Below are 72,089 nucleotides of genomic sequence, written 5' to 3' on the forward strand. Positions count from 1 at the left end.
GAATGGAAAACTCGAGACATCAAGCTTATTCCTTACAGGCAACACATTGAGGATATCAAAAAGAGGTTTAAGTCCGTCGAGTTCAAGTATACTACCCGATTCCAAAATGATCTAGCAGATGCACTAGCTACTTTGGCCTCATTGCTGCCGTACCTGGGTAATGTTCATATTGACCCGCTAGAGATTCAGGTTCGAGAAAGGCATGGTTATTGTAACACAATTAAAATGGATCCAGATGGTGATCCATGGTATCATGATATCAAGAGGTTTTTGAAAACAAAAGTATATCCCGAGCAGGCTAGTGGAGATCAAAAGAGAACTATCAGAAGGCTTGCAAGTAGTTTCTTTTTGAGTGGAGAGATCCTATACAAAAGAACTCCAGATTTGAGCCTCTTGAGGTGCGTAGATTCCTGAGAAGCTAAAAGAATCATGAATGAAGTGCATTGGGGAATATGTGGGCCTCATATGAACGGGTATGTCCTTGCAAAGAAAATCCTCCAGCAAGTTATTACTGATGACCATAGAAAAAGATTATTTCAGTTTCATCCGGAAATACTATCAATGCCAGATACACGGTGACCTGATTCATGCACCACCTTCAGAGCTGCATCCTATGACAATGTCTTGGCCGTTCATTGCTTGGTACATGGATGTTATTGGGCCAATCGAGCCGAAAGTTTCAAATGGGCACATATTCATTTTGGTTCCCATCGATTATTTCACAAAGTGGGTCGAAGCAGTCACTTTCAAAGCCGTCACCAAGAAAGCAGTGGTGGACTTCGTGCATTCTAACATTATTTATCATTTTGGTATTCCTAAAATTATCATTACGAACAATGCTGCAAATCTGAATAGTCACTGGATGAGGGAGGTATGCGAACAATCTAAAATTATGCATTGTAATTCTACCCCTTATCGACCCAAAGCTAATGGCATCGTTGAAGCCATAAACAAGAACATCAAGAAGATCCTCAAGAAAATGGTTTAGGGTTCTAGACAATGGCATGAAAAGTTGCCTTTTGCACTATTGGTATATCGCACAACCGTGCACACATCAGTTAGGGTAACTCCCTACTTATTGGTTTATGGCACTGAAGCCGTAATACCTGCAAAAGTTGAGATTCCCTCTCTTCAGATCATTGTTGAAGTCGAGATCGAGGATGATGAATGGGTCAAAACCCGCTTGGAACAATTAACTATGCTTAATGAAAAGTGGATGGCCGCAGTTTGCCACGGCAGTTGTACCAACAAAGAATGGCCCGTGCCTACAACAAGAAAGTGCGGGCCAGAAAATTCGATGTGGAGCAACTCGTTCTGAGACATATTCTCCCGTATCATGTAGAAGGCAAAGGAAAAGTTTCTCCAAATTGGACAGGTTTGTACATTATAAGAAGAGTGTTGCCGAAGGGAGCGCTGTATTTGGAAGACATCGAAGGAAATGTCCCCGAGACAGTTGTCAATGCAAACGCGGTCAAAAGGTATTATGTTTGACCCCTTTTTACAAGCTTTAGTATGCTCCGATTGGAATGACGAAGGTTTTCTTTTTCGCTATCCAAACACTATCAACCCTTTGAGATGGTTCCCTTTCTTTGATTACCCTCTTTGGAACCAGGAAGTTATTATTAAAAAAAAGACAAAAAAATCAAAAACAAAGTTCATTGAACTACGTTCGAATTGATACTGAAAGGATACGTAGGTATCCTCTCTCTGGGGTTTAGTCACAAAAAAATAAAAATTCACATTCCCCCAAAAGTTAAAACTGGGGCAGATGTTACAATGGTTCGGCGATGGTTTCGCCTAAAAGGTTCCAAAGTTGTAATTCAATTCAAATCCTTTTTACCCAAATCCTTTTCAAGTCCCTCCGATCAATCAACGAGAATGTTTAAGAATTGGAGGATACAGTCACTTGGATCTCATACAATCAAATGAGAAAAATAAAATGAGATAGTCTTATTGGTGAAAGCCCTCACGGGCACCGTAAGGCGATGACAAGTAGAGAAATTAAAAATGAGTTTTTTAGTGAAAACTCACAAAGATCACTATAAGGCGATAGTGAGAAGAGAAATAAGAGATGTCAACTTGTGAAAACCCGCAAAGGGCGCCACTGATCGAAAAAGAGGATCCTCACAGCCATTGGCACCGATACAGTCCTCGGCAAGGTTTTTCGATTTCGAGGCAAAAGTTGTGATAAATTTTTGAGAGCCAGATAGTTTACACAGATCAGACATCCAGTCCAAAGGGCATGTCATATTCATTGAAGTCCGCATGTACTCCAGATAAGTCCTTCTTTCCTTTTCCCGAAAGGGACACCTCTTGTTTAAACTCATTTTCCATTCCATTGTTTGTTTTTCTTTGAATCCCTTTCGGTCTAACCTTATTCCAAAAACCAAGGCAAAGAAAAGATGGCAGGGCTCTCATTTGATACAAGCTAATATGTAAAAAATGGCACCCAACCTCGGCAGAGGCATCAAGTCGACCCCGACTGGCCATGACGGCCTATGCTTCGAAATCAAAAACTCTTGTAACGAGGATATCAAATTAAAGTGCCTACAAGTGCAAAATGAAATTGAAAATGTTAAGTCCCAAGTGGCTAACCGTCTTGGCAAGGTTTGAAAAGCCCAAGATTTCCCAATGCTCTGAAATTAAAATTGGAAGAAAGAAGTTAGAAGTGAAAGGCCTACAAAGGCAAAATAAAGTCGAAAAAGGTTAAGTCCCACGCGACCAACCGTCATGGCAAAGTTTGAAAAAGCCAAAGGCTTGTTAGGGCCAGAAAGGCACTCGGTATCCAGGAAACAATCAGTTTGAATCACCGTCAAAAGAAGATTGACCGAGATCAAGTTATTGAAACACTCAAGTCCACAAAACCAACCACCATTTCAAACTGACAAATTGTTCTTTGTTTGAAAAACAAGAAACATGTGCAATCCAAAAACAACCTTACAAGAAGCAGGTGCAACAAAAAGAAACTGCGCGGAGACTAAAATGACTCTGCAACAGTGACAACTCCAAAAGGGAAGTCTTTTCCAAATTCTTCCCTGCATTTTACTCATTCTCTTAATAAAAAGAAGAAGGAAAAGAAAGAAAGTTTAAAATCATGGTAATATAGGGTACACCAATCCCTAACTGCATTTTCCAACATAGGGTCTCCACTCCCTAGTTGATGTTATTTTAGACATAGGGTCTCCAGTCCCTAGTCTTCTTTTCCAACATAGGGTCTCCACTCTCTAGTTGATGTTATTTTAGACATAGGGTTTTCACTCCCTAGTCTTCTTTTCCAACATAGGGTCTCCACTCCCTAGTTGATGTTATTTTAGACATAAGGTCTCCACTCCCTAGTCTTCTTTTCCAACATAGTGTCTCCACTCTTTAAAAGAATGATTTTCTAAAATTAAAAAAAAATCCTTCTTGGTTCGTTTTAGCATAGGGTACACAATTTTCTAGTCTCGATTTCCAACATAGGACCTCCACTCCCTAGTTGATTTTTATTTTTAGACATAGGGTCTCCACTCCCTAGTCTTATTTTCCAACATAGGGTCTTCACTCCCTAGTTGATTTTATTTTAGACATAGGGTCTCCACTCCCTAGTCTTCTTTTCCAACATAGGGTCTCCACTCCCTAGTTGATTTTATTTTAGACATAGGGTCTCCACTCCCTAGTCTCCTTTTCCAACATAGGGTCTCCACTCCCTAGTTGATGTTTATTTTAGACATAGGGTCTCTACTCCCTGGTTTCCTTTTCCAACATAGGGTCTCCACTCCCTAGTTGATATTTATTTTAGACATAGAGTCACTACTCCCTGGTCTCGTTTTCCAACATAGGATCTCTACTCCCTTGTTGATGTTATTTTTAGACATAGGGTCTCTACTCCCTAGTCTCATTTTCCAACATAGGGTCTCCATTCCCTAGTTGATGTTACTTTAGACATAGGATCACCATTCTCTAGTCTCCTTACCAGTTTAGGGTACACCAATCCCCAGGTGTGTTTTTCCAACATATGGTACACCACTCCCTAGTTGATCTGATCTTAAGTGCAGAGTACACCACTCCCTGGTATCTTTATTAATATAGGGTACCGTATTTCCCCAACATAAGGAACACCACTCCTTAGTTGAGGCATCATTTAGATAATCAGGGTACACCATTCCCAAAGAATCATGTTTTCCCAGGGTACACCAGTCTCGGCCTTTTATTGCTTTCAATACTGAAGTAGTGTAGAGTTTTGTCACAAATAACTCAGAAATTTTTCTAGTGAAAACTAGGGCAGAAAAATTTCGTTCGTTTGTTTGTTTTGGTGTCAACCCGAAAAAAAAGAAGTGAATCCAAAATGCAGAAGCGGATGAAAAGATGTGGATTGCTCAATACATGACCGAAGTCACGAGCATTGCATGTCCCATTTTAATCAGAAGAAGCCATAGAAGAATGAAGTAGCACCTGCAACTAGCAAGCATCATGATTCAGATCAGAGTCTGCATGAAGAACCAGTCAAGACTCAAGATCAGGCTTCAAAAGATTTATAGATAGGAATCTTATAATTCGTAGTTGATAGACATGTTTAGTTTCTTTTTCATTTTAATTTTGGTGTAATAAGGAGTCCAACAAGCATTAACATCAGTAACAACAGCAACAACAGTGAAATCATAGCTTTCTGGTAGTCCAAGCTACCGAAACTTTCAGAACTACACTAACCCGATTCCTTTATAGCCAAGGATATGTAGGCAACCTAGGAAGCAAGTTCGGTCAAACTTTTTAAAAATGTTTCCCATAGAGTATCAAATGGGCAAAAATCGCTCATGATTGCTCACTTTATCTTTGTCCGAAAATTCTTCATGTTTCCGAGCAAAGAGAGGCAGTTGTGAGCATGTACTTTTTGCCCAATATATATATTTACTCCTAAAAACATCAAAAATAGCTATTAATTATTTTATAGAATTCTAGGAATTTTGCTATATTTTACTTGATTTGTTTTGTGCGTATTTATGTTTGATGCATTTTTAGTAGCATTTTAAACGGATAAGGGTCTGATTTGCCCCTCTACTATAATAAATAGGGCTTATTTACCATCCGTTTAATTTTTCTATCAAAAATATCCTTACCGTTATACATTAGGTTCATATTTACCCCTTAAACGTTTAAAAGAGTTACATTTGCCATTCGTTATACTTTAGGATCATATTTACCCCTCTACTCTTCGAAAAGGGTTACATTTGCCCTTCGTTATACTTTCTTGACATATTTATCCTTACAATTATCCATGCCAGCTCGTCACCCCCCACCCCCACTCGTCCATCTCTCTTATCCGTGTCAGCTCTATATTTTTCGGAGAGCGAGAAAATTTTGGACAGTGAGTGAATAAAACTATAGTGTTATCTCTAATTGATTTATTTAATTATTTCACCTTTGTCTATGTTAATTTGTTTCCCTTTAATACTTAGGAGTTAGGAGACATGAATCACTCAATGATATTTTGACGTGTTTGTAGAGATACAACTCTGTAAAGTCTAAACTGGGTCAATTGACCATGATTGATTCACGAAAAGCAATTTACTGATACGATATTTATGAAGATTGTGCGAAATACAATAGTTATAGCAACGACAACATATTGACAAATAACTTTGAACTCAAAATCACTAATCTAATACAACTCACAATTATTGAAGTAACCAAAGTAAATTACAAAAAGTTGCACAACAATGGAGCTAATGAAGTCTTATTTAAATTGGGTGGGCGGGTTAAATTATCTTAAATAGGTGACCATATTTAAATTGAAAGAAAAAAAAATTCACATAGGCCCTATGTAGGAAAACAAAGGTAGGACATGACGATCTACCGGATAAAGGTAAATGTAGGGCATAATTGTAAGGATAAATATGTCAAGAAAGTATAACGAAGGAAAAATGTAACCCTTTTTGAAGAGTAGAGGGATAAATGTGATCTTAAAGTATAACGAAGAGCAAATGTAACCCATTTTAACGCGTAAGAGTAAATATGAACCTAATGTATAACTATAGGGATAATTTTGATAAAAAATATAAACGGAGGGTAAATAAGGCTTATTTATGATAGTAGAGGGGCAAATCAGACCCTTATCCGCATTTCAAATCCTAAGAAAAAAACAAAACTATTTTGATCTTTACATTTTTTTTAGATTTTAATTGCATAATTAATTGCATTTGTAAAGCACTAAAATACCAAAAATATATTAGTAACTTTTCATGCATTTGTTAGTTAAATAAATTAGTCAATTGTAGATTAAAATATGTAAGTAGGTTTAATTTCGCAAATTGGTTTGGATTAGGTATGTTAATTAAAAATGATTAAAGTTGAAAATTAAAAGAAAGGAAAGAATGAGGTTGTTTGGCTTGTTTTAAGCTGGCCAAAATAATTCAGATGGCCCATTTGTTTTGAAATAAGCCCCCCAAATTCGCCTAATACCCGGTCTGGCCTAGTCCTCACAAGATCCAGCTTCACTAATACCCCAAACGATGTCGTTTTGGCGCGTTCAATCTTGTCCGTTCATTTTCTATAATCCGACGGTTCGAAACTAATCCCCTTCTCCCTCGCCATCGACTACTGTCCGAACACCACCACCACCACCCCCTCCCCCCCCCCCAAACCCTAGAGAATTTCTCATTCTCACTCATCTCCTTCACCTCTCACGTTCTCTCTTAAATCCGCCGCCGGAATCGCCCTACGGCGGCGGACAATCTCCAAATAACCCCAAAAATTTCACTAGACAGTCACCGTCTTCCCCTCTCCTTAAATCCCATAACCATTTTTCTCAAATCCCCCTAGAATTTCTCGATTTTCGAATCTAAAATCCCCAGAAATCCTAGCTTTGACCTATTCTTTGTTTTCTGGCAATAATCACCCGTTTTGACCAAAAACTTACATTGGTCGATTGTTCTTAACAATAACAATTGATTGATGTTGGTTTTGGCTCATTTTGAAGACATCGGATTTAGGTCAAGTTTGACCGGTCAGAGGTCAACATTCTAGCATCTGTTTTCTACTGGGTAATTTGCCATTTCTTCTCTATTTTTCTCCATTTACTTGCGACATAGTATTCTGATTAGTCTAGGTGTTGCATGAAGTCGTTTCATTTTCTTTTACTTTTGATTGTGTTGATTATTGTTAACTTGTCATGACATATTTAGATTACTAGTTTATTGCATGATTAGTAGTTTAATTATTTAATAGTTAGTTTAATTGCATGAGTTTGTAGGTTAATTAATCTTGACTAAATTAGGTTATTTGTTAAAATTGTCTGGTTTTAAATAATGTTACTCAGTTTTTGATTTCTAATCTGGTCGAATTCCTTGTGTTAGTTGTTTATAATTAACAAAAGTCTAAGGGGGTTAAAGGAAATAAGAAAATCATGGAATCTTTCTGTTTAGCTGTTAAGAAGGTTCTAGAATAGAGTAGAAAGGACTAAAATGCAATAAGACAAGGGAATTAGGTCAAATTTGGGGTTAAAAAGGGTAAACTCAAAAGTAAAAGGGGTTGAAAAATAAGGAAAAATGTCTGAAAAGGGGACAACTGTCCAAATCTGTTAGAAAAGATGCTGAAAAATAAGAAGAATATCTGAAAAAGGGACAGTTGTCCAAATCTGTTAGAGAAAAGATGCCTTTTTTTTCCTTATTTTTAGATGATTTCTTTTTCCTTGCATATAAGGCACACATTCTCCTGGACTCACACACAATCTTTTTACTCACAGAATTCACTCACATTCATCTCTAGATTCACATACACATACACACTCATTCATAAAACTCTCACTCATACACTTACACATAACTAGAGAGCAACTGAAAAGCATTCTGAAAATTCAAAGAAAGGTATTCTGAGTTCTAAAACAAAAGTTCAAAAGCCAAAACAAGGTTACAAAAGAAAGTAAGTTGCAGGGATGATTTCTGAAAACTTTTCGAAGCTGTAATTATTTTGTTCCTCCACATTTCTGGGTGTTCTAAAGCTGTTTGGTCAAAAGAAGTTGTCGATTTCACTGTTCGTATATTGCTGAACTTCGTTTCTCTCATCTCTTACCTTTATTTGGCTTGCTTAGTATTTTTCCTCCTCAACTAGGTCAGTGCCAAGCTTTCTTTGTATTATATTTTATCAAATGACCAGAAATGCTTATATTCTTATTTGATTTCTGTGTATTTATTTGTTGCTATCCAAATGTATAGCTTAATGAGCATTTCATTTCAATATGGACGGAAACAGTGAAGTAGCTCGCAATATAATACTTATATGGATAAATTTGATATTTATGGTCAATTAAGCATATGTCATTAGTTGTTAAACCATTTGTAAGTCTTGAATAAGGTTGAAGTTTTGTTTAAATTTTGCATATTTAGCTATAATTCAAACAGAAGGTTATCATAGTATTCTATGTATGAAATAAGTAAATTGGGGATGCAAAAAGATGTCGTTACTGATTACATGGCTATAGTTTGTAGATTTGGCAACTAGTTGGTTAGATTAGTAAACTCTAAAGCTAAGGAGTGGAATTGAAGTCATTGGTGGAAAGAAGTTTAAGCTGAAGATTAATTATGTCCTATTTATGCTAGCTATTATTGATTTTCGCATATATTAGAAAGTATTTATGTCCATTATCATCTTTGAGAATTGTAATTGAGGTGACCAGAACTGTAATTTCCGTTGATATTCGTTGTATTTAACTCTTATTTTGTATAAGAGTCTGGACATGGTCTAGCGTACTGATATATTCTTAAAAGTTATTATTTTTGCAATTGTTTGTATGGCCACATATTATAATCAAGGCCATGATTTTTCCTTTGAGTTATACAAAATTGGGCTTCCAGTCCGGCCCACTTTTAATTATACACGATTTCTTAATATTTGAGTGCACACCAAGTGATAGACTCCTCTTGCTTAAATGTCACTGATTCATTATGGGATTGATTCATTATGGGATGTTAAACTTGAAACTCCAATGTTTAAGTTGATTTAGTAGTTTTTGGTGTTATAAGAATATGATTTTAGTAGTGGAACGTATGAACCAAGTGTTGATTGTGTTGAAACTAGCGTTTAGTTGAAATTATTAACTCCAAAATGCTCATGAACCAACAAGTCTATTTCGACGTTAATCATATGCTTGGATTTCAAAACACTGCTTTAGACATTATGCCCACCCTCTTCCACGATATATTCCATAATCCATGACCTTGCATATAATCCCAAATTTAGGGAGAATTAATTAATTCATAAACGTCGTAGTTTGCTTTAGGCGCGATTAATAAATCATCGTGCCCATGAGTATGGTTCCCGTGGCATGGTCACGATACGTAAATTCCAACTCAAGTGCGCGTTTCACGCGACTTGACCTAACTTCAAATAATAATAAAAATAAACATGTTGTAAATCGCGGGTACATTTCACGTGGCGCGATTTGCAATATGTACAAAAAATAACGAGTGCGCGGCATCGCGACTTGTCCGAATAAATTGCATAAATATTAAAAACGGTTAATTAAATAATTAAAAGCGGTGAAAGATAAGATACACAATATGTCTAAAACAGGTAAATAATCGGATAATTAAGCAAGGTGTAATTGTAAAGCGATCATGCTAAAATTACGAAATCCGGGGGTGCCTCACACCTTCTCCCGAGTTAACAGAATTCATTACCCGGTCTTCTGTGTTAGTGGACCATAAATAGAGTCAATTTTCCTAGATTTGAGATTTTAAAATAAACCGGTGACTTGGGACACCATAATAATTATCCCAAGTGGCGACTCTAATCAAATAAATAATCCCATTTCAAATAATGTCACTTTAATTGGAAAAACTCCCTTATCTTCGGAAAAAGGAGGTGTGGCAAATATAATACCAAAAAACACAAAAATCAACTTGTTATTGTATTCTAAAACGTTAAAAAACTTAAAAGTCAAAAGATTTTTTACTCTTCCCTAATTTTTATTTTTTTTTCTCTTCATTTTCTACCAAGTAATGGAAAAAATAATCAATTTGCAAATCACAAAGCAAAAACGCGTTATCTTTTATGATTTCCTTTGCTTCGACGCTTCTAATTGTGCGTCCCTTCTTCACTTTTCTTTCTTTTTAGGTTAGTTTATAAATTTCTAACAATTTATTTTTCAAAGTTGATTTTTTTTTTATGAAGCAGTTTTGATTAGCGTTTTAGTCAATTGTTGAAGTATTTTAGTCGATTATTGATTTTAATTAGCGTTTTAAGATGACAGTTTTGTATATATTTTCACGTATTTTCATGTTTTCTTGAAATTTTCATAATTTTTATATAATTTTACCTTATGTTAATATTTATTTTTATTATGAATCATCATGCTATACTCGCGAGGAAGGAAAAACGAGCAGTTTACCCTTTAGTAGTTGCTGTTTCACGGCTCTAGTGTTCACAGGCTTTCAAGGAATGAAATATTATCAAGCACCCTTCACTAATTCGAATAGTATTTATGGTTCTACCTATTTCTTAGCAACTGGCAGCACTAGAGTGGGATAAGTAAACCTTGCCTTGAGCCTCCTCACGTCCATGACCGGTTGATGTCACGGTAATGCCCTCTTGGTCACTTGCTTGCTAAACGAACCACTGATGACGGAGTGCCCTGTACCCACACTAAGGGGTAAGGCATGAAAGTAGTCTAATTATTTTCACTTGAGTTGACTTAAGTCTTTCTCTCCTCGTACAGTCTTGGCTCCACCTGTTATCTCCTTCTACGATATGATGCTGTCGTCACCATATTCCATATGTCACTTAGTCTTCTCTGCCTCGCTGCGAGTCAGTACCTTCGAAATGTTAATTTTAAAAAATAAAAATTAAAGATTTATGTGGGGCTTATGCCCAGCGCCTCGAGGCTTACGCCTAGCCCCATATCAGACACAAACATCTCGCTTCATGCCCCTGCTTTTAAAACACTACATATAAATAGATAATTATACGTTAAAAATTGAAATGAATATTGTATAGATTTATCTCCCGCTATTCAACCTATTGTTATAATGATGATGTGTGTTAGTCGAGATCAAATCAATATGAAAAATTTATACAGCTAAAAAGGTTAATGATATTAGAGTCTAAAAAGGTTGACGAGAGTGGGTTGCTATAGTAGTGAGCACCCTTCACTTCTAACCAAGAGGTTGTGAGTTCGAGTCACCCCAAGAACAAGGTGGGGAATTCTTGGAGGGAGGGAGCCGAGGGTCTATCGGAAACAACCTCTCTACCTTCTCTACCCAGGGTAAGGGTAAGGTTTGCGTATACACTACCCTCCCCAGACCCCACTAGCTAGTGGGATTATATTGGGTTGTTGTTGTTGATATTAGAATCTAAATTTTTCTGCTAATGTGAAGTATACATAAAGATTTTTGTACATTGTGCAACAATACCAATAATAAGTTATATTTTATTTTGACACTATCTTCATAGTTTAGTTAAAATGATCAATAACCGATTAAGACTAATAAGATTTTACAAGTTGGATGTACATAGTCTTCGTCTGATTTAATATGCCAAACATTTGCGAACTACATTTCACCACCCTTAATTCAAGTGAGTTAAATAAAATTAAAGTGTTTGTGAGATTCAATTTGATTTTGTGAACATGCGGATAAGACAAATGCCATTTGAAGAGTCAAATAAGATTTTCTTTGACAATATTTTTTGAATACTTTTTTTAAATATTTTGAATTGTTTAGCTATTGTAACTTATAGTATTTTTTATTTTGTCTTTAAAATATATATGTTAATTTAGTTTTTAAAAAGAACAAAATTTTATGTTCGAATTCACACAGAAAAATTAGTCAGTTTAACCCTCATACTTTAAACTATGTCACGTAAAGTAGAACAAAGGAGATAGTATAAAATGTGAATAGCTTTCCCTATCGAGAAAGTCTTGCCATTAAATTTCTCAATTTGGCATGTTTAGACTAGGGCGCCTCAATGATGATTTAGTCGTCATAGTTCGGAGGGAAAATCTAGTAAGAATGGGAAGGGGTCGAACAAGCAAAATCAGGCGCGACAAAGACAAGTGTTTTAGTCAATTTATCATCATTTTATATAACCTAGATTTCATCACCATTTTTATTTATTATTACAAGTTCTTCCCAATTTCATATGTTTAGGTCAGGGCGCCTTGACGATGATGTAGTCACAACATTCCTTTGATGGGGAATCTGGTAAGATCGGAAAAGGATCGAACAAGAGGTGCCAAGCACGACAAAGATAAGTATATTCGTTAATTTTACCATTTTATATAACCTAGATTTGATCGCCATCTATATTATTACTGAAAGTAAAGTTCTTCCCAATCAAGTATGTTTAGACTGAGACGCCTCAATAATGATGCAGTTGCAACAGTCTTCATATAGGATAAGTATCTACTTCAATTCCTCATAATTTCATATAACCTAGATTTGATCACCATTTATATTTATTATTGCTAGTGTAGTTCTTCCCAGTAAAAGTTATATAGACTTAGGCGCTTCGATGATATGCAGTTGCAATAGTCTTTTAATGTTAAATCTGCTAAGATTGAGAAGGGGCCACAACAAGCGATTCTAAAAATGAAAAAGAGAATTATTTTCTCCAATTCTGCACCATTCTATATAACATAGATTTGATCGTCATCTATACTCATTCCTGCAGTAAATTTTTTCCCATTTTGCTACAACCTTTCCTTTTCTTTAGTTTTACACGCGCTTCAAAAAAACGTGACTACACTTCAATATTAAATCAAAGAAATTGACCTTTTATTTAAAAAAAAAATTGTGGCTTTAGTGCAATAACTTTTTATAAATAAGGGAACAAATAAAATAAAGGTGAAGTTTTGGGTTGCTTAAGTTTCAACCTGTCTTAGAAATTGACTTCACGACTAATGAGTACATTAGGGAGGGACTATGCTTGACTATGACATGTATATTATATATGAACTTATGTTTGTAATTAAAGTTGAACATTTCTGATTCGTAACATAATTCAGGTGATCAACAACCTGAGTTGGACCATGGCAAACTCAACCAAAGTACAAGTATAAATTCCATAAAGTTACATTTCTTTAATCACTTCCTTAAACAATGCTTACACTGATGTCAATCATTAATAGCTCAATCTCAAACAAACTTAATGCTTGCAATTTGTATCCACATTCCATGTATATGTTTTACTATATGGCACCATTGATTGTTATTTCTAGTTGCTATATGTATTTTTTGATTAACGAGAGTAAGTACCAGTACTCTGATCTTATAGATATTTATATAAATACATAATAATTGGAATAATATATTTTATCAATTTATATATTTTATTAATTTATCTTTGATTTTAAACATATGCTCAAAGTAAAACTATCAATTAGTCGAGATTAGTCAATGTAAGATATTTATAGAATTGATAATATCAAAGCAGAAGTCATTGTATTATTACGAAATATGCATAAAACTATTGTAACATGTGGTACAACACCATTGACACATTATGTTTGTTTTGCCATTATCATCTTACTATATAATTAATCTAATTTGCAATATCCAAGTAAGACTAGCTAGATTCTATGAATTGGATGATGTATTATCATTCTTTGACTTACAATCCCAAATATTTAAGAATTTCACATTGCCCAAATGTATAGTTAGTGTTATTATTTCTCTTAGATGGTTAATTATTAATAATTATAATATAATATCCTTAAAAATAAAAAAGTTACTTAAATTGTACAGTTGAAAATTTAATCTTTAGATGAGTTTGAAATTAAATACTACACAATCCACAACAGAAAAATACATTATACACTGTACCAACTAACCCTGGTTATCATCAAGTAAGTGTTAGAACAAGGTTAACCCACGTTAGTCAGTGACTCCTATATAAAGAATCCAAACTTATTCAGTGTTGGCAGCAGAAGCAAAAAGAGTACTCAGAGCTCGTGCCAAATGTTGTGGCCATAGCGTGCAAAATGCAAGAAATGGAGTTCACGCCTTTGCAAATTTTGGCCTTTTATAACCTTTGGTGGGTGGCCCTTTTGATTTTGGATTGAACATTTGCTCTTTCTAGTTTCACTCTTGATATATGTATGTATCGAGAATCAATTTTTTCCTTTTTTGGTAAGACTCCTTTTCCAGGTTTATTGATTATATTTTTGCCTTAGTTTATTTGGGTTTTTGAAGATTTTTCTCGATTTTTTTTTTTATTTTTTTTTTTTGGCTAGAATTTGAGCTCGGATTTTGATTGATAAATTGTTACCTTTTTTTTTTGGGGTGCAATTCTGATGCTTGATTTTTTTCCCTTTGATTCATTTGAGTGATTTTGTTGCAGAAAATTATTTGTTTGGCAGCTCATTTACTGTGACTCAGAGGTAATCTTCTTCTTTTTTTTCATTTATTTCCATTCCCTTGATAATGTTGCTGGTTTATTATGCTTATTAGAGCTGTACCTTTTTATTGCATTTCTGTTTGGATAATTTTATGTTGATGTTATGTAGCTTATCAAGGAATGATGCATACTTGTTTTTCCCTTTGTTTTTGCAATTTCTGATTCTCTGCTGCTATGTTTTCTTTACATTTTTAATCCCCGCAAACACCACGTTACCACTGAATGGCTCAGAGATTTGAGTAATTGAATTACAGCAGAATTTGCATTCCTCATTGAATATTAGTTCTTTGGCTGCTTCACCTGAATGATAATACTGCTGCTTTTATCGTGCTCACTACACTCGTTCTTGTTGATTTTCAGCCTGTCATTTTTGTTTTTGTTATTTAGCCTATCAAAGAAACATTGATATGTGTTTTTACCTTTGTTTGACAACTCCTTTTTTCTCTGCTGCTATGTGTTATCTTAACTTTTAATCCCCACACACACCCCGACATTATTACCTAATGGCGTCTTGCTGCAGGATTGGGAACTGCAGATGGACACTTGAATGATCAAATTGCAGTAGTATTTGTAAATCTCGTAGACAACATAATCAAAATGGTTGATCATAACAGCACTGATGATGCCAATGAAAAGTCATTGGTGCTTTCGGACCAGGAAAAAGGAAGTAGGAACAAGAGGAAGTTCTTATCTGAGTTTCCTCCTAGTGATTCCCCTGTCCTGTCTCTTACTGAGTTTCCAAGATATGAATTATTAGAGAAAAAACTGCAAAGCACTCTTAATCAGCTCAAGTCATTAGATGGTGGGTGTCAACAAGGAGTGGAAAGGTCAGCAGATGCAGATTGGGAAGAACCAATAACATGTCAACTCGAGGAACTTTTATCACAAAACCTGTCTGCTACTTTCCGGAGTGCAGTCAAGAGGATTGTTGAGTGTGGATACAGTGAGGAAATTGCTGAACGGGTTATATTGAGGAGTGGCCTCTATCATGGTACCAAAGATACCGTCTCAAATATTGTTGATGGTGCTTTGGCTTTACTGAGTAGGGAAAAGGATTTTGATACCTCTAGACATCTCGCGTTTTCTGATTTACATGGGCTGGTAGAGTACACCATGCTGGAGATGATATGTGTGCTGAGGGAGGTTAAGCCAGCTTTCACAGTTGCTGAAGCAATGTGGTGCCTCTTAATATGGGACTTGAACCTGGTACATGCATGTACGGTGGAAGGTGATATTCTCGATGAGTTATGCAGTCAAGAAAGTCTAGGCGATAGCTTGAAGACTGAGGCTTCTGAGACTACTCAGTCAAACCCAGATAAACTACAGTTGTCAAAACCTTCCATCGCCATTGCTCAATCCAAAGTTGCTGTTGCTAGTGCAGCCCCTCAAGAACCGACTTCTAAAAATTCACATGTTCGTCAAGCGGCAATAGGGAAAGGAAGTTCAGTACCTCTTCCAGAAGCAGAGGCTAAATCCTTACCCACCAGCAGCAGGGGGCATAAGCAGAATCCCTCGAAAGCAGCAGTGTTAGAAGATAAGTCGGGAGCTGGTAGAAAGGGGTCATCCCTAAACTCCAAGAAGGATCTTCTTAGGCAAAAGACATTTCAGTTTGAGAAGAATTACAAAGGCCGTATGGGTAAGGGTTCCATTAAGGCAAAACTCTCTGCCTGGGGCAATATGGTTTTGGACAAGACACTCAACCCTCCGTCAGGTTCTTCTGGTGCAGCAACGAAGAGTTCTTCCTCTAAAGTAAATACTTCAGTTAAAAACAGTAGTCCTATAGCAGAAGGAAGTTCTGATAGTCTATGCCCTTGTTCATCCACTGCACCTGCAACTGACGACTCTGGCGTGCAAGATACTGTTATTACATCGCCCGCTGTAAACAAAAAGGATCCTTCATCATTAGCTTTGGATCCTAAGTCTAGTATAAAGGCCCCAGGCGGCAGCACAACTAGCTCTTCTGAGGTTCCAGATTATTATGCTGGTATCCCATATGATGAGTCTCTGGGGAAATATGTCCCTCAAAATGAGAGAGATGCTGCTATTTTGTTGCTAACTCCCCATATGAAAACACTGCAGAAAGAGCTCCAACGGTGGACTGATTGGGCAAATGAGAAGGTAATGCAGGCTGCTCGGAGGCTTGGCAAGGATCAGGCGGAGCTTAAAATGTTGAGGCAAGAGAAAGAAGATGCTGAAAGATCTCAAAAGGAAAAACAAATGCTGGAGGAAAGCACCACGAAGAGGCTTTCCGAGATGGAGCATGCATTGTCAAATGCTAGTGGCCAGATTGAGTTGGCTGGTTCTACTCTTCACAGGCTGGAGGGGGAGAATGCTGTGCTAAAGAAGGAGATGGATGCCGCAAAGCTCTTTTCCGCAGTGTCTGCTATAAACATGCATAAAGCTTTAGCAACAGAGCAGGAGACAGTGAAGAAGTATCAAGCAGGAGAGGTGGAGAAGCGCTCATTGCAGGAGGAACTCTCTATGCTCAAGCATGAAACATCTGATTTACAGCAGCGACAAGAGAAAGTCAACAAGCGCCTGGACCAGTTTGAGGTATTTCTATTCTAGGAAAGAAGTTCCTTTGCTTAGTTGATCAAAGTTTATATTTTTTACAAATATAGTTAGTGTTTTTAAGGCCTACCTGTTGTACAACCGGTGGTAGATGTTTAGGCCGTCAGTAACTTGTTGTTATAGTTCAAGTATAATGTCAGTTCTTTTTAACTTATAGCCTCCAGTAATAGTTGTTCCAGCATTCACTTATGTAGTCCTGCTGATAATTCATAGTGCTATTTGATATTCGTTCTAGTATAAATGCTAGCACATTAAAGAAACTTGTAAGATTTTATTCTGTGATTTGCTCCTGAGAAAGCAAAGAATTGCAGGTTCTATGGAAGCAGGAGGAAAGGCAGAAACAAAGGTTTGTACAGCAAGCTGATTCCTTGAAAGCTGAAAGAGAACAACTCGGTGTTCAGGGAAAAGCGGCGGAGGATAATTTGAGAGAAAAGGCAGAGAGCAGCATGCAAAAGCTTAAAGAAAATATCCAAAAGCTTGAGAGTGAAATCTCCCAGTTGAAATTGCAGTCTGAAAGTTCAAAAATAGAGGCACTTAAAAGAGGCATTAATGTGGGGCTACCTCCTAATATCAGAAAGAGTTTAGCAGGCTATGAGGATAATTTTGGCTCTACAGTAAAGATGGAGAGGGAGTGTGTTATGTGTATGACTGAGGAGATGTCGGTGGTTTTTCTCCCTTGTGCACATCAAGTCCTTTGTGCAAAATGCAACATGCTTCATGAAAAGCAAGGAATGAATGACTGCCCTTCTTGTAGGACCCCAATTAAGATGCGGATTAATGTCCGCTTTGCTCATTCTTAACAGTTAGCAACGCTAAAACAGTGACAGGAAAAAGGAGCTGGTCGTCGGAGGAATGATGTTTCAGAGCCAAGACATTTTTGTTTTTTAGTATGTCCTTTTTTGAGGCCTTTCTTTCATACCTTAACTGTAATATCGATAGGAAAATGCAAAAAAGGTATAGATATGTAGAAAGTAAAGTGAAAAAGAGTTAGAAAGAGGGACTGGTTAATGGGCCTTGTAAATGCTTACTTTGAAGGTTTAATACAAAATGTTGTTCTCTCTGTTTTCTTCCCATTATTAGGTAATATACTACTTAGCAGGAGAACTTGTTTTTTTAAGATCTTCCTCAAGCATTTTTGACAGCGGATTCCTATGTTGGTTACACCTTTTCAGTGATAAGATTTTGTTCAGCTTGGAAATCTTGATACAGATTATTGGAAACAAAATCAGACTCCCAAATTTCCTATCTGAAACACACTTGTTACGTTCGAAGTAGGTGATGGATTTCTGTAGAAATGACACCAGGTAGCCACTTTAAAGGGCTGCTATTTAAAAATTAGATAGTGCGTCCTTAATTTCAGTTTTGAATTAAAAGGGCTACATTTGCACCTGGAGTTGAATGGCCCAAGTTTATATCAATTGCACCTCAATCTCAAACTAGTTGACGTTCTCTATTATTATTATTATTATTATTATTATTATTATTATTATTGTTGTTGTTGTTGTTGTTGTTGTTGTAGATCTGAGATGCATACAACTCTCATTTGATAGCTGAAGAAAATAAATTATCCAATTCCTATTTTCCCTCGTAGCACTTGCGAATCAAAACTGTTCCTTTGCTGCATTTCTCTTAACTTAATTAACATCAGTTCCCTAACATTTTTATGAAGCAAACAATGGCAACACTAGAGCATATGGCTAGTATAATTCGATCTTAAACGGTAATTTGCGACTACTATTCTTTAACTTCAAGTTTTCCTACGAGAGCTCTTTATTGTATAAAAAATGAGATAAAAAATTTATGATTTTGATGTTGATAAATAGGGGTGAACAAAACCAAACCGCAAACCACACCAAACCGAATATGTCCGGAAAAAAAAACCCGACTAGTGGTTTGGTATTTTAAAAAAATCGAATATAAATGGTTTGGTTTGGTATTAACTAAAAAAAGTCAACCTGCGACTAAACCAACCCGATATTTTATATATCAATAAGCTACTAGCTAGTTGTATGAAGTTTTTCAATTAACCAAGACTTCTTAAGTTTACTTGAGACAGTTGTGAATTGTAATAGTCTAGATGATCTTAGAGTATTATTCCATCAACTCTAATGTAGTTTATAGTTTTTCCATATTCTGTTTTGTATCTAATGCTATTGGAAGGGGTTGGGGTAAAGTGATGAATTTCTCTAGCAAATGTTTACTTGTTGAAGTTATTTTTTAGCAATTAACCTTGGATTTAAGTGTTGAAATTGGTGGCAAGCAGAGGCATATCAACTTGATGCCATGGGTTCATTCTGTCTAGTGATATGGGTGTGCTTTTGTGTGTGTTAGCTAATTTTAACAGGGGAAAAGTACTTGTTGAATTGAGTAAATTTAAATACTTATGGGAGTTTGCTATATGTGCTAAATATGTTTAATCTCAATTATCTTTTGACTTTTCTTTTGTGCCTCTTCATTTAAGTCCTAGCGCTGCCTAGGGGTGTACATATGTCGGATTGATTCGGATTTTTCAATTACCAAATCAAACCAATGGTGTCGGGTTTTTAAATTTATAAACCAAACCAAACCAATAAAGTCAACCAATTATAGGAGTGTAACCAAACCCTATCAAAAAAAAACCTATCGGACAAGATAGAGATCATCTTATTGAGAAATATTTGTTTTGACTGGAGTGCAACCAAACCTTGGGTTCGAACTATGAGATTGAAATTCTTTAGTATTTCCTTTTAATGCCAATTTCTTTTTTTCTATGAGCGCTTTCCCCTTTAATGCGCCTTATGCCGTACAAATCCCGATTAGTTGGGTCCCAACACGGAGACTGGACATCTTATGGTTCTTCATTATCTGCATATGGCCATTTTGGCTTAGGTCATTTTGTATGGACTTTTAGTTTGCTATTTCTACTCAATGGCAAGAACCTATTGAATCCATTTAGAAACCACAAAAAAGGGTGTGCAGGAAAAACGAATTATAAGATGGTTTGTAGAATTACTTGGAGAAGCCGAAGAGAAGTCGATATGTCCGAGTGGTTAAGGAGACAGACTTGAAATCTGTTGGGCTTCGCCCGCGCAGGTTCGAACCCTGCTGTCGACGATTTTGGTTTTTACCACTTGTCGTTTTTCTGTTGGTTCAGCTCCCGTTTTTGCTATCATTAACGCATTTACGTGATAGGTCTATTTCTTCTTGCAATTGGGTTTAAACTTTTGGACCTGCCTTTTTCGTCCTTTCTTCATCTTTATTGAAGCGTTGTAATTGGTCCTCATTTGCTTCAAAGTCGTCAAAACTAAGCTGGTAAGATATTGTGCTTCTCCGTGTTGTCATAATCGCACGTTTTTTCGCTTTCCAAGTGTGAAATTATGAATATAATTTTGTCGAGAACAAAACAGAAAAATGGAAGAAGTCCACCGAAATTATTAATGATGTGTTACCAAAAGCTGGACTCTACAAGAAGAGTTATGCTGACCATCTTCTTTTGGGTACTATTGCTTATAGAATTTATATTAGAACTGACTCTACTATTGCCATTTCCTTTCACCTCTTTTACTTATAAATATCCATTGGGTCAAGTTAAAAGAATTGAAGACCATCTCTTTATGAAGTATATAATTTTCACAAAATAAATGTGTTTAATTTGCGGACGGGTATATTATTTGAATATTGAATGCAGTCCTATTTGTTAACTTTAACTCGAACTATATATAATCAAGTAATTATATGGATACGCACGTACAAAGTTCGCACTTGCTGCCACAAGGTAATAAATTGCAGTGATCGATAACCATTGACCTAAAATTCTGAATTCACGGTTTGATTGTTACGCTATATATACCACCCCAACCTAATAGAATTAGAGGGAGTATGTTTGGGATCAATGCCAGCAGAGTATCTTAACTAGCGTTTGGCCATAAATTTCCAAATTTGTTCTGAAAAATCTGATTTGGGTGAAGTTTGGTTTGAAAATGCAAATGAGTTTGGACATCAGTTTTCAAAACATATTTTCCTAATTTATTTTAGAAAAATATGAAACGTGACTTATACCCACAAATTCTAAAAACTATCACAAATACCTAACAGTACCATTATCAATAACATTCATTATATTATCGCAAACCATAGTCCTGAACATAAATAAATTTGATACAAAATTATTATTTTTATAATGAACTACATGATACACTACCAGGTGACCGAGAAAACAAAGCAATATTGTTATAAAATAATAAATGGTGGGCTCTTTTATAAAATATAAAACTTTAGGGTAATTTTTAAAAAGTATAATAATGATATTTTGGCCCAAAATCAGCTATTAAGCTAATTTTGGGATTTGAGATTTGGGATTTTGTCAAAATGTAGGTAAAATCTATGGCCAAATATGTGTTTGTCAAATAAAACCCAAATTTATTTTGACAAAAATATATGGCCAAACGGTCCTTAATCTTGCTTAGTTAACATATACTCCTCGAAAACACAAACCTTTTCTCTGGAAATCATTTATAATTGAGAGAAACAATTTAATATAATACCCTCCCGAAGAAATGGAAATTGCAGTGAGATGTTCACCAGGGTGACTATCCGCAAAATATACATATCTTTATATTAAGTTCATCCCCACAATACAAAGTGTTTCATTCCGTTTATGTTATGTGAAATTATTTAACTTAGACAGAAAAATTTAAGAAATAACAACTTTAGAATTTATGGTCTTAAATATGTTATGGTATTTCCGAAAATATAAAATCATATCATTAAAGGTAAAATGAGAAGTTTAAAATTAATTTCTTCTAAATATAGAAGAATATCATTCTTTTTTTAATAAATTAAAAATGAAAGAGTATCACGTAAAATGAAATATAAGAAAATAATAATAAATGCAATTATGATAACCACTAATTAAAATTCTAGATTCGTATTTTCTTATATTTAGGCTGTGAACCCTCTCGCTGCCACCCCCAACATGATAGAATTATAGGGTCAATACCAGCAGATATATATATTAGTGGCCGCCTCACTAATTAACAAAAAGAGAAAAACAAACCTTGTTAAGGTCATCATTTATAATTGAGATTCTCTTAAATGAAACATCCTTCAAAACATGAGCTGGAAAATCTTAGTTAGTTAGACCTTGTTTTCCTAGCTCTTTAATTTAATTTAATTACTCTTTCTCTCCTCTCTCACACACACTCTCCCTCCTTTCACTTTTACTTGTTCGGTATTCTAAAAATAGATTTTCACTTTTATTTGCCACTTTTAGCATATCAAAAGAATATAATTTCTCTTTTCCTATTATACCCATAGTATTAATTACTCATTTCAAATTATTTTCTCAAATCAATTAAAATATGCATCAATTAATATGAGTATCATGGTAAATTATACATTTCATTTATTATTTCGTAAGAAATGTGCAAAGTCTATAGTAGATAAATAAAAGTGAACAGAGGGGGTATATATTATAAACTTAAAACTAATTAACACCAGTACTGTGTCCCATGTAATTGAATGTGATACTTGTGTTATTTTAAGGGCAAACAAGAAATATTTGGCGTAGAAGATAGCTGTGATTAGGCTCTTTAAAGGGTGAAAGAGAATCTTAGCTAAATGCTAATTAAATTTAGAATAATTAAGAAGGGGATCTTGAAAAGCCACAAGCAAACAAAGGAGGCAGACGGAATAAGAGCTGTCTTCTCATTTTTTTCATAAAGTGCCTTATCTAGATGTAAATTAAATGCATATATGGCAGCTTCATTCATATAGCAAATCCAGCCCAAAATCATTTAACTATAATGGTGGCAAAAAGAATATATACCCCACCTGCCTACGTGATTTATAATATCAGCCCTTTTCTCTTTCTCAATTCTTGATTATCCTAATAGCTAGTAGATATTGTAAAAGAGGGACCAAATTATTCAATGCCTTGAAGTTTTTTTCTCCATTAATCGTTGAAGAAATAACAAAATCTCTCTTTTATTGAATTAATAGTACAAATATGAACGTTTTTGACGGTTCACTTTTGTTTGAATAGGATCTTTCAGCAGGGCATCTAGATTTCTTTTCAAACGAGCTATCAGTTCAAGTAGTAATAATACTATTATTGACACTTGAACAACAAAACATCCAATCAATACAACGACCCAATTGCTAGAGTGGGACGCTAACATACCTAGAAATGAATTCAAGATCTAAATTTTATAGATTCAAACATCTAAGATTTTTAGTATTAAATTCAGTATATTCATATTTACAATTTGCTACAATTTTGGTAGAGCTCAACACATAAATTTATGTTTCGAATGAAAAATATTTGATTCAGATGAATTCGATATCGCAAGATTCGACTCGTAACATACCTTATAAAAATTTCTTGGCCGGCATTGTTATATGTACGTTGTAGTTATTTGTGTGGTAACGACTTTACAAGGGGCACGTAGTGTTTGTTACATGACCTCCCCAGTAGTGGGCGGAAACTTAATTTGATTAAGACAATTTTTTCTCTTTGTTGCTTTCACTTTTTAATGCTGCATATTCTTGGATATTCCAATAATAGAATATGCCTGCTAATAGTACTATTTATGGTGGGATCTGCATGAGAATTGGGTCCACTCAACTCGTATTAAATTACAGGAAAAATTGATATAATAATAATTTTTGCATGAAGACGACCCATTCCCATAATTAACAATATTGAAATGAATGGAACATATAAAGATTGGGAAATGCGTATTAAATTCCTGCTTTTCTTCTACACTTTTCCGGAAGAGACTAAGCTAGCGTTTGGTCATAGATTTCCAAATTTGTTTTGAAAAAATTGATTTGGATGAAGTTTGGTTTGAAGATGAAAATATGTATGGACATAATTTTTCAAAACATATTTTACTTTTTATTTGAAAAAACATGAAACATGACTTATACCCACAAGTTCTAAAAACTATCACAAATACCAAATAGTACCATTATCACAAACCATAGCCCTGAACTTAAATAAGTTTGGTATAAAATTATCATTTTTATAATGAACTATATAAATCATTAATTACAGCGAAATCCCATTAGAAAATTACGGCTCCTAATTAAAAAGAAAAAGTTAACTGATATGAGTTCAGAAAGCCATTTAGCCTACAAATCAGAAGCAAAAGTAAGATGCACAAAGGATTGAGCTGATAAGGGAGCATATTCATCAAAAATTTAGTTGGTCGTAATAAATATGGGCTCTTTTACAAATTATAAAAGTTTGGGTAATATTTTTAAAAAATTTAAAATGTAACGGTCATGTTTTGGCCCAAAATCAGCATTTGAGGTGATTTTGGGATTTTGCCAAAATGTGAGCAAAATCTATGGCCAAACATGTGTTTGCCAAATAAATCCCAAATTTATTTTGGCAAAACTCATGGCCAAACGGGTCCTAATAGTCCCATTTCGAGGAAAAGACCAAAACAATACATCATATTTGGCTTTAGAATCAAAGTCATACATATTCTTTCACATGAAGCACTAATAGTACATTTACTTTAACAAAGTGGTGCACTTTTAGTCATAATACTGAAAAAAGCCCAAAAACATACGTTATATTTGGCTTTAGATTCAAAATCATGCATATTCTTCCACATGGAACACTAATAGTCTATTTACTTTAACAAAGTGGTGCACTTTTATTCATAACACTGAAAAAAGCCCAAAAAATACATTATCTTTGGCTTTAGATTCAAAGTCATACATATTCTTCCACATGAAGCACTAATAGTACATTTACTTTAACAAAGTGGTGCACTTTTAGTCATAACACTGAAAAAAGCCCAAAAATATACATTATCTTTGGCTTTAGATTCAAAGTCATACATATTTTTCCACATGGAGCACTAATAGTCCATTTACTTTAACAAAGTGATGCACTTTTAGTCATAACACTAAACACATTTTAATTTTTAACAGAAATCTAAGATCTGACAAAATATCTGTTGACTTTATTTTCTTGTTTACCGAAAGAAATAAAGATGACAGATTTATCTGGATAGCAAATAGTAAATATACATAGAATTTACTTACTATACGTAAAATATATATTTTACTAAGAAATATTAAACACCGTTAATTTTTATTTGCAATGATTTTTATCTAGATAATCTCAAATATTATCTAGATTTTTTATTATATACATAATATTTACTATACGTTGACATAAAATAAATATACGTAAAATCATTGCTGAGAGTAAAATAAATTTTATTACTAAAATAAATATACGTAATATATATTTATTAGATTTTTTTATTTTATGGGAGTCAGCGTATAGTAAATATAATATTTATTTTTATTTTATGTATATATAATAAAAAATCTAGATAACATTCGAGGTTATCTAGATAAAAATCATTGCAAATAAAAATTAACGGTGTTTAACATTTCTTAGTAAAATGTATATTTTGCGTATAGTAAATAGATAAATAGTAAATAAATTCTATGTATATTTACTATTTGCTATCTAGATAAATCTGTCATCTTTATTTCTTACGGTAAACAAGAAAATAAAGGGAACAAATATTTTGTCATATCTTAGATTTCTGTTAAAAAATAAAATGTGTTTAGTGTTATGACTAAAAGTGCATCACCTTGTTAAAGTAAATGGACTATTAGTACTCCATGTGGAAGAATATGTATGACTTTGAGTCTAAAGCCAAAGATAATGTATGTTTTTGGGCTTTTTTCAGTGTTTTGACTAAAAGTGCATCACTTTGTTAAAGTAAATATACTATTAGTGCTTCATGTGAAAGAATATGTATGACTTTGATTCTAAAGCCAAATATGATATATTGTTTTGGTCTTTTCCTCTCCCATTTCAATTAAAGAATGATGATTACCCATTTATTAAATTGAGATTTGATTTTATTGCTGGTCATTTAACTTTTATTTTGTTGCTTTAGAGTCATTAAGTTGTTTTTATATATTTATAACTTATTATCACTTAATTTTGTTCAAGTATCATAAATATTACCAAACTATTTTTTGTAACAAAAATCATTTAACTTTGTCCAAAAATCAAAGCAAGTCACTTTTATTACCAAAAGTTCTTTCAAATTTACCTACCTATCATATAAAGTGTCTCTTTTGTCATCCTAATAACTTTATGTGATACTTAAGCAAAATTGAATTACTTTTTAATCACTAAAAATAGTTTAATGACTTTCATGATATTTAGATAAAGTTGAGTAATTTTTTTGTTTGAATTTTAAAAAAAATATTTTAGTAGCTTTAATTGCAATATAGTGATAGTTGACATTATGAAATCAACCCTCAAATTGACAATAACTACAAACTCTACAATCTCTTTCCTTTTTTCTTATAGTAGAGATGGTCTTGATATATTTCTCTAATGCAGTGGGGAGTAGTGCCCGCCGGGTTTTGGGTGACGTGGCTTTCCCAGCAAGAAAACCATTCCTCGCTGTTGCGTTCTCATTTGCATTGACTGTCTGTCTTGACTCACTAATATAGTATTAACTGGAATTGTAAGTTAAATATATTGACCTTATTTGGATTATAAATATGTGTAAGCATTTGGTACATGTACGGTCAATTCTCTCTATAATAATATCATATTTTGAATTTTTTTTGCTGTTATAGCGAATTATTATTATAGAAAACATATATTATAACATAACATGTAAATTAGTTTCAAAAATAATTTATTTTTATAGTAAATAATTATTATATAACGATATTGTTATAAACATGTCTGACTGTATGTGTAATTCTTACGTGCTAATAATAAATGAATTTTATGTGAAGTACTTATAATATGTTAGAATTATTTTTTATGAGAATGGCGCCTGAACTAGCTTGTACACTGATTAAACTTTTCCATCAGAATTAACAATTAAATTCTGTTTTCTTATAATATTCACTCACTTTATTAATTACCAGCCCACACTCTTGAATTCTCATAAATATATAGTATATCTTATTAGCAAAAGCGGAGCTGGCCTATAAAGTGCGGATTCGGTCGAATCCAGTTGCTCTTACTTAAATACTGTATTTGCATTAGGAAATTTATTAAATATCAAGATGTGTATTGAGATCTGAATACTAAATGATTAAGATTGTTTGATTTTTTAACATCTGAATGTATAAAATTTACGTTTATTTGAAAATTAATAAACATAAAATTCAAATAAAATACTAATTAATCTAATATTCCATAACTAAAATATATAGCTTTTTAAAATACTATAGTTGCTGGCGGTGATGGCTAACGGTAGTACTTGTGAATGCCGACTAAAAGCGGTGGTTGGTGGTAGATTTAGTTGATGGTGGTAGTTTTTGGGTAGTAGCTGGTGGTGATTGGTAGTGGTAGCTATTATAATTGAGGATGGTGGTGGTGGGTGGTAATAGTTAATAATGGCGGGTGGTGGTAGTAGTTGTGATTGAGGAAGATGATGGTGGGTGGTAGTAGTTTATAATGGTGGGCAGTGCCATCTATGGTTATTGATGGTGATGGGGTGATTAGTTGTGGATGAATATTGGTTGCCGTTGAGAATGATAGTGATGGAAGTGATGGGGATGGTGGGTGGTGGTAGTCGACAATGATGACTGCTATGATTGAGGATGATGGTGGTGATGGGTGGCATGATGCTAGTTGATAATGGTAGGTGGTGACGACAATTGATAATGAATGGATGATAGCATCTTAATGAAATTAAGTATCTGTTACAGATTTTAATGATACAGACATATTCAGACCCATTAAGTGATTGTGAAGTAAAAAAAACAAACACACTTAACGATTAAGATTTGAACAATTAAGATTCAGATTTTAAAAATAAACATACTTAATATCTGAGACTCGAATGATTAAAATTCAGACCTCCATTAAGTGTAAACAAATGAGGCCTAAAACAAATTGTGAGTTTCGTGGTAAATTCAAAACTCAGAAATTTCAAATTTTATCATCTTGCTATACTCTTTTGAGAAGGATAATTACCATGAGTACATCAATAAACGAACTCAAATAACATCGACATTTGAGTACTATACACCAAATGAATTAAAAAATGAAGATATGACGACTGGATTAGGAGGGAGTAGTTGAGTTTTTCAGAACATATTCAAATAATTCTTGTTTTTATATTCCAATTGTTAATCAAAAGTCTAAAGAGACATATCTCTACTGTCCAATAAACGCCCTGTTCTCTCACCCACTATCCTCTCGGGGCAGTTACCGCCCCCACCTCACTCTCCTCTCTCGTTAAGAAATATAGCCATTTGCCTTTCAGTAGTGCTTTCTTTACAGAAAGAGAGGAAGAAAATTTTCTGTGCTAAAACAGAGAGCCCTAGAAAACCTGCCAAATGTCACCAACCCATTCACTGTAAGACTCCTTCTGATCCTCCAACTCTACTCGCAACCAAACTCCTCATAAACTATTCTCTTTTGATACTGAACATAATACCATTTCATTTTTTTGCTTAATAAATGCCCAAAATTTACTGGACTAATTCTCATTTCATAGACCCATTCTCAGAACTCGACACCTCTAATTGAAAGTTAAGGAACCCAACCATCCCGCCACACGGGACCTTTGTGGTCACAAAACTATTACTAGTCACTCATTTTTCATGCCACTATATAAACACAAAAATACACTAAGTGGGAAGGAGGGTCTCGCCAAAGCAGCTTTTGTCAACTCTCTTTGTTCATTCCCATTTCTTGGTCATGCTAAGAGTTCTCAACCAAAAGCTGAAGAAGTTTTGTTTTGGTCTAAGATGGCCTATACGCCGCCGTTCAAAGACCAAGATCAAGATTACTGTCAAACAGCTAGGAAAATCTAATTCCAAGTCTCATTCTCAGCTTGAATCAGATAAAGAACCAGCTAATGCAAATGGGTCTGCGCTGATCCATCCCAGTAATGGGCATGAATTGGGTCGTTCTAAATCTGGACGTACAATTCGTGTAGCTACATTCAATGCTGCCCTTTTCTCTATGGCACCAGCACTTCCAAAGAAGATTGACAGGTCAGCTAGTTTTGACTTTGAAAATGATGATTATTACTCCTGTAATTTAAGAGCAAAATCATCAAATGATCGTCCTAAGAGTATACTCAAACAATCTCCTCTGCATCCTAGTAAAGAAGCTGATACTCTATTAAAGAAGCAAGCTTTTGCTAAATCAAAGTTAAGGGTGTCCATAAATTTACCAGATAATGAAATATCTTTGAAGAAAAGTGGGCAATTAAGCTTTTTGGGATGTGATAGTGAGAGGTTTTTAGGAAGTGGAATATGCAGGGGAAAGGCTCCTTTAAGGTCTACAGTAAGTATGCCACGTATAGATGGTCAGAGTTATAGAAGTACAAGAACTGTTCTTGAAGTATTGAGAGAGTTGAATGCTGATATTTTAGCATTGCAAGATGTTAAAGCAGTGGAGGAGAAAGGTATGAAGCCGTTATCGGATTTGGCTGCTGCTTTGGGGATGAATTATGTATTTGCAGAGAGCTGGGCTCCTGAGTATGGCAATGCTATTATGTCAAAATGGCCTATTAAGTCTTGGAAGATACAAAAGATCTTTGACGACTCCGATTTCAGGTTCTTAACCATTTCTTAATCCTTTATGTAAAACTTTCGATAGATACTGATATGATGAAGAACTTATGTCATATACACTGATAGTATTATTTGTATAATGTAATATGCCCTGGCGGGTTAGTTATCAGTTTACCAGGTTACTAATTCTTATTTTGAGAACTGTTTTTTCTTAAAAGTGCTTTTTACAGAGAAACTATTTTTTTCTGGTTCTCCAAAATTACTTATGCTTCTACTCAAAAGCATTTTTTCCCCTCTAAAAACTTGTAAAAAAAATACTTTAAAAAAAAAGTATTTTTGGTGAGAAACTTGGCCAGATTATAACTATAAGCTTATCGATTCACATTTGATTACTTTAAAAGTAACCTGGATTGTGTAAATATCTTTATTACATTACCAAAGCATATAGGTTAAACGAATGATGCAATTCAAAAGTGCTAACACTGTTTTCCTTATTTCATAGGTTTGCACTTTTGTTTTTTCTGACTCCATGTTTGGCGAAAGCTCACAGATTTTCAGTCATACAAATACACTATATTATTATGAAACAAACAGTTATGTTTTTTCGTTTATTTTCCCTTTTCATTGAATAAATTGCTAATTCAATGCTGGAACTGCGGAAAGCACCATTGTCATTACTCATTAGGATCCCCCCTCCCCCCCAAAACAATTTTCCCAAAAGCAATAAGAAACACATGGTAGAATTTTCCAGCAACTTATGCTCCAGGAACTTTGTATGAGTTGCTACTTCATATTTAATTCCCAAAGTACTTTATGTGTGATCCATGTTTTACCTTACTGTATTTTCTATGTCACGACAAACTTATGCCAGCCTAGAGTAAAAACAAATGAAGTAATAAAATTTCAGAAAGAATTTATCATTTACTTGAAAAATTTCAGGAATTATACAAATTTAAGCCAGACTGTTGAAGCGCATCCATAGTAACGTAATACGTATGAAGTATAATCTTTATCAGAGGTGACAAAAAATTCCCAGCTTTTTATCAGTTATAACTTGCTAAGCTCAGTTATCTGGTGTTGAACCTCTGTTAAAGTCATATCCTTCTTAAGTATGCAATATTGATATCAAGTTACTAGCTCGTTTATTACAAGTGGTTGAGTTTCATGTTCCCTTTTGGTTTCCCAGAGATGGTAATATATTGTTAGGTATGGGTCGTTGGGTGAATCTAAGAATGGTATTTACACAGTAACATGTAATTATGGTAGTCCATTTATCAAAATACACTTAAGCATAAAGCACTTGATTTATTTTTACAAAGATATATGTGAATGCAGAAATGTTCTAAAGGCCACAATTGATGTTCCTCGAGTTGGAGAATTCAATTTCTACTGCACTCACCTTGATCACTTGGATGAGAATTGGCGTATGAAGCAAATTAATGCTGTAATCCAATCCTCTGATAAGCCACACATTATAGCCGGGGGATTAAATTCTCTAGACGAAACAGATTACTCTCCAGAAAGATGGACAGATATTGTAAAGGTACACTATATATAAATCAGACGTCTCAGTCGTCTCAGTCAGAAAAAAATATATCAATTCATATTGCGTCTGCTTCTTTCCTCATTCAATTTGAATCATCACTTTCCAGTATTATGAAGAAATGGGAAAGCCAACACCAAAGGTTGAGGTAATGAAGCATTTGAAGAGTAAAGAGTATACTGATGCTAAAGATTTTGCTGGGGAATGCGAGTCTGTTGTCATGATTGCCAAAGGACAGAGTAAGCAACTCTTCATTCTCTTATTAACGAAACAAAAGTAGTACTCAATTTATATGACAATCGTTTTGTACTGTTGGCTCAAATCTTGTGCAAAATGTACAGGTGTGCAGGGAACGTGCAAGTATGGAACTCGAGTGGATTACATACTCTCATCATCGGATTCACCATACAAGTTTGTTCCAGGCTCATACTCCGTTTTCTCCTCAAAAGGAACTTCTGATCATCACATAGTAAAAGTTGATATGGTAAAAGTAGATACTGGTTCTCAACAACATGTCAACAAGAAACGGCGGCAAGCAAAACATAAAGTAGTCAGGATTACTCATTCAAATCCAAACAAGGGTGTATGGAAAATAGACACATGAAACAGAAGCAGATTGTTATTTTCATTGATTTATGCTCATAGTACGCTGCTATAGAAAGGGAAGAAGAAAAAGATAATTTATATGACAGATCTTGTGATTGAACCACATATCAATAACAGTTTGAGCTTGGATTTATAATAAGAGCTAAATGTGCTGTGTCCTTGCTTCAGCTTGACAAAAAGGAGTCCCAGGATATATACTACTCCCAGTTAGCACACCTCTTCATACTTTTCTTTTTTTCTTCACCGAGTTTAACAGAATTACTCATACTTAAGTACAGTTGATTTTTATATAACTTGATTGTGATATGTTTTACCACATCAATATATCAAGCTTAAACTCTTTTGAAATGAATGTTCTGTTTTATTTTGTCAATGAGAACTAAGTTGTTTATAACAAACATCCTATCACAGGTTAAAATATATTAACTTTAATAGTTACAAATTAGGGGAAATAGCATTTTTAGTCCCTAAATTATTGCAATATTCTGGCTTTGGTCCATGTGTTATGTGACTAAGCACATTAAACCTTTAATTAATCTAACCGTGTGATTTAAGCCCTTTAAACTAACGCAAGTTAAAGACTTAACAGTAATTGTTATTTAAAAAAACAGAAAATTCAACATAAGAAAAAGAAGAGCAGATAGAGAGAGTCATTTGCCTTATAATCCATTGAAACATATTTCTGACCAGTGATGGCTTCCAAAAGAAAGGTTATTAAATTATTCCATCGATATGTATCAATTCCAATCTAATCATTAGAGGTCCGACTTGGAGACGTCAAAATCGAAAAAAAAAAAAATTGCTTCATACTATTGCAACCAGTGCTGGCTTCTTCCCCAAATCCAAATATTGCTTCAATGGTTAATTAAAAAGAGAAAAGAAATATCTGATGAAATACACTTATATTATATTCTATAACTGCCTTCTCCATTATCTCTTGCAAATTGGAGCCAGATATGGAGCAATACAAGTTTCTTTTCATTTTTCAGTTTAATCCTGAGGAATGTCCTCAAAGTTGTTTTTTCCTTACTTCAAATATTGAAAACAAGCTTCTACTTATTTGGAATTTTCAATATTGATTCGTTAGGCACAAGTGGAGGAAATTAGTCTCTTCAACTTTTCATCTTCTTATGGGGGGATTTTGAAGGAGCAATATTTAATTAGTTGGAGGAAAATACTTCTACCACTCTCTATGTGCTCTTCTTTTCTAAATTTAATTTTCTGTATTTGTAAATAAAATACTGTTAGGTTTTTAACTTTCTGTTAGTCTAAAGGACTAAAATCACATGGTTAGATTAATTAAAGATTTAATGTGCTTAGTTAAATAATACAGGGATCAATTCCCAAAAGATTGCAATAATTTAGGAACTAAATATGTCGTTTCCCCTAAAAATGATCTAATATGGGTTTTATTTGTTTTATGCAACGGAATGACTACATTCATATATATGCCAAAGAGTTTTTCCATTACTTTATTCTGTAAGCTAAGGTCCATAGGCCAGGGCACACTTGATACTGGCTCAAGTATGACTTATGGATTGCAGTTGTATGTGCAAAACACTTCACGTCCGGTATTTTTACCTGGTCAACGAATATAATGGCCTTTGAAGGCTCCTATGCATTGGCATTACATCGTATTGAGAGGTTGAGGTGGCTTGGTAGAAGACGAGGACGATGATGAGCACCGGTCCTCGGCGTGTAATAACGGATAGTTTAAAAATTTAGATTCCCTAAAGAATATTCTAGTGAATATTATACTCTTATAAATAGGAGGAGATGTAATCCTAAAAAGGGTATTGAACACTTTTGTAAAAAATATTATTGACATTCTCTGAAGATTCTCTCTTTATCGAATACATACAAAATTTGCCTTTATACCTCTTATCCATCTTTTCTCCCCCGATTCAAGAAGAATCGGATTATTCAAAGACTTATCATTATCTATCATAGTTAGAAGAATCATTGGGAAATCTCACCCTTGTAGGGTGAACCTTATTCCGTTATTTACTTGAATGCTATTTATTATTATTTATTGCTTTCTTTTACATTCTTAAAATATTTATTGCTCTATTATTACTCCAAGATATTGCTATCTAACAACACAAGCATGGTATTCTTCACAAACATACTAGATCTGTCATTTGAATATTAATATTGACTTAGATTAACCCTTTTCTCTATAAATCTAATTGTATAAAACCTAGATCAAAATTTTAGATTATACAGTTTGGCGATGTCTGTGAGAACTTTTTATTCATGTTTTGAGTTTCCGTTCAGATCTATCACTCTCGTGATTTGCTGACCTAACGTGCAGTAAAGGTATCCTTTCTCTCTATGTGTACAAAGACTCCATGGCAGGTAACGAAGGAAGCGGAACAAAAGTGACAGACAACGTCTCGCTCAACCTTATTATGAGTGCCATCGATGAAGGGTATGACACCCGGGATGAGGAGGTGACCCCCACTGCATCCCCCAGATTAGGAAAGTCGCCTACACCTTTCTGCAGCACAACCAAACCAAATGGAAAGGGGGCCTCTATTTCCATGGGAGAGGAGGCGCCACCCGCTATGAAAAGGCTCCGCGAAGCATGGTTAACAGATACTCTAGTCAGCGTGATGAGTAAATAAGTCCCATGCACGACCACATAGACCACAAGGGTCCATGCATCACATCACATGAACGAACGAGATGCCCAACCCAATCCTCCTACTTTAGGCAACACTCACACAATTGTTGACAACGCAGGTGACAACGTCCTCGCTGCCGTGTTGAAAAGAATGGAGGAAATGGAAAATGAGAACAAGGCACTCAAAAAAAAAATGAAGGAACATCAAAAATGGGTAGACAAAATACCAGGTGTCCCCAAGTTGTTACCGAAGAGACGCTGGCAGGTTCGTGGAATAGCCATACAGGGAGGAAACGACTCCTCATGCCATACCAAAATCTTTCAAGATGCCCCCATATCTCCGAATCTACGTCGGAACGACTGATCCCGAGGACAATGAGACCCACTATGTCACTGCCATAAAAGGCAACGACCTCACTAAAGAGCAGGTGTCCTCCATCTTGCTAAAATAATTTGGTGAAACCCTCACGGGAGGGGCATTGACATGGTATTCACAACTGCCAGCCTATTCCATAGAAATATTCGAGGAGAGAGCCGACAAGTTCGTAACGACGCATGTCGGGGCCAAGAAAGCTGAAACGAGGGTGAATGACATCTTCGCCATCAAGAATTCCCTAGGGGAAGGACTGAGGGATTTCCTCGCCTGATTCAACATGGTGAGGATGAATTTACCAAACGTCTTTGAAGGGATAGCCGTAGCAGCCTTTCAGAATGTGCTGAGCAGAGAAGGTTCGAGGGCGACCAGAAAGCTATTGAGTTAGTTGATGAAGTACCTACCGGTCACTTGGGATGCGATCCATACGGGCCAACCCAATGACTCATCTCGGTGCAATTCGAATCCAGAAAGGAACGCAAGGATAACGCGAGGATAGACTATCCAACACCGCGGCCAGGCAGAGAACGACATCAACCCTATGTCAGGGCACCCATCCACTCCTTCCACCATGAAGACGAGCCCTCTAGGCCTAGAGCATGCACTCAAATGAATTATCAACGTATGCCCCCTTGCTATCTGCTCATAATTTTTGTGTGTCACCTACAAAGGTGGTCTACGCACTCGAAAAGCTCGGAACGAAAGTGAATTGGCCACCAAAGATGAGGTCTGACCCAAGCACCAGGAAGTCTGATGCCTTCTGTGAGTTCCACTAAGAACGTGGACACAAAACGGAAGATTGTACCGCTCTAAGGTTAGATGTAGCGACCTTGCTGCGACAAGGAAATCTTAAGGAATTACTCAACGATAAAGGCAGGAACACATTAGCAAGAGGTCAAGAACGTCCAGGCCCACCAAAGCCACCTTTGCCTACTCGCACCATCAATATGATTATTGGCGGCAGCCACGATGCCTCCATCAATGGCATCAAATTCAGCGCCACTCATAAACTCAAGAGAACAATCACCCATGAACGGTATGACGACCTCGAAGAAAGTATCATCTTCGATGAGTCAAATAACAACGGTTTGACTTTCCCTCACAATGATGCACTTGTCATTACTTTATGAATTCTTGATACTGATATTAGAAGAATTATGGTAGACGATGGAAGCGGAGTGTGCATCATCCATCGTCGAGCCATTGTACAGATGCGACTTGAGGATAAGATAGTGTCGCATTGCATTACACTAACCGATTTTAACAATGCAGTTGAATGGACTTCGGGTGAGATCACACTCCCCGTCGTCACCACTAGAGTAACATTAGAGACCACATTCCATGTCATGGATAAGGATACCGCATACAATGCCATCGTAGGGTGATCATGGATACACCCCATGAAGGCAGTCCCCTCTGGCTTGTACCAAGTGATCAAATTCTTGACCCTTGGGAAATATTCAGCATACGAGGGGTACAACGCACATCCCGAGAATGCTTTCGGATTGCCTTGGATGGCACGACAATCCATCAAAAGAAATAAAAGGAAGAAGAGGCATAACAGTCAGTAGAGATGAGGTCCTTACCGGTCGAAACCAAAGATACCATTACGGACCATGAAGTAGTCAAAGCCGCAAGATCGACCATAGAAGACCTCGACCCTGTCCAACTAGACCACAACGACCTCATCAAAAAAGCCTACATCGGATGCAAACTCCAAGACCCAGGTAAATTCACATAATTATTTATAGCTAACGCAAATTTGTTTTCCTTTAGCCACGAAGATATGCCCGACATCTCCAAAGAGATAGCCATACACAAGCTAAACGTCGACCCTTTCTACCCCCGGTATGGAGAGTCCGACAAAAGTTCAACCGTACCATCAACGAGGCCGTCCACGAGGAGGTAGAAAAATATTTGGCCAATGGCTCCATCAGCGAGTCAAAATACCCCAATGGATCGCCAACATGGTAATGGTAAAAAAAAAAAGAATGGGAAATGGAGGATGTGTGTAAACTTCACCGACCTGAACAAAACCTGCACAAAGGATTCATTCACATTATCACACATCGACCAAATCATCGATGTGACAATGGGACATGAGTTACTAAGTTTTCTAGATGCCTACTCAGGTTACAATCAGATACTCATGGAGGAAGGTGACCAAGAGAAAACTACGTTCATCACTCACAGGGGAACGTACCGTTATAGGGTTATGCCATTTGGGTTGTAGAACGCGAGAGCTACCTATCAAAGGCTGGTCACAAAGATGTTCAAAAACCAACTCGACAAAACCATGGAGGTGTACATCAACGTCATGTTGGTCAAATCTATGAGGGTCAAGGACCACATCGATCATTTAAAAACATTCGAAATATTAAGGAAATACGGGATGAAATTGAACCCCAAAAAATGTGCGTTTGGCATAACTTCGGGAAAGTTTTTGTGTTTCCTGGTATCACAGCGAGGTATCGAGATCAACCCAAATCAGATTAAAGCCATCGACGGGATATCAGAACATCTAACCTCTAAGAAACTAGTCCAGAGACTGACGGGTCTAATTGCCGCCCTGTACAGATTCATCTCGAGGTTATCTAAAAGGTGCCACATATAGTGCCCTTGAAAAAGTTTTGAAATGTTATAAGGAAATTAAGAGGTCCCACGTGTGCTAATTATATTTATTTGTATGCAAGTGTTAGTTAATAATATGAAAGATATCCCATGAACATATACGAGGTATATTTGATGTGATATAGGGAGCCCTTGGGACAAGTCACGTTGGAAATTACATGATAGACTAAAGTTCCAAATGAGTACGCGCAAGACCTAACTTTGGACGAGCATATTGATGTGTGGCTATAATTCTATAGTTTCGTACATTATGTGCCTTGCATTTTACATGCTTTAATGATAAATTACACTTTAATTGTGCATAATGGAGTATATTTTATGTGTAGGTGAATTGGAGACGAAAGTAGAGCAAAAAGGGTACTTAAACGTTGAAAGTGTGCTCGAGAACAGTGAAAATGAGAGACCAGGCTTTAGCCTGTCTAGGGCAGCCTAAGGCCAGGCTGGACCAGGCTTTAGCCTGGCGAGGCCAGCCTAACGCCAGGTCCAATCCGAGTTTTTGAAGACTTAATTCGTTTTGGGTTTTGACTAGGACCCGGTCCACACGTTTAGGGTTTCTTCTACACATATAAATAGACATAAAATACCACTTGGAAGGGGGTGGATTCAGCAGCCAAAGGGGGGTTCTATCAGCAGCCACGTTTTTGGGAGCTAGAAGCAAGAAGAGCTGTTGGAATCACCTCTTGGGAGTTAGAATCATCTATTTCTACATCTTTTCATCTTTAATCTGTATTTTAATTATGCAAAATATTTGGGATATTGTTACTATGAATATAAGTAGCTAACTTTCTAATCTAGGGTTTTGATGGAACCTATTGAAGGATGATTTTCGTGTTACGTTAATATAGATTTGCCGTAGTATTTTTTCTATTTGTTCAACTATATTATTCTTGTGGTTGATTGAAGCGCCCTCAATTAGCTGTGCCTATTTAGTATGTATTACTCGGGAGAGAGTACATATTTAGGTAGTTGTTGAACAACATCACTCCTAAACGTATATGAGGGATCAATACGGAGGTTTAAAGGTGGGTTTAAGGATAACGAAACCTTGGTGCGATCTGAGTGAGCTGTGCTTAATGCTAGCTAGCGTAATTCGGGAGAATATGTCTAGTAAATTATGGTAATTACTCGGGAGAGAGTTACGACAATTAGAGTGCTCATGGTCGATAGAGAAGACTTAGGCAAATTTATAGGAAAAGTAGCAGAAAGGATTCCGACAATTGGGGAAATCATAACTCTAGACCTCCTTAGTCTTGTCTATAATTTCATCCATGTTAATTGATAGTTTTAGTGCTTTCTAGTATTTGTTAGTTAATTAGATAAAAATAAACATTATAATCTTTATAATTAGGAAATTACTTGAACTTGTGTTTCTTAGCGATATTAAACAACTGCAGTTAAGCCTTAGTTCTCTGTGGGATTCGACTCCGGACTTGTAAACCGGATTATATTTGCAACGACCGCTTAGTCCTTTTTATAAGGCATAGTTGGGCGTGATCAAATTTTGGTGCCGTTGCCGAGGAACTAACGGTTTAGTTGTAGGTGTTTATATTGCAATAAAATACATTGCTAGGTTGATAAAGAAACACTTATAGTTGTAGGTGTACATATTGCTAGGTTGCAAGTTTGAACTTTTATTTTGTTTTCTTGTATTTGATTTTTTTATTTTTGTTTTACTTGTTAATTTTAGAAACATGGCATCTTGGAATTATGACAGTTTTGATGTTGGTAATTCTACTTTTGATCCTCCTTATGCATATTATGGAGGAAACCACCCATGGAAAAATTATCAAAATATTCCTAAGAGCAAGTTATGTGCACCAACTCAATCTTATATGTGGAATGTGTGTGATATGTGTGGTGGTCAAGATGGTCACTTTCATGGTTGTGCTTATATGTCTTATACTCCCCCAACCCCTTACTTTAATGGTTCTACATTTTCATGTGAAGTGAATAAGAACAAAGAATCTTGGGAAACTGACCTGAAAAAGATCGAAGATATGTTAAAGGTCCTCATGGAACAATATGATGAGAAATTACTGTAGATACAAAGGCAAGAGGCAACTATTCACAATTTGGAAGCTCAACCTAATAAACTAAGTGAACCTTGTAAAGTGCAACAAGTTTACATTGTGGATAATAGCCAAGAAGAGCATGAATGGGCTGCAGAAATTGCCATTATAATGGAGGAGTTGAGAGTAGAATTTGACCAAACCAACCAACTAGAATTTGATGATACTGATGTTGTAGAAGAGATACTAGAGTCAAGAAAGGACATTGAAGATACATATTTAGTTGACTCTAGTGTCATTAATGTTTAGGATGTAGACAGTCCCAATGCTCATGTAGTAGAACGCATTGGTCCACACTCCAAGCATTTTTTCACATTGTGTTTGGATGATGATATAGAAATAGAGTCATCCGAGCCACTTGAGGAGTCAAGGAATGAGGAACAAGGCGCCTACATTCTGAAATGCTTCTTGCCAGAAAGTCGGGAATACACATCTCATCTAAAGGCCAAGAAGTGCATAATACTACATTGTTTTATTGGGCCAGTCAGATTCATTCCACCACCCTAGGAGCATGATCATAGAGCAGAATCAAAACTTGGGGTCCAATTCATATGTTCAAAGTGGAGGAAAAAAGTGATTCGTGTCGTGCCGCGACGTTAAATCAAGCGCTTGTTGGGAGGAAACCCAACTTTACTGCTTTATTTTATTTTTTATTTTTATTTATTATATAGTGTCGATTTTTGCTTTTCTAGGAGCATGGAAAGCAAAGCTATTGGAGGGATGAAACAACAAACCAGATGGTTGGAACTAAGTGTGAGGTACCCGCACGAAGGACCAAGCCTGGGAGAAGTCTGAGTACCCCATGAGTTGCTAGTGCTTCGGCCTTTGGCCTACCAGAGAGTCTCTTTTACCCTCTTATTAGTTATGTTGTGCATTGGGGACAATGCACAATTTTAAGTATGGGGTGAGAGATTGTCTAGGTGACTTTCTATGCTATTTTAATTATGTTAGTTTAATTCAATTTTTTTTAGAGAACATAAATAGAAAAGATTGGACTTTTCCTGATGATGGATCTATTAGATAATTTTCTTGAGGGATTTAAGTCAAAAGGAAAAAGACAAAAAAATTTTCTTTTGTTAGGTAGTGTAGCAATTCCCCCTTGGTTTTTCTTTGTACCGCGGTTCTTTTCCAAGGGCTTTGTTTGAACCAGGTGTAGTTAGTTTTATTTGTTTTTAGGAATAGGAACCATTGTGCCATGAATTGAATTGAAGCAATTTCTCTTAGCTTTGTTATGCCTTGAGAATAGTTAGTACTATGGTTGTGACGCTTAGGCTCGGGTTTTGACTCTCGCATACGTACCTTAAATCGTAGATTCTTAATTTTGCTTAACTGCTTTGACTGAAGCGTCGCGATGAAACCAATTCTGAGTGAGTTATGTGCCATGTCCGTGTGAGGTTTTGTATGTATTCTATGCATTGCATTTGATGTCTAGAACTTGCCCCGTGTGTTTGCAAAGTGAAATAGTAGTATTGTTCAGTCTAGGAAGTAATATAGGCGTTTCTTTGTTAAGCCAGATATATAAAGTTTACCCACCTAAATATTATGTACCGTAGTTAACCCCGTTGAGCCTATAATCTTATTTCTTTGGTAACCACATTACAAGTCGTACCCCTTTGTTTTAATCGGCCATATATTTGAATCTTTTTACCTCTCATGAGCACTTGAATTGTTATGAACTTTGTAAAAGTTAAAGTGCGGGGTGGTTGGTTCGGCTTTGGCGTGGAACTAATGAAATAAGGAGAAAGGTGCATTGTTTTGAAAAAGTAAGAGCCACTTGAATTGAAAAAAGAAAGAAAAGAAAAATTAGTTGTATTGCTGTAAAAAATATCCCTTGATAGTGGTGACTCTTGATGTAATTGTGCTTAAAGAAATATGGAGTTAATATATATTGAGGTGAAGGTGGAGTTATGGTTTGACATAAGTATGGGATGTGTGTTAAAGTATATGTATTAAAGTGCTTAAGGGAGGTGTAGTCACTCATATCCAAATGTATCCTACCCGACCCGCAGCCTACATTACAACCAATTAAAGTCCTACTTGATCTTAGACTAAATGAGCTCAATTAGTAGAGTATTACACTATGGGCAAGCCTATGGTGCATCTTTTGTAGCATATGAATGTTATTTCTGAGAGCGAGTGAATTCTTCCTATATTCAGTTCCTACGGTCTTAAAATTTATTGTGTGTGGAACTAATCTCTTAGATTGGGTGAGGGCACATGATTCATAAAGAAAAGGTAATATTGTTGACATCCATGTTAGAGTAAGTAAGTGAATTGTGAATAAGGCATGGTATTTTTGAGTCAAATCTTGAGGCGAGGATGTCACACTTGTGTGCTTAAACTATTTTAAAAATTCTTGGTGTAATGAGTTAGGAGAATTGCATAAAAAGGCCGTATCTATAAGTGTAGTTTGATTGCTCGAGGACAAGCAATGTTTAAGTGTGGGGTATTGATGTGTGGATATAATTCCATAGTTTCGTACATTATGTGCCTTGCATTTTACATGCTTTAATGATAAATTACACTTTAATTGTGCATAATGGAGTATATTTTATGTGTAGGTGAATTGGAGATGAAAGTAGAGCAAAAGGGGTACTTAAACGTTGAAAGTGTGCTCGAGAACAGTGAAAAGGCCAGGCTGGACCAGGCTTTAGCCTGGCGAGGCCAGCCTAACGCCAGGTCCAATCTGAGTTTTTGAAGACTTAATTCGTTTCGGGTTTTGACTAGGACCCGACCCATACATTTAGGGTTTCTTCTATACATATAAATAGACCTAAAACACCGCTTGGAAGGGGGTGGTTTCAGCAGCCAAAGGGGGGTTCTATCAGCAACCATGTTTTTGGGAGCTAGAGGCAAGGAGAGCTGGTGGAATCACCTCTTGGGAGTTAGAATCATCTATTTCTACATCTTTTCATCTTTAATCTGTATTTTAATTATACAAAATATTTGGGATATTGTTACTATGAGTATAAGTAGCTAAATTTCTAATCTAGGGTTTTGATGGAACCTATTGAAGGATGATTTTTGTGTTATGTTAATATAGATTTGCCGTAGTATTTTCTCTATTTGTTCAACTATATTATTCTTGTGGTTGATTGAAGGGCCCTCAATTAGCTGTGCCTATTTAGTATGTATTACTCGGGAGAGAGTACATATTTAGGTAGTTGTTGAACAACATCACTCCTAAACTTATATGAGGGATTAATACGAAGGTTTAAAGGTGGGTTTAGGGATAACGAAACCTTGGTGCGATCTGAGTGAGCTGTGCTTAATGCTAGCTAGCGTAATTCGGGAGAATATGTCTAGTAAATTGTGGTAATTACTTGGGAGAGAGTTACGATAGTTAGAGTGCTCATGGTCGATAGAGAAGACTTAGGCAAATTTGTAGAAAACGTAGCGGAAAAGATTCCGACAATAGAGGAAATCATAACTCTAGACCTCCTTAGTCTTGTCTATAATTTCATCCATGTTAATTGATAGTTTTAGTGCTTTTTAGTATTTGTTAGTTAATTAGATAAAAATAAACATTATAATCTTTATAATTAGGAAATTGTTTGGACTTGTGTTTCTTAGCGATATTAAACAACTGTAGTTAAGCCTTAGTTCTCTGTGGGATTCGACTCCGGACTTGTAAACCGGATGATATTTGCAACGACCGCTTAGTCCTTTTTATAAGGCATAGTTGGGCGTGATCATGAACTCTGACACACTAGGGCTTGGTACTTAGTCACTCCCTTAATATCAAATATATATATATATATATATATATATATACACACACACACACACACACATACATACTCCCTATAAAATAAAAGATCTTCGAGTCTAGTTTCTAACGCTTCAATTCGTCATTTGGAAATTCTTACAAGACGTTATGATCAAATTATCAAAGGCTGGCAGTGAAGTACTGCCATGGTGTTCGGGTCCGCGTCCGACTTGGAGGAGGAGTGAATTGGGGACACGAAGTGCCCGGGGCAGCGTCCGAAATCCAAAAATTTGGTCCTATAAGTACAAGGTCAAGGAGAGAGTATTTTGAGCTTTTGGGGTTAGGGTTCTTAAGGTCAAGAGGCGATTTTAAGCTCAAATCAAGTCCAACCAACTAAGGTAAGTTGTTAATGATATTTTGGGTTGATTATTACTCAATATACACGAGTTCTAATATCATTCTTATATACAAATACTAGATTTCGTCATCAAATCCTCAAGATCACAAAAATTATCAAAGTTGTGATTTTTTAAGATTGATCTACTAGAGGTAATTCTTATTATTCAAACTTATTTATTATGAGTAGTTAGAAGTATTTGTCGCATTTTTTACAAGTTTTAATGGTTGAAATATTAGATTATAAACTCTAATTCATGGCATGGATAGTAGTTTTTAAAAAAATGAGAGAGAAGATGAATAGTATTCTTGGAAATAAAATTAATGAATACAATGAACCTACAAAATTCTTTGTTAGCAAAAGTTGGAAGTAATCAACTAAGTAATCACTCGAATTTTATATTTTGAAGGCAAAATAGCCTTCCAACCACCTAAACTTACACTGAATTTTCAAGCCGGTAAATAAACTTACGAGTTTCCCATTTTGACACTTATACTGTATAGATCAATTACTAATAAGCGCCTTTGACCGTTGATTATGCCTATGTGGAGACAATGCCGCTGACATGGCCAAAGTACGTGCAACTCACACTTAAAAGGCGTGTGAATATGTTAGTTTTGATAGAAAATGTATTAAAAACTATATTAATAATAAAACGATAATAGAAGAATTAAAAAAAAATTAAACACTTCTCCAGTTCTTCCCAGCCCCTTCGCCCCCCTCTCCTCCCCATTACTCTTGGTTTCCCTGCATTTTTCACGTCCCAATCCCCTTCCCTCTCCATTTCCCCTCTTTATTTATTTTCATTATTGTTCTCTATTGGAAACAAATTTAGGGTTTTTTTTTTCTTCTATTGAGTATAAGAATTTAGAGAGGGAGGAAAAAAGATACAGAAGATAACCCACAAATTTATGTGAAGCAAATCACCGGAGAAGTTGCTGGAGAAAAAAGAATCTGGCTTTCTGAAATTGGAAATTGGGTCAAACCGGTAGTAAAGAAGTTGATTTTTCTATTTATTGTGTCTGATTCTTCGAATCGAATCAATTAGGCTCCAACTATTTGAAGTGAAAATTTTCTCTCCGCTAAAGTGATGATTTCTTTGTGAAGCTGGTGGAGATGGGAAATGGGTTTCTGTTGTTGGATGGGTTGAGTTTGATTTGATCTGAAGTTATGGATTTTGGAAATCACTTAGAAATGATTTTAATAATATAATGAAAGAAAAATAAAGTTGATATTTTGGAGAAGAAAGATGTCACCGAAGGAGCTCTTTTTGGTGCTTAGTCTAGTGGAATTGGTCTTCTTGACCTATGAAGAAGAAAGAGAAATAAAAAATAAAAAAAGAGTTTTATAAATTGAAAAAGCTGGGACCCACAAATTACATGTGTCAAATAACAACAGGTTAAGCATATGACATGTTATCCACGTCATGACGATTGCGGAACACACTCGGTCAGAGGTGTTTATTAGTAACTATTTTTTGAAGTATAAGTGTCAAAATAGGAAACACGTAAGTTTGTTTACCGGCTTGACAAATCAGTACAACTTTAAGTGGTTGCGAGGCCATTTTGCCTATTTTGAAAGTGTTGATTAAGGAAGATGATGAATAGTAACTAGGTGGCATTGGACAATTGATGTAGTATCATTAATGACTTTGAATGGGTATAAAATTATAAGGATGAAGTTGAATAGGCTAGCATGTGAATCTATTCGGCGATTTGAGTTGTTAGAGGCTTGTAGCTAACTTATGAGCCATAAATGGATATTGATCAATATTTTAGATTATATTTTGATGTAATTATTATATCTAATTGTAGATATCGACTTGATGATGATGTTTGAGCATTTTAATCAACATTGGAATAATGAAAGAGAATTGAAAGCTTGTGAATGTTAATAAAGCGAAAGCGAGGTAAGTTGATTAAAATTTACTCTTTTCGAGGGATTTTCTCTAGAGTTATGCTTTGGACTATTGAAATTATTTGTAAATGTGCATCCATACTTATGGGGGCAAGCAGGGAAGGATGTCACCAAATTGTCTTAAATTGTGTTGCATAGAAAAGACCTTATTATTTTATCAAAGGAATAAAAAGGAATCTTGTTTCCAAGGACTTGATGTCAAATGACACTCGAGGCAAATATTATAAGTTTTATTAAAAACTTATATTGATGATAAAGAAATTAAACATTTGAGTTCTATTGTTATCTTCATTTTATAAAATGAGAAATATGATATTTTAAAATGTTTACATTTTGACATAGCACTTGTTAAATCTATAAGGATTTGAATCTCATTTTATTAATTGCTATATATGAAATGATAAAGAATTTCATTTAATTTTGTTCAAATAATTCGGATTGACTATAAATGTCATAATTTTGTAAAATAAATACTTTGAGGCTATTTGGCTATGAATCTATTTTTGGAGTATCAAATATTTAGGGAGTTACTTATGTTTACCGAGATTAGCTTCAGACATATTGTGTTCATCGTCATAAAACTACTCGTGCCGGTGTAGGCGTAGATGGCCACTTTATGGTATAGACTACGGTAGAGTGCTCTCCCTCGAGAGGGTACTATTTTGTGCTATTATTAGTATGGATGAGTCGATTCGTATGACACTACGATGAGACGACCTGAGCAAGTAGGGTATATGATACTTGCCGCTAGGTACATAACCTAGTTGACCTTCTTGTGTCGGTGATGGTATAGTAATCCCAGTGAAAGGTAATGATAATTTTCTTATGTTTAGGCCTAAGGAGCCGAAAGTGATTTTAATGACTTGATAAAATTGAAATAGTTTTGTGTGATCTTTATTAAAAATCATGAATTGATATAAATATTTTAAAATTTTACATCATGGTTGACATTTCACTTGTCTTTTCATATAAAATGAAAAAGAGCATGAACTGATATAATTGTTATTATTTTGTATGAGATGCTGGTTGCTTTATTTATATCAAACCTTGTCATAGGAACTTGAGTTAGAGAGAGTCTATGACACTTATTGAGTGCCATTGTGGTTTACTCAGCCCTTAGGGGCCCCTCTTCAGTGTCCCATTTTCTTTACGTGTTTCAGGATAAGGTATGACACGTAATGTGGGGACAGGTCTAGGGTGACTCTCTTTTCGAGATATGACGAAGCACCACTTTTATTTTGTGGTAGCTATCGTGTTATTTCTTATTTTCTTTTGTTGGAATTATTCCAAGTGTTGATTCTATTCTTTCGTATAGAGGCCCCATAGATAGTTGTGTTGGATTTTAAAAATAAGATTGTGGACGTCATGCGTAAAGGAATAATTATTTAATTTGATTATATCATTTTTATGAAAAGTTTCATGTATGATTTTGGAAATGAAAAATATTTTCTGACTTGATTTGAAAATGTATAAGATTTTCAATTGGCTTCCGCAATTACACTTGGTCTTGACATATGGGTTGGTTAACTTGGGTCGAGAAGTGTGTCGGGTGCCAGTCACGTAGATTTGGATCGTGACACCACAGGTTCTTCAACGTGCTCAAAATGGATAACGACCTCGAATGGACGCCTGAATGCATACAAGCGCTAAAGGAACTCAAGGAATACCTGTCATCACCAACCTTGCTCTCAAAGCCCGAGTCTGGGGAGCACCTCCTCGTCTACATAGCTATTTCAGAAGTAGCAGTGAGTGCATCCCTGGTTCGAGAAGGCAAAGGTACACAATCTCCAATTTATTATATCAGTATAACACTTATCCACGCCGAGACGAGGTATCCCCACCTCGCAAAACTGGACCTAACCCTTGTCGTAGCTTCACGAAAGCTTAGGTCGTACTTCCAATGCCACCCAATCGGTCATCACCACATTTCCTTTAAGAAGCATATTGCATAAACCCGAGCTTTTAGGGAGGCTGGCCAAGTGGGCGATCGAATTAAGCGAGCACGATATCACTTATCACCCACGCACAACAATAAAATCTCAAGTGCTCACGGGCTTTGTCACGTACTCCAGTGCCAAAGTGATGCCCGAGGCCAAGAAGGAAGCCACTCAAACTTCTCACCTAACAAAAGACCTCTGGGTCCTACACACCGCTGGCCCGTCCAACACCTGCGGGTTCGGACTGGGACTCGTGCTCGAAGTTCCCACCGATGAAGTCATTCGCCAATCAATAATATGCCCATATATGACTAACAACGAGGCCGATTATGAGTCCATATTTGTAAAATTGAGACTAACACTCGAGTATAGGGCGAGGCATTTGCTGCGATTCTCAGCTTGTCGTCAACCGAGTTACTAGGACTTTCCAAGTCAAAGAGAAGAGGTTGCAGAAAAATACCAGACCGAGATATAAAAATTTCTATGCAAATTCGATGAATGCTAGCTCGACCAAATCCTTCAAACTCAGAACGTCGAGGCGGACAGCCTCGCCAATTTGGTCGCTCAACAAAAAGCATAACTCCTGGAGGTAGGAGCATGGTACATCTCCTCAGCTCGATATTAGACCGCATCGAGGTAAAATCTATAAACTTAACTTGGGACTGGTGCAATTGTATTATAAACTATTTGTAGGACGTCACCCTCCCAAACGACAAAAGGAAGCCAAGAAGCTGAAAATGCAAGCCGCTAGATACAAACTCTTTTACAGCAACTTGTATAAGAGAACGTGCGGTGGCCCCTTAGCAAAAGTTTTAGGCCCGAATCAAACTCAACACGCTCTCGAGGAAGTCCACGAAGACCACTTGGTTAGTCATTCCGGCGACCGAGCACTGGTCAGATGCCTTATACGGGCGGGATACTACTAGCCCACAATGAAGAAAGACGCCGTGGAATTCGTAAAAAGATGCAAACAGTGCCAAAATTTCGCCCAAATAATTCACCAAGAAGGCAAACAGCTCCACTCTGTCACCTCCCATGGCCATTCATTAAATGGGGAATGGACATCGTGGGACCGGTTTTACCAGGACGAGGTAATGTTAAATTCCTTTTAGTTTTGACTGACTACTTCTCTAAATGAGTGGAAGCAGGAGCATTCGCCTAAGTTCACGAGCAAGAGGTAATCGCTTTCATATGGAAAAATATCATGTGCCGATTCGGCCTACCCAAAGAAATAAGCTGTGACAACGGACCCTAATTTACGGGAAAAAGAACCATCGAGTTCTTTGAGAAATGGCACATTAAAAGGGTACTTCCAACCCCTTACCACCCAACCGACAACGAGCAAATTAAACATCATAAAGAAGAAACTCAAGGAATCCAAGTGACTGTGGTCGGAAATACTCTCAGAAGTATTATGGACGCACATGACAACCCCAAAACAAAAGCACAGGAGAAACACCTTACTCCCTAGTCTACGGAACGGAAGTGGTCATACCAGTCGAAGTTGGAGAACCCAGCCTAAGGTAGTCTAATGAAACTGGCACCGTCAATGACGAGAATAGGAGACAAGACCTCGACGAGGTTGAAGAGCGACGAGATATGGCATACATAAGAAAGGTTGCACAGAAACAACAAGCAGGACACTACTATAACAAAAAGGACAATGTGCGGTTACTCGATATCGGGGACTACGTGCTCAAAGGCAAGACCCAAGCAGGAAGAGATCCGCGAGAAGGCAAATTAGGAGCCAATTAGGACGGGCCATACAAAATCATAGGCAAGGCGGACAAGGGTTCATTCCAACTGGAGATATGGAAGGGAAGCTCCTACCAAACAATTGGAACATCAGCCACCTCAAGTACTTCAACTTTTGAAAAACAAAGAGTGTCTAGTAAGTCGTACTCTTTTTCCCTCACTTGAGTTTTGTCCCAACAGGGTTTTCTCAAGGACATTTTTAACAAGGCGACGAACGGAACATCTCGAGTTGGAGTACGCGAGAACAAACACATTTTTATTGCCCGACTCCTCATGAATCTCCAAGTTGAACAATGAAGGGACTAGATATACTAGGACTGGGATTAGGGTTACAACGTCCGCCAACACCCAAAACTTGTAATTTTCTCCAAAATTAGCCTCAGGGCAAAATAATGTAATCGACGCAATGATGTTGAAATAAATGAGATATCTGTTCATTGAAACTGCTCTCCTGAAATGTGCATTTGACCATCTCGAACAACTCCTATCGGCCCTCTGCCACTACTTAAATGAAAGAGTACGTTCGATTAGTTCGAACAAACACCTATCGGCCCCTGGCCATGACTTAACAAAAAGGTATGTTCGATCAGCTCGAACAACTCCTACCGGCCCTCGGCCTTGACTTAATAAAAGGGTACGTTTGACCAGTTCGAACAAATAACTATTGGACCCTAGCCATCACTTAACAAAAAGGTATGTTCGATCATCTTGAACAACTCCTATCGGCCCTAGGCCTTGACTTAACAAAAGGGTATGTTCGACCAGTTCGAACAAACACCTATCGGCCCCTGGCCATAACTTAACAAAAAGGTATGTTCGATCATCTTGAACAAACACCTATCAGCCCCTGGCCATGACGTAACAAAAAGGTATGTTCGATCAGCTTGAACAAACAATTATCGTCCCTCGGCCTCGACCTAACTAAAAGGTACGTTCGACCAGTTCGAACAACTCCTATCGGCCCTCGGCCTCGATTCAACTAAAAGATATATTCGACCAGCTCGAACAAACACCTATCAACCCTGGCCACAACTTAACAATGTGGTATGTTCGACCACCTCGAACAACACCTATCGGCCCTCGGCCTCGACTTAACTACATGGCATGCTCGACTAGCTCGAACAAACACTTATCGGCCTTCAGCCATGCGCCCTCGAGAATGCTGAACCGCTCCACCAATGTGAGTAATTCCTCATCCTTTTTCCCCAGATCCTCCCATAAGGTAGGCACGCCGCCCTCTTCCCGGGGTAGTTGGTTCGGTTTCGGGGATGTTTCGGAATGAGTTGAGACACTTAGTCTCAAGGTTTGAAAGCTTAAGTTGAAAAAGTTGATCGGATATTGAATTATATGTCGATGACTCCGAAATGGAGTTTTAATTATTCCGATAGCTCTTGTTGGGTGATTTTGTATTTAGGAGTGTGTCGGGATAGTGATTTGGAGGTCTGTAGTTGAATTAGACTTGAAATGGCGAAAGTTGGAAAATTAGAAGCTTTGGAAATTTAGAGATTTGAGCAAGAGTTGACTTTGAGGTTACCGGGCTCGGATTTTGGTTTCGGGAGTTGGATATGTCTGTTATGTCATTTATGACTTGTGTACAAAATTTGAGGTCAATCGGACTTGATTTAATCGGTTTCGGCATTGATTGTAGAAGGTGAAATTCCTAAGTTTTCATTAGGCTTGAATTGGGGTGTGATTCATATTTTTGATGTTGTTTGATGTGATTTAAGGGCTTGACTAAGTTTGAATCTTGTTTTAGGACTTGTTGGTATGTTTGGTTGAGGTTCCGGGGGGCTCGGGTGGAGTTTGGATGGCTAACGGATCTAAAATGGGACATAAAGCATTGTTGAAGCTGAGTGTCTTCTGGTGTGATCGCACCTGTGAGGGGATTGGTTGTAGGTGCGACACCGTAGGTGCGGCTGATGTAGCGCATATGAGGATCTAGGCTGGCTTGGGGTATGACACAAGTGCGAGGGGTCTTCCACATCTGCGAGCAAGGCTCCGCAAATGCGGAGAAGGGGAGTGTAGGCTGTCTTCACAGAAGCTGATCGAGTGTCGCATAAGCGTTTCCGCAGGTGCGGAACATGGAGCGCAGGTGCGGACCCTATGGAGTTAAGTGACTTCCACAAAAGCGGAACTCTTATCGCAAAAGCAATTTCGCAGGTGCAGATATTTGGCCCGCATGTGCGAAGGCACTGGGCAAAGCATTAAATTCGAGGGTTTCGTGATTTTTCTCATTTTTGGACTTTTCAAACTCGGTCAAAGACGATTTTTGAGAGGTATTTTGAAGCTTTTCTTTTGGTAAGTCACTTGTGATCATTTCTATTCAATATTATTGTTTCCCTATTGAATTTCCCACTTTCTTGTGTGTTTTTTAGGTGGCATTTTGGGAGTTTGAGGCTAGGGATTTGGAGAGTTTAATTTGCGGATTTGAGTGATGATTTGGTGTTAGATTTTGATAAATTTGGTATGGTTGGACTCGTGGTTGAACGGACTTTCGGATTTTGTAACTTTTATTAGATTCTGAGACGTGGGCCTGGAGAGAGGGTCGACTTTTGAGTTGACTTTTGATTAAGAACTTAGTAATTTCATATGGAATTGATTCCTTTAGCTCATGTTGATTGTATCGAATTGTTTGTGGCAAGATTTGAGACATTCGAAGGCCGATTCGCGAGGCAAGGGCTTGTTGGAGTAGATATTTGCTCGGTTTGAGGTAAGTATCATATTTAAACTTTGTTGAGGCACCAGTTGCCTGAATTGTTATGATAACCACGTGCTTTTGGGTGCGCACATGAGTGGGGATGATCCCATGTGCGGGCACCAAGATTATATATTCATGTTTGGGTTGTGCTCGAGCTCTTATAAGCCTAGAAATGACTGTTAAGCTTTAAGCTTGATATCTCACTTGTTGTAACAATGTATGTGATCTAGTTGAGCCCTGATGAGGCTACTTAGAGGTTTAACCCTAGAACAAAGTTAATAAATGATTTTCATTGATGAAATTGCCAGTTTGAGTTACGATAGCATACTTTGCACATGCCTACACTTTTGCATGTTATTTACACTAGTACAGGGACATGAGAATCTTATTTTATTCATCATATATATGTATACTTATTTTATTGCTTCTGTATGATATTGTTGGAATGGGGCCTGCGGCTATGTCGGGCAAATTATATTATTGGCACGTGAGTTCGTGCAGATCCATGTATTGATATTATTGGCACGTGAGTTATCCATGCAGCATGTGAGTTGTCCGTACAGATCCATGTATTGATATTATTGGCACGTGAGTTATCCGTGCAGTATGTGAGTTGTCCGTGCGAATCCATATATTGATATTATTGACACGTTAGTTGTCTGTGTCGCATGTGAGTTGTCCGTACAGGTTCTATTATGAGCACATGAGTTGTGTGTGTAGCATGTGAGTTGTCCGTGCAGTGTGTGAAACTTATATTTCCTTGATCATTTATCTAATTTACTTGTTTCTTTCCTCTACATGCTATAATATTGTTGACCGGTGTATTTTGAGAAAATAGTGCACGTGCACGCACGAATATTCTTCTCACGAAGCCTTATGAGTTAGCTTTAAATATTATGCTATGTTGGTCTAAAGGGACAGAATCACACTGAGTCAACTAGTATCCTAAAACTCTTACCTTGCCTTATTTATTTGTGATACTTATTGAGTTAGTTGTACTCACACTACACCCTATACCTCGTGTGCAGATCCAGAAATTTTCGGGCACAGTGGTTATTGATCGTGGAGTTTTTACCTGTTTGGAGATCATCGAGGTAACTACTATGGCGTCCACAGACCTTGACTCTCCTTCCCCTATCCTTTAGTTTTATTTATTCAGTTCTTCTTTCTAGACAGTGTATCAGACTATGTCATTATATATATGCTCATGTACTCAGTGACACCCCAGTTTTGGAAAACTTCAGTATTGGGTTGTGACGGTTTTATCCAGTACTTATGAGATTTTTACGTATTTAAACCTATTTTAGTATACTTTAAATTTTGAAGTGTTTGTAATATCCGAGTTGTCGGCTTGCCTAGTACCATGATAGACGCCATCATGATAAATTGAGTTTTGGGTCGTGACATTTCTCAATCTCTGGTAGAACTCCTTTAGATTCTTCTCTCTCCGAACACTCTCGATCTCCAGGATAATGGTCTGCAAACCAAAGAAAAGTAAGAATAGACTTAGAAGCAAATCGAAGCAAAGAAAAGAGAATGAAAAAAAAGGATACTTACCCTAAGAGCGAGGCCGACGATGCTCTTTGATAGCGTGCTGTCTCTCAGCCCCCGGAGAGTCTCATGATTGACTTCAGAACAATGGGGATCGAGGGCATTAACCACGTCCTCAGTATCCTTCAGGAATTATGATTCATGGGAATCGTAATAGTCCTTGACCCCCCCCCCCTTCTACCCTAAACTCGACCTTAGTAGTCCCACTATCGATCATCTCGAGGTCCTCAAGGTCAAGGTCAGAGCCGGAGTCGTCACCATCATATTCAACCTGCTCATCTTCCTGTCCGGCGGGTGTTGACGGCCAATTTTGATCTTCCCTTTTAAAATTGATTTAGTTGTACTTAATAATTTACAATGAATGTTTTGAAAGTATTTTCTATTAATAAATGCCTATTTTTTTACAAATTAATTAAGTATTAGATTGAAACTAATCACCCAGTATTAGTATTATATAATTACAAATATATTTACTATTTTAATACTATTAAAATAATTTTTTAAATATGTCATAGAGGTTTTATGATTAATTTAACGAATTACTTCTTAAAATTTTGATTAATTAGATTACTATGTTAATAATTCAAAACTAGTGTTGTAATTTAGAAAACAAAATATTTTATAAATAATTAATTATAATAATTAGTAGTATATTGTACATTTATTATTTTACTATATTTTATTGGAAATTAATTAAGTTTAATTAAATTAATTTTAAAGAGGCTAAAGACTAAATAGCTACAATTGTAGTTGCACAATTAAACACACAATGGCTATCTTTTAAATTAATTCCAGCCGAGCAAGCCCAAATCCGGACTTGACCCAATCTAAACAACCCCTTTATTCCAAGTTGGTAATCCTTGCCGCTTCATTTAAACCAATCAGAGCACACCACGTCACCAGTCTCCCTTATTCATAGAGAAAAGACAACAGATCTGGACCATTAATCTATTTAATCAACGGTCCGTGTTTAATCTCCCTCTTTTCTTTATTCTTTAATCACTTAGGGTTTTAATCTCAACTGTTGAAAATAGAAGATCTAACAGCCCTTACGTTTTCTCCTTGATATCATTTAAAACCTGAATTATCAAGGCCGTTGATCTAAAGAATCAACGGCCCAAATCCCATCTCCCAACAATAACCCCTAGACGCGACCCAATCCCCCTTAAACCCTAAATAATTTCCATGTTGCCCAGTCGCCCTTCTTCCCCCTTTCTCTCTCATTTCTCTCAAGCTCACAGACCTGATCAGTAAAGAAACCTTGCACAAATTCGTGCAAGGTCTCAAATCAACTAGAGATTCATACATTCTCTCTCTCATACCCACGATTCTCGCCGTTCCCTTTCCCGTTTCATCACTCCATTTCAAATCCCCCAAATCTGCAAACCCTAGCATACGAATGAAACATCAAATCTTCAGATTTATCTTCTGTTATGTTAAATCGAAGCATGCATGGAGCTTCTTCAGAGATCTCATGATGAATATTCTATACCTAGAGGTCAAACACAGTGACCTCTAGGTCTCTGAGCTTCGTCCGTTGATTTTTGCTTCCGACGGTCAGCCTTTCCTCGCTCAGGTAAATCCCTCACTGATTTCACCTCTGTTTCTTAGATTTTCACTCTCCACTACCAAGTTTAAATCTGTAGAACCCTAAGCCATTGAAGGGCACTATAAATAGATCCTTGAATGCTCTCACCAACCAGACCTAACAAGAGCCTAAAAATCTCATACGAATATAAAAAAAAAATCATTTTTTAGAAGACTGAGAACTTTCTGATTAATCTCTATGTCTCTTTATTTTTTTCCGACTTCTTTCACTACTCAAAAGCTTGAAGCTTTGGTTTTCATACGGCTAAGTTAAATCCTCTTTGGCCTGCTGCCCTAGAAAAGGTCAGTGTACCTCCACCCTTTCTCTTTTGACTGTTTCATTCAAAGACCTCAAACATACTACTGTATTTCTATTAATTATTTTCATTTATAATGTTTATAATTAGTCTATAATTGTTTATTCTAGTTCATAACGACTTGTTGTTGATATGTGATCAACGATTATGCTTTCATGTGTCTCTAATCAATATTGACTAAGTTTTTATGTGACCTTGATGACTTCTATTATGAATCAAATAGCTTATATGATTAAGTTCCATAATATGCCTTAATGACTTCTCATATTTTCCTAGATTTTAGATTTTCCTTAATGTTCTGCTGTGATCTTTATATTTTTAGTATTCTGTTGTTCTGCATTTGAAGCTGTTGTTTGATAACTCTAACTAGAACATACATGAATGCACATGGTTTAATCCTTCATTACTTAGTTGAAATATGTAAAGTTTGAGTGTTCAAAATGCTTTCTTTATTTATATAAGTATTTGTTGATCCTTAATCAGCCTTTAAGACACTACTATGAAAGCCTTATATCTATGTTTAGTTGCTAATCACATCCCTACGTCTCTTTATATGGAACAATCTCACTAAGGTAACTAGGTCAACTCTTATAAACACCAGAAACCATTCTGCATATGTTCTGTTATGATTATGTTATCTCTCATAAAAATAGGTTATAGTCATGTCTGCTGTAGCTGAATGTTAACTATTTTATAAGTTGGTACAACTCCATCATGTTTAGTCGTTGATCTGTACAGCTGAGTTAAGCCTGCTTAGTATAATATCTCCTTGTCTTTAACTTTCCTAATGCCTTTATTGACATGTCTAGATAATGATTGAAACTCATCCTATTTTATGAGATCATAACTTTAGCTGAAACATCTATGTGTAGTTGAATGAAAGTTCTGCATACATCTCTATTTGTCCTTCCTGATTTCATGCTTCTGTGCACTGTCTTGAAACTGTATCCAGTTCTCTCTTCTAATCTGAATTGAACCTAGTGTGTGAGCCCTAAGGAAATTTCTTTTTATTACTGTTTGGATACAATAACTTGCTTTTTTTCTCAAATGAGGTTAGTGTAAGATTAATATTCTTAGATAGAGATGAACATAAGAAATACTGGTGGCATGAGGTTCTGTTATGAATCCTTAGAAATTCTATTCAAGGTCATACACTTGTAGCCTTATTGGAACCTTGAGTATGTTTTGGTGCCTCTAATGATATCTGTAGAAGTTCTGATTATAGCTATTTTTTTAAAAACCCTTAGCTAACACTTCCAAAGCTTCCAGTGATCTCCTCAGCTTGCATATGATAAAAACCAGACTTGCATTTACACAATCAGTACTTTGGTCTAGTTAAGAGGTTGTAAAGGCAAATATGTCTGTACTCATTAACTATTGAAGAATTGAATTGTTTGCTCTTTTCTCTGATTTCAGATGTTTGATTCTTTAGTAATAGCATGATAACTTCTTTGTCCGCCTTCTTTCTAGAGGCCTCGGGCAATGGAAGATGAACAATCGCTAATGAATAGCTACGTGTGTTTGAAACTTGACCTCTAAACCTGTTTAATATGTTAATCAGTTACCTAATGTTGGAAATATAGTCATGTAGATAAAACTGTTGTGTGTGCATTATAGTATTCTTTTAAGAAGGGGGTACACTTCTGTGGTGTGGTGGTGTTGTGATAATTAGTTTACACTGAGAAAGCTTCATTGGCACTTAAACCTATAGGGAAAAATGAGTCTTTAGTAGTTAGGAGTATTTGGGAGTAGAGTTTAACTCTTGGTTGGGCTACTCTCCTCGGCACAAGCATTTCCCTGGGCCTTGAGACCCTTGGGAACTTTGAAGTATCGAGGGATTCAAAGGGGGATTTGACCTTGAGTGGAACTCTACCCTTAGCCTCTATTTATTGACACTCATTATTCTCTTTGGGTTTAGTGTTTAATGACAACTAAAGGTTTTCAATGTTAATTATTTACCATACATAATCACCACATTAGTATAACCTCTCATAATATTTGAGTATTGTTAGTTTGTTATATTTTGCTCAAGTTATTTACTCTTGTATTTCATGCATGGTTGAATATACCGAATGTGTGTCTAATGACTTTCTCTTTTCCTTTGAACATGTACAATTGTTTGGGCCTGCTAAGTTCTTAAGGAACTTATGCCCAAGTCCAGCATTGCTGTATTTTGGAAGTTCGAAGTCCATTGTTGCCCGTTATTGCTATTGCTGGGCCTTTCTCTTTGAGGCCCAAAAAACCAGAGTCCAATCCTTTCCTTTTACTTCTTTACTGTTACTGTTTCTCTACCTTAGATTTACTGCCTCATTACTTTTGCTGCACTCTTGTTGTTTTATCTCACATGTGTATGCAATAATTATCTTATTGAATTGAATGCTTTACTTTATACCTTAATCATGTAAAACAACTTAGTCAAGCCTTAAAGAATATAGGATTAAATGAAGTATTAGTTAGTAAATAATCTTCCATTTGCTAATCAAAAGTTGTTATATCATTAACCTGCTATGTTTTTGCTAATTCTTCTTAAAGATTTTGAAGCCCAGAAGCTTAACAAGAGACAACAATCCCACATTCAAAAGAAAAACTAGATTTGAATTACAAGTTTAACCTTCTGAAAGGAAATCAACTCTTTTTGAAAACCAAGATGCTGCCGCTCAAACACAAATTTTCAAACAATCTCTTCAAGTCTAATATTTAAAAAGCCAAGGTATATCTTAGGCTTACTTTTATAGCATCTTCATCTTATTGGAGTAACATGGACTTCCATGCTTTAGTTACAAAGTGTTTTATAACTTAGCTCTTTCTTTTGCATGTTTTCGTAGATGCAAACATTACACACATTTTCAAGCTCTTTCAAGCATATATACACTAACATTATTTTTCTAAGACTCCTCTATAAATCCATATCCTTTTTAAACTACACACTTCCTTTGTAAGTATTATGCCATAATATATAGTAAGTCGTACCATTTTAAAACTAGTTAAGCATAATACAAATAATTAGTCCTAAATCTAGTTTAAGTCCTATAGAGTTACCTCAGGTAGATTTTAAGGGGTGCCTATCACCTTCCCCTTAGAAGAACAAGAACCCTTACCCATAATCTCACCGGTTAGCAAACTGATAAAGAATATGAATTTAGTCATTAAATAGGTACCATTAGTATACCTTTAAACAGAGAAACCACAAGTTGAATCTTGTTTTGACTAGTGTAAAATGGGTGCAACAACATGCGACTCTATTGGGGAAACCCCACTTAGGTTCTGAACTTAGCAGACTTGGACTGAATTTGGCACTTATATTTGTTTGTACATTGCTTTAACTGTATTTAATTTTCAATTACGTGCTTACCTGGCTTGCTTTGTCCTTATGCTTGCTTATTATCATGCCTGTTATTATTACACCCTTATCTGTTACCGCTTTATATACTGTCATCACACTTATTCCTATCGAATCTTGCCGTACACTATCGCACACAATGACATGCGAGGGTTGTATTTTACACCCCTCCGAACCTTCTTTTCAAAACTCTTTAGTTTCAAAGAATGGCTTTGTCAGGTCAACTGGCATAACTTCTCGTAGTCTTCAGTCTAATTTAAAAGTAAGAGACACTCTACTCTAGAAAACATAGTTTATATTGCATAAACCTTAGGTGAATCGGTACTTGGCATTGACGCATAATTAGGAAAACCACCCAAATGTTAACGGGTCATGCACCCAACGACATGACTTCTGTGGAAAGACAAACAAACCTAAAGAGACACCAAAAGATCTGAAGCAAACACTTACCCAAACCTTTCTTTACACACTTCAGAAATGGAAATCAACCAAAACACCCCGAGATCAATATGGTGATGGAAGCACCACACAAGCTGAAGCAGTGGTGGAAGAATATCCGCTGAATACACAGAGATGAGGTTCGGACACACCTAGGGGAACAGACTGCCTTGTTAAACATCTGAGCAGACAGGGTGCTTACACCCCTGCTGATAGAGTTTTGGAATTCGGCTAAGGTGGTGTTCAAGTTTGCTGATTGTGAGTTAGTACCAATATTAGAAGAAGTTACTAGTTTCACGGAGATGCCATTTATAGGGAGAAGACCAATACTACCAGTCACCATGCCCTGTTATAGGTTTCTAGATGCTATAGGTCTAGTGAATAGTTGAAGTTTGAGAAGTATCTAGGATGGATGGGTGAGCCTAGATCAGTTGTTTGATAGGTTATGAAAATCGTGAAAACTATGAATGATACTCGGATAAATTTTAGTGTGATCAAGCAACGTGGGAGAGTCTCAGGCCCACCACTTTCTCATTTGCACTGTTGGGATTGTTGGTTTTCCAGCATATAAGAGATCAGATCAACATCAACTTGTTACCCGTGGTTCTGGCAACATTCCGGGGCAACCTCCAAGTTACTCTGATACCGATAGTGTTAGGTGAGATTCTAAGGGCTTTGTCTACATGTGCACGAGGGTATAATTCTTTAAGGGATGTAACTTGCTACTTCATATCTGGGCCACAGAACATTTCTTCCAGTGAGAGACCACAATTGACTACTTTGTGGGAGTCAACAACATGATCCGCAACCACAATGAGAGGATGAGACATTGGGTCTCCCCGCATGGACAAGAAGAGTGGAGATAAATGCTGACTAATCTTAGTGGAGAATGGGTCAATTGAAAGTTGTCATGGTTAGGAGGGAGGGCAATCCTAAGGACTCCTCAGAAATACTTCATTGAGCTAATAGGACTTGAGGGCATCCAACCATACTCATCCCTACGGGTTCTCAGACAGTTTGGACAAATTCCAATACCAAGGATAAGAAGGCTCCAAGAAGAGTGAAATGATCTGGTCACAATGCTGATGGGTCAAAACTCGTGATGCACTCTAGAGTATTATATTTGGATCAACGAGGAAGACAAACTAGCACGACCAAGCAGAGAGGGTATAGCCTGATTGGAGAATGCATTGGCTACTTTGAAAATATACCATGAGATTCTGCCACATTACCTTGTGACTACCTCGATGCATCGTCAAGTGGTCCCAGGATCCATTGATCACATGATGCCGCATGTTGAAGATGATTACCGATTAGTGGAGTGTATCCAGATAGAATCTAAGACAGAATTGGAGGAAGAACTAGAGGAAGGGTATGAGTTCAACGATGACGGAGTTGAATTTGAAGAAGATCTGGAGGAAGACCCATAAGAAGAAGAAGAGATGGAGAACGATTCCGGGGATGGTTACTAGAAGTTGGTTGATTTCCCCTTCTTTCCCACTTTGTATCTTTAACCCCAATTTTCTTATTTTTCCCTAAGGGCAAGTTGTTTTATCCCATGTAGTTATGTGAATGTCAGAAACAATGATGTAACCTCTTCTCCCACCTATCTCAATCAAAACATTATCAATGAAAACAAAAGTTGCTTCAGATCTAAATGTGTCAAGTCTAATTATTTGTCAAACATTCGTGACATTGGCCCACCTCCAACACGGAGAGGCCCCATGAATTCTAGGAAAATGCACTTTCCTGAATACGCGAACTAACTGCTTTATGTGATCTTCTGCTTGTATAAATGAAGAAACTAACTTCTATTTCTTTTTCTTTCTTTTTTCGTTTCTTACTTTATTATTACTCCCCAAAATAAAAGTTGGTTTCTGTCGACCCAAAACTGGCAGAACCACCATACAACTTAAGATCAAAGGGGAAGATGTCTGCTACAGAAAACCCGACCGAACATGCTCTGGTCATAGCCTATAGCCCAGGGCGATCGAGAGAGAAGGAAGATACAAAAAATGATGACTATGTGGCTAGGATGGCCCAAGAGATGGATTCTTTATAGGAGGAAGTACAACATATCAGAGAATTAGCACATCTGGCCGTGACAACACTCCCTCAACCGCCTCGCTTTGCTTCATTGTATTCAATCCCCGACCACTTTCCTTCCACATCATGCCAAGCCAACAACACCCCAACTTCAGTCCCCACCACTCAAATTATACCTCCAGTAATCCCCACAAACCCACCAAATCCTCCTATCCACACTCCCTACGTGCCACAATATGTTCAAATGCCACAAACCCGCTCGTTACCACCAACACAATTCACACCCCTCATCGTGAGGAGCCACCTTTACCACTCACCAAAATCAGCATATACCCGCGGCACGTACCGCTGCTCATGAGCGATATGTTCTCCTTTATATGCCGCTTCTGAACCTACCTTTACAGCGCATATCATAGTTAGGGTGCCTTATGAGATTGACCAATACGCTGATATGGAAAGGGAAGCTAGGCGTATGGAAAAAGGATTCGGTGTCTGAGCAGTTACTAATCTTGAGAAAACAAATAAAGAATCTCCAAGTCGCTCGGGGAAGTGAAAGTTTGGGCTTCGAGGATCTCTGTATCCATCCGGATGTGGATATGCCAGTAGGGTATAAGCCTCCAAAGTTTGATATCTTCGATGGGACGGGTGATCCCCACGCACATTTGAGGGCATATTGTCAAAAGTTAGTTGGGGTGGGAAGGAACAAGAAGCTGAGAATGAAGTTGTTCATAAGAAGCCTGATGGGAGAAGCACTTACGTGGTATACACGACAAGATCCGCGAAACTGGAGAACATGGTAGGATATGGCAGAAGACTTCATGAATCGCTTCCGATTCAACACGGAGATCACTACCGATAGGTTCGCAGTGTTAAAACTGCAGAAGAAGTCGTCCGAGTCATTCCAAGAATATGCATATTGGTGGAGGTCCGAAGCCGCCAGGGCACAACCTCCGTTTGACGACAGTGAATTAACCAAGTATTTTATCAGGGCCCAGGAAGGGATATACTTTGAAAAAATTATGGGTATGATGGGACAAAAATTCCCCGAACTGGTCAAAATAGTAGATTTCTTAGAAAAAGGTATAAAATCTGGCAAAGTACAATCCATGGATGCATTGCAAGCAGCCAGCAAGGCAATCCAATCATGGTCAATCGGTAGCGGAAAGAAGAAAAAGGAAGAAGTCTCAGCAGTTGTCTCTTACTATCAATCCAACCCATATCATGGAAACACTTCTTATTCCCCAAACAACCATTCACCATCACCCACCTACGCTCCAGTCTACAACACAGCCATATTACCACCCCAACCTCAATATAACCCTCATCGAGCCCATAACAACCCAAATACACAACGACTATACGCTCATGTCCAAACCACCACTCATCAAAACCAAGACACTTATGTACCACGCCCTCGTCCAAATTTTGAAGAGAGGGGTCCCAGAAATTATACCCCAATTGTTGAGTTCAAACCACTTTGATGATTTGAAGAAATTTTTCTTGCGCCTGCGGAGGTATAGCTTGAAATTGAACCTGGAAAAATGCACGTTCGGAGTCCCTGCTGGAAAAGTGTTAGGCTTCATCGTAAGCAGAAAAGGGATAGAACTTGACCCATTAAAGATCAAGTCTATTCAGGAGTTTCCACCTCCCAAGAGTAAGAAAGATGTGATGAGTTTCTTGGGTAGATTGAATTACATCAGTCGTTTCATAACCCAGTCCACAATAATTTATGAACCCATTTTCAAGTTATTGAAAAAGGACGTTGCCTCCAAAATGGAAAGAAGAGTGTCAGAAAGCCTTCAACTGAATTAAGGAGTACTTGTAAAATCCACCAACGATGGTTCCCCCCGAGACCGGGAAGCCATTGTTACTATATCTGTCAGTCTTGGATAACACCTTCGGATGTGTGTTAAGACAGCATGACAAAACCGGGAGAAAGGAGCAAGCCATTTACTACTTAAGTAGGAAGTTCACACCATGCGAGGCCAAAACGCACTTGCTGTGCTCTTACTTTTGATTTCCCAAAAACTAAGGCATTATATGTCAGTATACATTACGCATCTGATATCTCGGCTCGACTGCTCAAGTATATCTTTCAGAAGCCGATGCATACCGGAAAGCTAGCTAAATGGAAAATTCTCCTCAGCAAATTTGACATTGTGTACATAACCCAAAAGGCTATTAAGGGACAAGCTTTAGCCGATCACAGAATCCAGTGGATGAGGATTACGATCCGCTCACTACGTACTTTCCCGACGAAGAGGTGTTTTTTGTCAGAGAAGATATTGAAGAGTCATACCCTGGATGGAGAATGTTTTTCAATAGAGCAGCGAACTTCAAAGGAGTAAGAATTGGGGCATTCCTGATTTTGGAATCCGGATAGCACTATCCAGCATCAGCAAAGATAAGATTTTCTTATACCAATAATATAACTAGATACGAAGCATGCATTTTTGGGATCAGAATGGCAGTCCAAGGGGAGTGGTCTACCAAAAATGTCAAGATCCTTCTGTACCTGCACTGTGTAAAAGAGTTATGCAAGAAGTTCACGAAGATTGAGTTCAAGCACATTCCCAGGATCTAAAATGAGTTCGCCAATGCCCTTGCAACTCTATCGTCCATGATTCAACATCCAGACAAAAACTACATCGACCCTATCGAGGTAGAGATCAGGGATCAACATTCTTATTGCTTCCATGTAGATGAAGAGGCAGACGGTAAACCATGGTACCATGATACCAAGAGATTCCTCAAAATAAGAGAGTACCCAAAAATACTACTAATAGTCAGAAGCGAGCTCTCAAGAGGTTGGAGAATCACTTTTTCCTTAATGGGGAAAGTTAGTATAGGAGGACCCCAGACTTGGGTTTGTTGAGATGTGTAGATTCTGCTGAGGCAACCAGATTATTGGAAGAAATACATGCAGGCACGTGCGGACCCCACATGAACGGGTTCACATTAGCCAAGAAGATCTTGAGAGCTGGATACTTTTGGATGACTATGGAAAGTGATAGTATCCGCTACGTACAGAAGTGTCACCAATGCCAGATCAATGGGGATTTCATCCGGGTTCCGTCTAATAAGCTGAATGTGATGGGTTCGCCTTGGCCATTCATTTCTTGGGGCATGGATGTGATTGGACCTATAGATCCCGCTGCATCAAATGGGCACCGCTTTATCTTGGTAGCCATCGATTACTTTACAAAATGGGTTGAGGCATCTACTTACAAGGCCGTCACAAAGAAGCTAGTGGCAAATTTCGTCTGAAACAACATCGTGTGCCGATTTTGAATACCTGAGTCGATCATCACTGACAATGCTGCTAACCTCAATAACGGTCTCATGAGGGAAATCTGCGAGAAGTTCAGAATCATCCACCGCAACTCCATAGCCTATAAACCACAAATGAATGAAGTAATCGAGGAAGCCAACAAGAATATCAAGAGAATTCTACAAAAGATAGTGTACAATCATAGGCAATGGCACAAGAAACTATCCTTTGCCTTACTGGGTTATCAGAACACCATGAGAACATCTGCTAGGGCAGCGTCGTACATGTTAGTATACGGCACTGAAGCTGTGATACTCGCGGAGGTCGAGATACCATCTTTAAGAGTCATCGAAGATGCTAAATTAGATGATGCAGAGTGGATATGGGTCAGACAGGAGAAACTCATGCTTATTAACGAGAAGAGAATGGATGTAGTATGCCATACTCAGTTATATCAGAATAGGATGGCCAGTGCATTTAACAAAAGGGTGAAGCCTCGCCAGTTCATACCAGGGCAGTTGGTTCTTAAGAAAATCTTCCCCCTCTAGGAAGAAGCCAAAGGAAAGTTCACATCGAATTGGCAAGGTCCTTACCTAGTTCACCGAGTGTTGTTGGGTGGAGCTCTAATCTTGGCAGAAATGGATGGAAGAGTCTACACGAAGCCCATCAACTCAGATGTAATCAAGAGATACTTTATTTGAAGGCAAATAGAGTTAGGTTTTGCTGTAACAGAACTGCGTTCAACTTGACTTCCCACAGAGGGATACGTAGGTAACCCACAGAGGGTTCGATTTCTCTTCCTCCTTTCTTTTGTAATAGAATATCCAAATATCATTTTGTATGATTGCTCTAGAACTACACCGATTTGATTTCCTCAAGAAGGAATATGTAGGCAATCCTTATTTGATTCAGTCATCTTTTGTAATTGAACTACATTCTAGCCTGATTCCACTTGGATATGTAGCCAGTCTGAGTCAGACTCGGCCATTTCACTCTTAATCTCATCATTTTACATCTATTGTAACCGAACTACATCTTGACTTGATTCTATTTGGATACGTAAGCTGATGGAGTCAGGCTCGGTCATATTTATCATATTTTATTATTATCCACGAACTATGTTCAGACTTGATTTCGTTTTGGATACGTAGGCAACCTGAAAGGGTTCGGTCATAACCTTAGGAAAACCTTTGTAATACATTAGTTCGATTTAGGATGCAGTCGCAACAGCAAAGTATCCACGTAGTCAGAAGCATCATGGAGGATCGACATCAACATGATAGAGCTTTCAAAAGCAGTGCTCACACTCAGAGAACCTTTCGTAGCATGTCATAATCCGGAACGACGACACTTGCCTTAAAATAAAATCTTCAAAAGTGTTTTTAAAAATACAGTAATTTGTCCACCTACCAAACTTCGTGGCATAGCCATATCAAGTACTGCGGCAAAACCGATATTGTGGTCGACACAAACCAACCCCCCCACCCCCACTAAGAATTTTTCTTTGAGTGCAGGGACAACAAGACGTAAGGAAATGTTGGGACTACACTGGGGCAAATGGCGGATTTACCACTTTCCCAGGATTATCACCTCTCTTCCTTTATTTAAACTTTTTAGTGCAACTGAAACTAATTCTTGAATCCTTTGCAGGTATCTTGGAGTCAGACCGCTGATGCGGAAAAGACGCATTGCACAGAGCAAACTGTCTGCTCAAACAATCAGAGCATCTTGTACAAAATAAACTGTTGGCTTTGCCAATTGAAGCCCTATATATAGAAAACCGTCTACTCAACCAATCAGAGCACCTTGTACAAAACGATCTGCTGGCTTCACCAACTGGAGCATTGTATAGCAAATCGCGAGCTTAACCGATCAAAACATTCTGTACAAATCAAACCTCGGTTTTGCCAATTGAACTTGTATATAGAAAATTGTTCACTTCATCAATGGAACAATCCGCACTGTCGCTCCGTCACAACGGAGGCCAGAATAGACAGTCGCAAACCTCGTTACCGACGTTCTACTAATCGATGGCTGCAACTTAGCTTCGCAGACAAGAGTATCTCTTAGGCATGCTTTTCTTTTCCTTTGCTATTATCTTGAATGTTTTGATGTTTTGGTCATACAGCTTCAGGCACGATTATGTTTTAAGTTAATTACTCCCAGGCAGAAATTACTTTACATTTCAGTGCAAAGCTCTCCCAACAAGCGGAGATGCACTCTACAAATCAAGCTCTCCCAACCAGCAGAGACACTTTTTAGTGCAAAGCTCTCCCAACAAGGGGAGACGCATTCTACAAATCAAGCTCTCCCAACAAGCGGAGACACTTTTTCAATCCTCTGACAGCTGCGGAACGGTACACAACCTAGCTAACAAGTCAAGTTCAAGTATCCCATCATCCCGATCCCAAATAACAGCTCGCCGGCAACCAGACATATTAATATATTATGCATTGCAATATATGGGTATGTGTGTATTTCATTTTTTTTGCAGGAACAAATATCGCAACGTGGAACTCCTTCTAAGCAGCAGACCAAACTACAATGCTATGAGGGACATGGAACTCATTAGCGGGCCCAGGATCCGAGCTCAAGTTCGAAACGACCAATGGAACACCAAATTTTCAAATCCTTCAAGTCAAACTACAAATTCAAGCTATCATGAGTGACAAATCCTCCGACTCGCAGTATCATCATAATACGATACTGGGACAATTCCTGCGAGCATCGCTTCCTTAAAGTCCTCACTCTAGAACTACATGAGGCCTGATCCTCGTTAAGCCCGAGGTATGTAAGCAATTCAAAGCCAAAATTCGGCCCCAACTTCCCAAAAAATACTCCTAGAATCTTCATTAACTCCCAAGCCTACAACTGATAATCTTCGTTTCATTCCTGTAATGTATGCCTAAAGTTGGGACAAAATTGGCTTTGGTTCAATTTCTTTGCGCGAACGGCCAATTTTGACCCTCCCTTTTAAAATTGATTTACTTGTACTTTATAATTTACAATGAATGTTTTGAAAGTATTTTCTATCAATAAATACCTATTTTTACAAATTAATTAAGTATTATTTTAAAATTAATCACCTAGTATTTGTATTATATAATTATAAATATATTTACTATTTTAATACTATTAAAATAATTTTTTAATATGCCATAAAGGTTTTATGATTAATTTAATGAATTTCTTCTTAAAGTTTTCATTAATTAGATTACAATGTTAATAATTTAAAATTAATGTTGAAATTAGTAGTATATTGTATATTTATAATTTTACTATATTTTATTGGAAATTAATTAAGTTTAATTAAATTAATTTTAAAGAGGTTAAAGACTAAATTGCTATAATTGTAATTGCACAATTAAACACAAAATGACTATCTTTTAATTTAATTCCAGTCCAATACCAAGCCCAATTCTGGACCTGACCCAGTACAAATAACCCCTTAATTCCAAGTTGGCAATCCTCGCCACTCTATTTAAACCAATCAAAGAATGCCACGACACCAGTCTCCCTCACTCACAGAGAAAACACAACAGATCTGGACCGTTGATCTATTTCATCAACGGTCCGTGTTTAATTTCCCTCTTTCCTTTATTCTTTAATCTCTTAGGGTTTTAATCTCAGCCGTTGAAAATAGAAGATCTAACGGCCCTTACGTTTTTTTTCTTAAAATCATTTAAAACCTGAATTATCTAGGCCGTTGATCTAATCAACGGCCCAAATCCCATCTCCCAACAATAACCCCTAGAGGCGAACCAATCCCCCTCAAACCCTAAATCATTTCCCTGCTGCCCAGACGCCCTTCTTTCCCCTTTCTCTCTCATTTCTCTCAACCTCACAGACCTGATCAATAAAGAAACCTTGCACAAATTTGTGCAAGGTCTCAAATCAACGAGAGATTCATACCTTCTGTCTCTCATACCCATGATTCTCGCCGATCCCTTTCCCGTTTCATCACTCCATTTCAAATCTCCCAAATCTGCAAACCCTAGCATGCGAATGAAACATCAAATCTTGAGATTTCTCTTGCGTTATGTAAATCGAAGCATGCATGGAGCTTCTTCAGAGATCTAATGATGAATATTTTATACCCAAAGGTCAAACACAGTGACCTCTGGGTCTCCGAGCTTTGTCCGTTGATTTTTGATTCCAACAGTTAGCCTTTCCTCGCTCAGGTAAATCCCTCACAGATTTCACCTCTGTTTTTTATATTTTCACTTAATTTTGCTTGCATCATCTGGTAGTCGTCACTCTCCACTACCAAGTTTGAGTCTGTAGAACCCTAAGCCATTGAATGACACTATAAATAGAGCCTTGAATGCTCTCACCAACCACAGCTACCAGACCTAACGATCCTAAAAGTCTCATACGAATATAAAAAAGAATTATTTTTTAGAAGCCTAAGAACTTTCTGATTAATCTCTATCTCTCTTTGTTTATTTTGACTTCTTTCACTGCTCAAAAGCTTGATGTTTTGTTTTTCATACGGCTAGGTTAAATCCTCTTTGGTCTGCTGCCCTAGAAAAGGTCAGTGTACCTCCACTCTTTATCTTTTGACTGTTTCATTTAAAGACCACGAACATACTACTGTCTTTCTATTAGTTATTTTTATTTATAATGTTTGTCATTAATCTATAATAGTTTATTCTAGTTCATAATGACTTGTTGTTGATCTGTGGTCAACTATTATGCTTTCATATGTCTCTAATCAATATTGACTAAGTTGTTATTTGACCTTAATAACTTCTATTCTAAATCAAATAGCTTATATGATTAAGTTCCTTTATATGACTTAATGACTTCTCATATTTGCCTAGACTTCAGATTTTCCTTAATGTTCTGCTGTGATCTTTATATTTTCAGTATTCTATTATTCTATATTTGTAGCTGTTGATTGATGACTCTAACTAGAACATACATGAATGCACATGGTTTAATCCTTCATTACTTAGTTGATGTATGTGAAGTTTGAGTGTTCAAAATGCTTTCTTTATATAAGTGTTTGTTGATCCTTAATTTGCCTTTAAGACACTACTATGAAATCCTTATATTTATATTTAATTGCTAATCACATCCCTAAGTCTCTTTATTGGAACAGTCTCACTAAGGTAACTAGGTCAACTCTTATAAACACTAGAAACCATTCTGCATGTGTTCTGTTATGATCAGGTTATCTTTCATAAAAATAGGTTATAGTCATGTCTGTTGTAGCTGAATGTTAACTATTTTATAAGTTGGGTACAACTTCATCATGTTTAGATGTTAATTTATACATCTGAGTTAAGCCTACTTAGTATAATATCCCCATTTCTATAATCCCCTCTCTTAATGCATTGTTGACCTGACTTGATAATGATTGAAACTCATCCTGTTTTGTCAGATCATAACCTTGGCAGAAACATCTATGTGTAGTCGAATAAAAGTTATGCATATATCTCTATTTGTCCTTCCTGATTTCATGCTTCCGTGCACTGTCTTGAAATCATATCCAGTTCTCTCTTTTAATCTGAATTGAACCTAGTATGTGAGCCCTAAGGAAATTTCTTTTTATTACTGTTTGGATACAATAACTTGCTTTTTTTTTCCCCTCATTTGAGGTTAGTGCAAGATTAACATTCTTAGAGAGAGATGAGCATAGGAAAGACTGGTGGCATGAGGTGCTGTTATAAAACCTTAGGAATTCTATTTAAAGTCATACACATGTTGCCTTGTTGAAACCTTGAGTATATTTTGGTGTCTCTAATGATATCTGTAGCAGTTCTGATTATAGATATTTGTTTAAAACCCTTGGCTAACATTTCCAAAGCTTCCAGTGATCTCCTCAGCTTGCATATGATAAAAACTAGACTTGAGTTTACACAATCAGTACTTTGGTCCAGTTAAGAGGCTGTAAAGGCAAATATGTCTGTACTCATTAACTGTTGAAGAATTGAATTGTCTACTTTTTTCTCTGATTTCAGATGTTTGGTTCTTTAGTAATTGCATGATAACTTCTTGTCCCTATGCGTGTTTCAAACTTAACCTCTAAACCTGTTTAATGTGTTAATCAATCACCTAGTATTGTAAATATAGTTATGTAGGTAAAACTATTATGTGTGCCTTATATTATTCTGTTAAGAAAATGGTACACTTCTGTGGTGTGGTGTTGTTGTGATAATAAGTTTACATTGAGAGCGCCTCATTGGCACTTAAACCTATAGGGAAAAATGAGTCATTAGTGGTTAGGGGTATTTGGGAGTAGAGTTTAACTCTTGGTTGGGATACTCTCCTCGGCACAAGCATTGTCCTGGGCCTTGAGACCCTTGAGAACTTTGAAGTGTCGAGGGATTCAAAGGAGGCATTGACCTTGGGTGAAACTCTACCCTTAGCCTCTAATTTATTGACACTCATTATTCTCTTTGGGTTTAGTGCTTAATGACAACGATTGGTTTTCAATGTAAATTATTTACCATACATAACCGCCACATTAGAATAACCTCTCATAATATTTGAGTATTGTTAGTTTGTTATATTTTGCTCAAGTCATTTACTTATGTATTTCATGCATGGTTGAATATACAGAATGTGTGTCTAATGACTTTCTCTTTTCTTTTGAATATGTACAATTATTTGGGCCTGAGTCCAGCATTGTTGTATTCTGGAAGTTCGAAGTCCATTGTTGCTCGTTATTGCTATTGCTCGACCTGTCTCTTTGAAGCCCAAAAAACTAGAGTCCAATCCTTTCCTTTTACTCCTTTACTGTTACTGTTTCTCTACCTTAGATTTACTGCTTCATTACTTTTGCTACACTCTTGTTGTTTTATCTCACACGTGTATGCAACATTTATCTTATTGGATTGAATGCTTTACTTTATACCTTAATCATGTAAAACAACTTAGGCAAGCCTTAAAGAATATATGATTAAATGAAGTATTAGTTAGTAACTAATCTTTCATTCGCTAATCATAAGCTGTTATATCATTAACCTGCTATATTTTTGCTAACTCTTCTTAAAGATTTTGAATCCCAAAAGCTTAACAAGAGACGGAAATCCCTCCTTCAAAAGAAAAACCAGATTTGAATTGCAAGTTTAACCTTCTGAAAGGAAATCAACTCTTTTTGGAAACCAAGGTGCTGCCGCTCAAACAAAGATTTTCAAACAATCTCTTCAAGTCTAATATTTAAGAAGCCAAGGTATATCTTAGGTTTACTTTTATAACATCTTCATCGTATTAGGGTAACATGAACTTCCATGCTTTAGGAACAAAGTGTTTTATAACTTAGCTCTTTCTTTTGCATGTTTTCCTAGCTACAAACATTACACACATTTTCAAGCTCTTTCAAGCATATATAAACTAAAATTATTTTTCTAAGACTCCTCTATAAATCCATACCCTTTTTAAACTACACACTTCCTTTGTAAGTAATGCCCTAATATATAGTAAGTCGTACCATTTTAAAACTAGTTAAGCATAATACAAATAATTAGTCCTAAATCTAGTTTAAGTCCTATAGAGATACCTCAAGTATAGATTTTAAGTGGTGCGTAACACCTTCCCCTTAGAAGAACAAGAACCATTACCCATAATCTCACCGGTTAGCAGACTAATAATGAATATAACTTTAGTAATTAAATAGGGAAGAGCCAAGGGAAGAGCGGGCATGGAAGTTGAAATACGGAATAGCCACGTTCCTTCTTGCAGTCCCCCTGACAGAACTTCGAGGGAATATACAAATATAAGCACGATAAAGTAGGCGAGTACAAATGCAACATTGACCAAAAGAAGAAATTACCTGTCGAGGGGATGAGCGGTTTGAACTTCTACCAGAAGCTC

The 72,089-nt window shown here is 36.7% G+C and overlaps 3 protein-coding genes and 1 non-coding gene across 7 annotated transcripts; all 4 read left to right on the top strand.

The window, feature by feature from the left end:
- The first annotated feature begins 11,922 nt into the window (after positions 1 to 11,922).
- On the top strand, positions 11,923 to 17,995 carry LOC107819544 (putative E3 ubiquitin-protein ligase RF298). Of its 4 annotated transcripts, none has more exons than XM_016645665.2 (4): positions 13,864 to 14,001; positions 14,308 to 14,347; positions 14,885 to 16,917; positions 17,247 to 17,995. In XM_016645665.2, exons 3-4 carry the CDS (start codon positions 14,962 to 14,964, stop codon positions 17,733 to 17,735), a joined length of 2,445 nt encoding a protein of 814 aa, XP_016501151.1. In that variant the 5' UTR covers positions 13,864 to 14,001; positions 14,308 to 14,347; positions 14,885 to 14,961; the 3' UTR covers positions 17,736 to 17,995. The 4 variants fall into 4 exon arrangements, with proteins under 4 accessions (XP_075093903.1, XP_016501151.1, XP_075093904.1 ...); XM_075237803.1 differs by having other exon boundaries at positions 13,893 to 14,096; positions 14,294 to 14,347; XM_016645664.2 differs by having other exon boundaries at positions 13,893 to 14,096.
- A 1,951-nt stretch (positions 17,996 to 19,946) lies between these two features.
- Positions 19,947 to 20,028, top strand: TRNAS-UGA (transfer RNA serine (anticodon UGA)). Its single transcript has one exon. It is a non-coding gene; the product is annotated as a tRNA-Ser (tRNA).
- Positions 20,029 to 28,075: 8,047 nt separating this feature from the next.
- Positions 28,076 to 31,753, top strand: LOC107819545 (uncharacterized). Its single transcript, XM_016645666.2, has 4 exons — positions 28,076 to 29,499; positions 30,793 to 31,000; positions 31,110 to 31,239; positions 31,342 to 31,753. The coding sequence occupies exons 1-4, from the start codon at positions 28,634 to 28,636 to the stop codon at positions 31,602 to 31,604; spliced, it is 1,467 nt and encodes a 488-aa protein (XP_016501152.1). The 5' UTR covers positions 28,076 to 28,633; the 3' UTR covers positions 31,605 to 31,753.
- Positions 31,754 to 64,402: 32,649 nt separating this feature from the next.
- Positions 64,403 to 66,840, top strand: LOC142173510 (uncharacterized). Its single transcript, XM_075239115.1, has 3 exons — positions 64,403 to 64,789; positions 65,919 to 65,972; positions 66,763 to 66,840. The coding sequence occupies exons 1-3, from the start codon at positions 64,403 to 64,405 to the stop codon at positions 66,838 to 66,840; spliced, it is 519 nt and encodes a 172-aa protein (XP_075095216.1).
- Positions 66,841 to 72,089: the final 5,249 nt, after the last annotated feature.

This window comes from Nicotiana tabacum, chromosome 19 (assembly GCF_000715075.1).
Source record: "Nicotiana tabacum cultivar K326 chromosome 19, ASM71507v2, whole genome shotgun sequence".
Classification (NCBI taxonomy): domain Eukaryota; kingdom Viridiplantae; phylum Streptophyta; class Magnoliopsida; order Solanales; family Solanaceae; genus Nicotiana; species Nicotiana tabacum.

Excerpts from the sequence above, each read along its gene's own strand:
- LOC107819544 (XM_075237802.1), top strand. The coding sequence starts at position 14,962 with ATGGTTGATCATAACAGCACTGATGATGCCAATGAAAAGTCATTGGTG. Across the intron at positions 16,918-17,246 it reads AGCGCCTGGACCAGTTTGAG|GTTCTATGGAAGCAGGAGGA; the intron begins GTATTTCTATTC and ends AAAGAATTGCAG.
- LOC142173510 (XM_075239115.1), top strand. The coding sequence starts at position 64,403 with ATGAATGAAGTAATCGAGGAAGCCAACAAGAATATCAAGAGAATTCTA. Across the intron at positions 64,790-65,918 it reads AGTTCATACCAGGGCAGTTG|GTATCTTGGAGTCAGACCGC; the intron begins GTTCTTAAGAAA and ends AATCCTTTGCAG. Across the intron at positions 65,973-66,762 it reads CGCATTGCACAGAGCAAACT|GAACAAATATCGCAACGTGG; the intron begins GTCTGCTCAAAC and ends TTTTTTTTGCAG.
- LOC107819545 (XM_016645666.2), top strand. The coding sequence starts at position 28,634 with ATGCTAAGAGTTCTCAACCAAAAGCTGAAGAAGTTTTGTTTTGGTCTA. Across the intron at positions 29,500-30,792 it reads TTTGACGACTCCGATTTCAG|AAATGTTCTAAAGGCCACAA; the intron begins GTTCTTAACCAT and ends ATGTGAATGCAG. Across the intron at positions 31,001-31,109 it reads GATGGACAGATATTGTAAAG|TATTATGAAGAAATGGGAAA; the intron begins GTACACTATATA and ends ATCACTTTCCAG.